The sequence below is a fragment of the Gossypium hirsutum genome, chromosome D12, assembly GCF_007990345.1.
Source record: "Gossypium hirsutum isolate 1008001.06 chromosome D12, Gossypium_hirsutum_v2.1, whole genome shotgun sequence".
Taxonomy (NCBI): Eukaryota; Viridiplantae; Streptophyta; class Magnoliopsida; order Malvales; family Malvaceae; genus Gossypium; species Gossypium hirsutum.
This window is the reverse complement of record NC_053448.1, coordinates 5939904-6011992: the sequence shown is the minus strand read 5'-3', so window position 1 is coordinate 6011992 and position 72089 is coordinate 5939904. Positions and strand designations below refer to the sequence as shown.

The 72089-nt window shown below is 31.9% G+C and overlaps 3 protein-coding genes across 3 annotated transcripts; all 3 read left to right on the top strand.

The window, feature by feature from the left end:
* The first annotated feature begins 35413 nt into the window (after positions 1–35413).
* LOC107945112 (proline-rich protein 36) lies at positions 35414–39711 on the top strand. The gene is made up of 5 exons (XM_016878967.2): positions 35414–36076; positions 37093–37202; positions 37292–37663; positions 38132–38807; positions 39187–39711. Exons 1-5 carry the CDS (start codon positions 35836–35838, stop codon positions 39264–39266), a joined length of 1479 nt encoding a protein of 492 aa, XP_016734456.1. The 5' UTR covers positions 35414–35835; the 3' UTR covers positions 39267–39711.
* Positions 39712–45582: 5871 nt separating this feature from the next.
* LOC121224509 (L10-interacting MYB domain-containing protein-like) lies at positions 45583–46126 on the top strand. The gene is made up of 2 exons (XM_041107947.1): positions 45583–45930; positions 46038–46126. Exons 1-2 carry the CDS (start codon positions 45583–45585, stop codon positions 46071–46073), a joined length of 384 nt encoding a protein of 127 aa, XP_040963881.1. The 3' UTR covers positions 46074–46126.
* Positions 46127–48941: 2815 nt separating this feature from the next.
* On the top strand, positions 48942–53201 carry LOC107945111 (protein RETICULATA-RELATED 1, chloroplastic). The gene is made up of 8 exons (XM_016878966.2): positions 48942–49579; positions 50656–50820; positions 50934–51026; positions 51109–51224; positions 51344–51442; positions 51535–51840; positions 51966–52130; positions 52521–53201. Exons 1-8 carry the CDS (start codon positions 49259–49261, stop codon positions 52807–52809), a joined length of 1554 nt encoding a protein of 517 aa, XP_016734455.1. The 5' UTR covers positions 48942–49258; the 3' UTR covers positions 52810–53201.
* Positions 53202–72089: the final 18888 nt, after the last annotated feature.

The window sequence follows — 72089 nt, the reverse complement described above, 5'->3', positions numbered from 1 at the left end:
AGGCTTTAGAGACTCCTCATTTTACAAGTGCACCTTTTTCACTAGGGCACAAACCCCACCAACCAGCTTTCTTTTAAAAATTGATCTTCCGTGATTTTTTGTAGAAGATTAAACTAATTTTCATACTTAAGGAGCTTGAATATGAGTAATTCTATTATGTTTTAAGTATTTTTTCTATTTTAGCTTTAATTAAATAAAAAGTGTAAAATGAGTTGTTTTATGACCTTAGGTGCCGAATGAGGCCTAAAGGTAGGCTAATATACGATGTCGTGACACCGGCCCTACATGAAAAAGAATTACAAGCTGAGGGCATTTTGGTCTGTACAATATATTTTTGAATTAACAACGTTAGCCGACCTAGGGCTAAGGACGATGGCCAACCCTAACTTTCTAAATAGACTCTGTAGAAACTTGTTTTTCAGAGTTTAAAATTTTCCTTGTAATTTAGTTTTTAGTTTTTAGTTTCATTAGGCTTTAGATTTACTTTAATTTGTTTTGTTTGTGTTCAATGGAGAATCTAATTTGTGGATTTGACCAACTCTTTGTGGATTATGCACTTTCATGAATCAATATTATTAGGATTCTCTTAAACCTTATTCTTCATTTGTTCTTTATGTTTATTCTATTTATCAAGTTTATTTTTTTAGGGATTCCATGAGGAACTAATCCTCTTATGGGGGATTAGTGAGTGAAGTTGCGATTAATTAATTGCCATGTAGGGTTTTTTTAGTGGATCATCTGTTTGGGATAGAAAGAACTTAAACCCTATGCCTAACAACCATAGGAAGTTATTTAGGTTGGAAATAACCTAAAATTGGTATTGTTTATCCGTGAACCCCTTATTCCCAAACTGATCCATACTGTGAGGTCGAGAGATAAGTAGTTCTTGCTGACTCGTTTGTTTAGTGGAAGATTGAAAGATCCTTCTAGGGTAATGACTAGTTGATTAATTAGAACCTGAAATAGTAATTAGTTATGACCATCGAAGCAAACTAATCACCCATGCTTAAATTTGATTGAGTTTAAAAATTAGGTTTTTTGTTGTAATTAGTTTATGCATGTAATTTCTTTCCTTAGATTTATAGATAATTTCTCTATTTATATGTTTATCATAATATAATTTATTTAAAATACTAATATAGATTATGCAAGATGATGGTGATAATAAGAAACTAAATAAATTTAGCTAAACCTAAATCTACCCCTAGGTTCATGTATCGACTTCTCCTATTCCTTGTTTTGACTACACATGTTCCTTTAGCCTAGATCCAATTATTTTACCTAATTAATTATTGATGTAGGGCTCTATTCAACCAGCTATTCAATAACCTAGTTGTGCCTTTCAGTGTCTAACTAACCTAATGAGTCGGTAAGAACTACTTATCTCTCGACCTCTAAGTCTAGACCGATTTGGGGTTAAGGTGTTCACGGATAGGCCATACCAGTTTTGTGTTAATTCTCACCTAAATGGCTTCCTAGGGTCGTCAAGCCTAGGGTTTAAATTTGTCATCTCCCAAACAATTGATCCACTAAAAAATTCTATCTTTTAATCAATTAATAAGATTAGAACAGTTGAAACATGTAAGATATCTATAAAACATACATTGATTCTAATCTTTACACAAACATTCAAATAAACAATGTTAAATAAAGATATATAAAGAGTAGAATAAAGGAAAAGTGATGCTCATGGATTTATTAAGGAAACGTGGCTCCGTAACAATCTTCCCTCGCGAAAGTCTCACTTCGGAATAGGATCTTTCGATTACAAGAATATAAAATAAGCGAAGTGAAAACTAAGAACAAAATAAAAACCTAATAATGATTTCTATCAACCTAAAATTGTGTGTTTAAAGTGATTACAATGGTCTTTATATAGGTTAAACTCAGAATATTAAAGTGTCTAAATTATCCTTAAAGTCCTTAAAGTTTGACTAGGATAAATACACCTAATTTTCCTCCAAAACATGATTATCATGCTCAGGACTTTTTGGGCTACGCAAGGGCTATATTACAACACAAGCTTGCAGTGTTGAAACATAGGGGTATGTGATCTTCCGTAATTCAATGTAGTAGATTAAACTAGTTTTCGCACTTTAGGAGCTTGAACATGAGCATTTTAGTTAAGTTTAATTACATTCTTCGTAAGTATTAGTTAAGTTAATAAGATGCGCAATTTGAGTCCTTTATTCACTTTAGGGGTCAAATGAGGCCTAAGCGTAAGCTAATATGCTTTGTGAGTGTTCAGGAGACCATTTGAAGGTGTACTAACTCGATACTGGTCACTAGGTTGCAAGACAGAGCATTTGATGTCGCAACATAGGGAGCAGAATAAGAAAAACCCAATACTGCCTTCAATGTCGCGACACAGCTTGAGGATGTTGCGACATACCCCTGAAGACACCCTGAAGCTGAACATACTACCCTCGGTGTTGTGACACAAGACCTAGTGTGTCACAACATCACCTCTGTATGGGAAATAATTACGAGCCAATAGTATTTTGGTCCACACAATTAAACATTAAACACGAAGATGATAGTTGACCTAGGATTGAGGATGATGGCCACCCTAAAGTTTATAAATAGGCCCATTTAGCACACATTAGGGACAACATTCATATTTTATAATTTTATCTTTAGATTTAGTCTTTAGTTTTTCTCTTTTCTTAGCTTTTAGATTTTATTTATGTTCTTTTTATTTACTTTGGTGAAGAAATTAGATTTTGGAATTATTGTCAAACTCTGTGAGAATTTTGCATTTAATACAAATTAGGCTTCTTCTAAACTCTATTATTGAAATTGTTCTTTATGTTTATTCCTCAAGTTTATATTGTTTATTAGATCCACGAGGAACTAATCCTCCTGTGGTGGATTAGCGAGTGGAGGTATGAATAATTAACTATTTTGTAGGGATTGCTTAACGGATTAACTGTTCAGGAAAAGAAGAATCTAAAACCTAGGCTTGACAATCCTAGGAAGTCATCAAGGTGGGAATTAACCAAAATTTCGTATTGCTTATCTGTGAACACCTTAACCCTAAACTGGTATGGACTGCGAGTTCGGAAGATAAGTAGTTCTTGCCAACTCAATATATCAGTGAACGTATCGGAAGATCCTGCTGGGGTATTGACTAGTTTATTGAACAATAAAGCTCGAGATGACAGTTGATTATGACTACCAAAGTGAGCTAATCACCCATGCTCAGATTTGATATATATATTTGATTTCTACTCTGTTGTAACTATATTACAACCTGACCCGTATACTTGCGGATACCGCTTTTCACATCTTTTGTGCAGGATTTTTACTCTGGACATTGGTACATCTGGAGGCAATTAGTATGTCACAACACAGTGGGGAGTGTGTCGAGACATCGAAGGCAGTTTCACTCTGAGACGTATTTTGTGCTTCTGTCTTCGATGTTGAGACATTAGTGCCCTAGTGTCGTGACATAGGCATCAATTTCAACCTGAATATGCATATTTAGCTCCCGATTTATCCTACAAGACCATGTAACCTTATTTAGATATATAGAATGTAAAAAAACTACTAAAAAGCATAAATTGCTACTTTAAGCATGAAAACCTAAATATATACTAAGATGCTTTGATTTAACTATTAAACAAGCTAAAGTTATGTGTAGAAATGATGTAAATAATAGTGTATTTCATAGAATATCAAGTATTCACCTAGTTCGTTGTAAAAACCATATTACAACCTGACCTGTATACTTGTAGAAACCGCATCAAATTCATATATATAGTTACAGTATTCACGCTTTGAACGTTAATACGTCTAGAGGTGGTGAAGTTGTTGGTGCCGTTGCCGAGGAAGCAATGTTACAAGATTGATTTTAATTATTACTAATCTCATTGTCTTAAAGGGGAGCTCAAAAGTGTGTTTAGATGCACTTCCACTAGATATAATTACAACTTAGATTGAATTTGTGCAATAATTCTTACATTGAGTTGTGCTTATGACCCAGGTAATCAATACATATGAAAAGTTATTTAAATTTAAGTAGGATGTTGTTGAGATGTTGGGACAGGCATGGGAAATGTTTAAAATGTTTATTTGGTCAATATTAGGAGGAGGTGTAAATTTTGCAATCCAAATGCAACATTTCTATGATGGGTTGGATGGAGGGAACATGAGACAATTTGATATTATAGCTAGAAGGAGCATCTGGTAAAAAATCGAATGAGAAATAATTAACATATTGGAAAAGGTAAATGGAAACAAGCTTACATAGGGCATAATCCGGGAAATAGAGAATGCCAACCTAGTAGAATGTTTACCTACATCTGATTACCTGGAACCAGCAACATTAGATTCTATTGAACATAACGAGGACGAACCAAAGAAGGGAAAGTTTGAACAATGCAGAACAAGAGAATGACGAGCTATCCCTTCAACTTGATTGGTGGTTTAAAAGTAGAGAAAATCAAAAGCAGGTAATCTTTACCACAACTAAAATGGTTCCTTCTATTATTAAAACACTTGAATTAGAATTGAAACCATTACCTAAACACTTAAAGCATGGATATTTGGGAGAGCAGAACACCTTGCCAATAATAATACCAGCATGATTATCTTCTGAACAAGAAGGGTTGTTATTGAGCGTATTAAAGAAGCATAAGAAAACAATTGGATTGAGTATAGCTGATATTAAGGGAATCAAAATCGTATTGTGTCAACACAAGATTAGATTAGAAGGAGGAAAGAAACTAGTGGTGGATGTACAACGTCATTTAAATCCAACCATGAAAAATGACTTACTGAAGTTGTTGGATGTCGGTATTGTTTATGCAATCTCTGACAATGAATAGGCAAGTCCTATATAGTATGTCCTGGAAAAAAAAGGCTAACAGTTGTCGAGAATGATAAGAATGAGTTGATCCTAACAAGAACAATAACTGGATTGAGGGTATGCATTGACTATCAGAAGTTAAATGACGTAAAAAAAAAGACCATTTTCCTCTTCCGTTTATAGAACAGATGCTTAACAAACTATCTAGGAAAGAATATTATTATTTTCTTGATGGATAATTTAGAGAAAGTGTGATTTTATGGTAAAAGAAGGATTGATTTTGGGATATCAAATATCAAGAAAATGATTGGAGGTGGACAAAGAAAAAAATAAATTCATAAAGAATCTTCCTAATCCCACAACAGTCCGCAGAGTATAGAATTTCCTAGGACATGTTGGGTTTTACAAACGATTTATAAAGAATTTTGCTGATATATCTAAACCATTGAATAAGCTTTTACAGAAGGAAACTCCATTTATATTCAATCACGAATGTATCTAAGCTTTTGAGGTAATAAAAGAAAAACTCATTTCTACACCTATTATCATTACTCTTGATTAGGCAAAACCTTTTATTATAATGTGTGATGCTAGTGATTATGCTGTAGGAGCAGTGCTTGGACAAAAAAGAAACAACATTTTGTGCGCCATTCATTATGCAAGTAAGACACCGAATTCAGCACAATGTAATTACACTACTACTGAAAAAGAAATGCTTGCTATTGTGTTTTCATGTGAAAATTTTCGTTCTTATTTAATGGAAAATATAGTTTATGTCTACTATAAAGCTAGATTAATGAGGCTGGTGATATTGCTTCAAGAGTTTGATCTATGGATAATGGATAGAAAAGGAATGGAAAATGAAATTGCAGATCACTTGTCTAGAATAGAAAATGAGATGGAAGAGAAAAACTCTGAAGAAATAAAAGAAACCTTTATTGATGAGTAGCTATTTCGGATAGACATGCATCAGGTAGAGTATAAAGATAATAAAATACTATGGCATGAACACTATATGAATTATATTACCAAAGAGTTTTTTTCTGATAAATGCATCATGGCAACAAAAGAAGAGAATAATGCATGAGTCAAAAAAATATATTTTGGAAGAACCATATGTATACTGATAGTGCACCAATCAGTTAGTACAATGATGTGTGGCTGAAGAAGAAATAAACAACATTTTACAATGGTGCCATACTTCACCATGTGGCTAACATTTTGAAGGAAAAAGAATTGACTAGAAAATGTTGCAATTAGGATTTTATTGGCCAACAATAAAAGCGATGCTTACGAATTTGTGTAGGGGTGTGATAGATGTTAAAGAATTGGAAGCATATCTAGAAAAGATGAAATGCCACAAATGAGAATCCTTGAAGTAGAGGTATTTGACGTTTAGGGAATTGATTTTATAGGACCTTTCACAATTTCTCTTGGAAATTAGTACATCTTGTTAATTGTAGACTACGTTTTCAAATGGGTTGAGGCAACAACACTACCTACAAATCATATGAAGCCAGTGGTAAAGTTTTTAAGAAAATCTTTTTTGCCAGATTTGGAACACCTTGTGCTCTGGTAAGTGATGAAGGATCTCATTTCTATAGTAAGTAGTTTCAAACGGCCTTAGCTAAATATAGCGTGAGACACTGAATAACTGTAGCATATCATTCGTAGGCTAATGGCCAAGCAGAGGGTGTCTAATCAAGAGATTAAGCAGATATTGGAAAAATAGGTCAATCCTAATAGGAAATATTAGGCATTAAGACTAGATGATGCATTATGGGCTTATAGAACAACATACAAAACCCTTTTAGGTATGAACATATGTTAAATTCAGACGGGTACATGCTCTAGCAACTAGAGGAAGTATTTGTCGATTTTATGATGCTCCATACTATTATTGTGACTTCATGTTCAAAATGAATCTCAATCAATTTAAAAATTTTGACATGGAAGAAGTATTGAGATCTTTAACTGAAGGAAAAGAAGAATGAACCTATCAATCAGGCACCAAGCCCCCAGTAACATTCAACCAAGCACTAATGACTCCGATGGAAAAAACCTAGATGAAGTTTATTTGCTCAAGAATTTTGCCTATAGCAGATGTCTCCAATATCAACCCGCTATAGGCTATTCTAGTGTACAAAAATTTGCATAAAAAAATGCATCAGTACATGGATCTATCAAAGTATGATTGAATGCATATAAGATCAATCAAAAGGGACATTCTTCCCACATCTAATAACGACATTATGCAAAAAAGTAGGAGTACCTATGGAACCCATAGAAAAACAGATGAGTCTTCCAAAGAAATTGTTAGGAGATAGAATTTACAAACAATTTGTAATTGTCCACAAAAAGTAAAGAGAAGAAAGGAGAAAACAGTGACTACAAGAGGGGGATGAACGAGTTAGTTCTTTTAAAAAAAATCTAAATAGTTTATATTCAATTGTTGACATTGTAATTAATTTGGATAATTATTTTAGGAGTAAGACTAATAGTAGATTGATATATATTTTCTATTTCTAAATTTTCTACATAGGAACCTCACAGAAAAAATGCAAAAAGTTTTTGAATTTTCAACGAATAAGGAAGAAGTGCCCACTATTAGACTACAACAATGTCACGATCAATCGGGTAACTTCATTCCTTATCTTTCCAGGGTTGCACATTAGGGACAATGAGCTATCTAAAGTGTGGGGGGTAACATAGGAAATTTTTTTATTTTTATGATTTTCTTTTTATTTTCTTCTCATAATGTGCTTGAGCTTGTAGAAATACAAGGGATTGATTAGGAACATGTATTCAGGTTGATTGTGCTTACTATAAATTTGGCATGATAGTGAGTGATTTTCAAATTTCAAATTTTAAACTAATAAGTTCTAGATATTACACTGTAAATAAGCATTAAGTAATTGGATATACCAAATGACATACGAGCATGCTAGTATGTATGATAAACGACTGAATTTGTGATTACTTGATTGATTAAATTTGTGAATATTAAGATACCTAGGGTCCTAAGCCTCATAACTTTACAAGTCAAAAAGCCTTACGTGATCTAGGTAGACTTATTCATGAATTGACATCATATCAAGTAATTGCATTAATGATTGTTTATATTATGCTATGATAAACAAATTACCTGTATAATTTATTGATGAACTCATATGTTTAAAAACCTTAATGTTTGTATACTTTGTAACATACTGAACTTAGGTATTTGATATTAAAAAGTGGTAAGTTATTTATATATTGACCACCTTCGGATGTACCAACTTCTAGAGTGGAAATCCTACACAAAGGATGTGAAAAGCGGTATCCATAAGTATATGGGTCATGTTGTGATATAGTTGCAACGGAGTGGGTAAGTACTCAACGAATCGTATCCAAATGAGACGAGCATTAAATTAATTCTAATTTGAACATAAATAGATCTAATTAATAATTTAATCAAATTATAGTACAAAAGATTAAAAGAAGAGTTTTAATAAACTATACTAAGAACATAAAAGAAAACTAAATAAATGAAAAACAAGAAATCAAATAAGGAAATATGTATCAAATCTGGGCATGGGTGATTAGCTTGCTTCGGTAATCATAATCAACTGTCATCTCGGGCTTTCTTGTTCAATCAACTAGTCAATACCCCAGTAGGATCTTTTGATACGTCCACTGAAATACCAAGTCGAAAAGAACTACTTATCTTTCAACCTCATAGTCCAGACCTGTTCAGGATTAAGGTGTTCACGAAAAGGTCATAACAACTTTGGGTTAATTCTCACAATGATGACTTCGTAGGATTGTCTGGCCTAGAGTTTAGGTTCTTCCTGTCCTGAACAACTAATCCGTTAAGAAATCCCTACAAAATAGTTAATTATTCATACATCCATTCGCTAATCCCCCACGGGAGGATTAGTTCCTCATGGACCTGGTAAACAATATAAACTTGAACGAAAGAATAAACATAAAGAACAGTTTCGAAAGTAAAGTTTAAAATAAGCCTAATTGTATTGAATTTAAGCATAGAATCCTCACAGAGTTTGAGAAAAATTCCAGAATCTGATTTCTTCCCAATGGAAAATAACAAGAACAAAAATCTAAAACCTGAAAAAAGAGAAAATCTAAAGTCTAAATCTAAAGAGAAAATTATAAAAAGTAAAAAGGTGTCTATAACATGTGTTAGCTAAGCCTATTTATAGACTTATAATGGTTGTTGTCCTTAACCCTAGGTCAGTTGAAGTTCTCGATCTTAAAGTTGGATCATGTGGATGCCTCTTGTTAGCATTAATTTTCCGTGCAAAAGTGATGTCGTGACACATTAGGTCTTATGTCGCGACATTGAGGGCAATATGCTCAACTTGAAAGTGTCTTTAGGGGTATTTCACGACATCCTCAGGATGTGTCATGATATTAAAGGCAGTTTAGACTTTTCTTATTCTACTCCCTATGTTGCGGCATTACATGCTCCGTGTTGCAACCTAGCAACCAATATCGACTTAATACACCTTCTAATGGTCTCTTGCTCACTCACAAAGTATATTAGCTCACCCTTAGGTCTCATTCGGCCCCTAAGGTCACTAAAAGACTCAAATTACTCATTTAGTAAACTTAACTAAACTTTACTAAAATAAAATTAAAACGCAACTAAAATGCTTATGTTTATGCTCCTAAAATGCAAAAGCTAGTTTAATTTGTTGCATCGAATTACGATAGATTATATATCCTGTCAAGATTATGTGTAAATATGAAAATACTTAGCTATGTACTCTAAAACCAATCTCTGCAGTCTACCTGCTCAAGGGTTGTCTTTTTTGTTTTGTTTTTATTTTGCCTTGCTTGAGGACAAGAAATTACTTAAGTTTGGGGGAGTTTGTTCTGTCGTAATTCAGTGTAGCAGATTGTAATAACCCGGTTTAGACCCTAGTCGGAACGATGGTTTTGGGACCACAAATCTGAGATTATAAAAATATTTTAATATTATTTTTGATATTTATGGTATGTGATAAGGTATGAGTGGAAGTTTCGTGTGGTAATTTTACCGTTTGTGTGCTCGATTAAAAAAAACTTAATCGTGAAAAATGCAAAAGTTGTGTGCTAGTAGTTAAAAGTGTTTAATGGCTATAGTTTATTAAACCAAAGGCCTTATGATGATATTATACCTTTACTAAGGTTAATGGACTTAAATGGGCTTGTATTAAATGGTTTTCATGTTAATTCATTAAGGATAAAATAGTAATTGATGTTTTAATGTTTATTAAATTAAAACAAAACATGCATTAGTGTTCATTTTGCGTTCATCTTGCCAAAAATACAAAGAAAGAAAAGAAAAGAAAAAGCTAGCTAGGTTTCGGCTAGAATTTTGCTTGATTAAGGTATGTGTTTTGATCCACTTTTGATTATTTTTATGTTTTTGTAGTTGTTGCTTAATAATCTAACAAGCCCATGCCCCAATTTTAGAATTTGATTATGATTTTGAAATGATCCATTGATGATTTTGTAAGCTTTGTAATGATAGTTGATGAAATATGAAGGATATATGATAGATAAATATGTTTTGTATTTGGATTTTTGATGAATTTGAGCATTTTGGGTTAAATTGTGAAAATGAGAAATTGAGGGGTTAAGATGTGAAATAAATGAAGTATATGGGCTGCTAGGGACTCAATAAATATTCGGCCAAGCATGAGTACAAAGAAATTATGTGTATTTTGTGTATTTATGAATTAAGGACTAAAATGTCCAAAGGTGAAAATAGGAGTACTAATTTGAAAAAAAATGCCTAACCATGTGTTTATGGATTTATGTGAATGAATTGTGAGATTGAATAAGTGAATTTAAATGTATATAGATCAAGAGAGGAGAAATTCGGATCTAGAGCGAGGCAAGAACAAAGTGCTCGATTGATCGACTAATCTAGCCTTTGCTACGTCCGAGGTAAGTTCGGATATAATGCATATGGTTTTAAATAATGTTTAAATGAGATGAAATGAATAGAAATGAGATTGTGAAATTTAGTATGTGAAATTTGGACCGAATATATGCAGCAATAAGTGTGCAAATATCAAATAGCTACGACTACCAAAAATGGCACTGAATGTGCGAGACTAAAGCATCATTGGCTGAATAATTGGCACTGAGTGTGCTATATTAAGCCAAATTTCAGTTTAAAGTAAAGGCACTAAGTGTGTGATATTTTATAGCTTTGGCAAATTTGTTGGCACTAAGTGTGCGATGTCCTTGAATGTTAAAAAATGACCGAACAAATTAGTATATTGAACGTTGAAGTGGTAAATGTAATAAAGTACGTGATGGTACATGTATGTACAAAACCTATGTGGTTGATGATATTGTGTATGAGATAGAAGCAAGAGTATGAAAATGAATGAACTTGGTTGAATAAGTTGGAATGCGTAGAAATAAATATACTTGTATGTGAGCTAAAAGAAATAGTATGAAATGAATAATAGTTATGAATGAGATTGAGTAGTGACATGAATTGAACTATGTGTTCGCAAATATGTCTTATAGCATTTTAAATGATGAATTAAATGTATTATATTAAGAACTTACTAAGCTCTAAGCTTACTGTGTGAAGTTTTTCTTTGTTTTGCAGTGTCATAAAGCTAGCTCGGATCCGGGGATCGTCAGCGACTCAATTACACTATCGGACATCTATTTTGGTACCTTTTTGAAATGTATATACTAAAGCATGGCATGTATAGACTAGAGAACTTGGGATTTGTTTTGATAGGTGTAAATCTTGCCATGTAATATGGCATGATATTAAATGTGATTATGGTTTGATTTTGATATATATTTGGTGTTGAGAATTGGTATGTTTTTATGTATATACAGCCTAATGAGAAATGGTTATTTTGAGTAAGTTGGTGTGAGATTTTATTATGAATTTGGTATACTTTGGTATGGAAAATAAGAAAAAAATTTGGTTTATGATAATAGGGATTGAATGGCTACGAAGTGGTGATGATTGATAAATGTTTGTGAAATAATTGTATAATGATGTGTATTGATCGGTAATGTCTTGTAACCTTAATCTAACGATGAACTCGGGTTTGGGGTGTTACACAAATTAAACTACTTTCCGTACTTGAGGAGCTTGAATACAAGCATTTTCACTATATTTTAGTTATGATTTCTTAGTTTAATTTAAATCCAAAAAAATGTATTTTCAGTCTTTTATTGACTTAAGGGCCTAATAAGGCCTAAAGGTGAGCTACTGTACTTAGTGAGTGTGCAATAGACCATTCAAGGGTGTAGAAACTCCATATTGGTCACAGTGTTGCAACACAGGAAGTTTGATGTCGCAACACAAGGGGTAAAATCAAGAATCTTGAGACTACCTTTGGTGTTGCGACACAACCAATGGATGTCGCAACACACACCTAAAGCTACCCTGAACCTGAGCATATTGCCTTTGATATCGCGAAATAGACACTAAGGTGTTGCAACATCAGCCTTGTACGAGAAATATTTACGAGCCAAGGGTGTTTTGGTCTACACAATGAGAAACACGAGAATGATAGCTGACATAGGGTTGAGGACAACAACAGCCCTAACTCTATAAATAGGCTCTTAAAACACTTATTGAGGACAACTTTCAGACTTTAAGATTTCCTTTGCAATTTAAGTTTCAGTTTTTCCTTTCTTTTAGGCTTTAGGTTTATTTCAGTTTTTTCTATTTTGTGTTCTTTGGAGAACATGGGTTGTAACCGTGTTCAAACTACTATGCATTTTGCGCTGCAATCAATACAATTCAAGATTCTCTTAAACCTTTCTCTTGATTCATTATTTATGGTTATCTTTATTATCAATTTTATTATGTTCATGAGATCTATGAGGAGCTAATCCTTTTATAGGGGATTAATGAGTGGAGGTGTGATTAATTAATTACTATATAGGATTTTCTTAGCAGATCAGCTATTTGGGAGAGGAAGAACTTAAAACCTAGGCTTGACGACCCTAGAAAGTCATTTAGGTGGGAATTAGCCCAACATTGGTATGACCTATCCGTGAACACCTTAGTCCCGAATCGGTCTGGACAGTGAAGTTGAGAGATAAGTAGTTCTTGCCAACTTGCTAGTTTAGTGGAAGATTGAGAGATCCTCTAGGGTAACGACTAGTTGATTGAGTAGAAACCTAAAATAAGAATTAGTTATGATTACCAAAGTGAGCTAATCACCCATGATTAGATTTGATTAAGTTTGAATTCATGCACTCGAAGTTTACTTTATTTTTGCTATTTTTATTTTCTTTATCATAAAAACCCAAAAATCTCTTATTTATATCTATTCTTAATATGATTTAATTAAAGTACTAATTTAATTTATTTGAGTTTAGTTAAAGTTAATTTAGTAATCGCCTCCCTTAGGTACGATCCTCGGAGTACTTACCTACTTCATCGTAACTATATTACAACCTGACCCATACACTTGTGGACACCACCTCAAATCTTTATCTTTAGTTACAATATTCTAACGTTTGGAGGCGGTTAGTAAAGTATGGCACCCTTGTAAAATGTCATTTATTTCTTCTTTAGCCACACATTTTTGTACCAACTGATCAGCTCATTATCAGAATACATATGGTTCTTCCCAAATATTTTTTGACTCATGCATTATTCTCTTCTTTTGTTGTCATGATGCATTTATCAGAAAAACTCATTTGGCAATATAGTTCATAGAGTCTGCATACCATGGTATTTTATTATCTTTATACTTTGTCTGATGCATGTCTATCCAGAATAGCTACTCATCAATAAAGGTTTCTTTTATTTCTTCAGAGTTTTTCTCTTCCATCTCATTTTCTATTCTAGAAAAGTAATCTGCAATTTGATTTTTCGTTCATTTCTTATCCATTATCCACAGATCAAACTCTTGAAGCAATAACACCCACTTCATTAATCTAGCTTTTGTTTCTTTCCTTTTTCATGACATATGTCAATGCAGAGTGATCAGTGTAGACATAAACTCTATTTGCCATTAAATAAGAACAAAATTTTTCACATGCAAACACAATAGCAAACATTTCTTTTTCAGTAGTAGTCTAATTACATTGTGTTGAATTTAGTATCTTACTTGCATAACGAATGGCGCAAAAAATGTTATTCCTTTTTTGTCCTATCACTACTTCTACAACATAATCACTAGCATCGCACATTATAATAAAAGGTTCTGCCTAATCAGGAGTAATGATAATAGGTGCAAAAATGAGTTTTTCTTTTATTACCTCAAAAGCTTGGATACATTCTTGATTGAATATAAATGGAGTTTCCTTCTGTAGAGGTTGATTCAATGGTTTAGATATATGAGCAAAATTCTTTATAAATCGTCTGTAAAACCTAGCCTGTCCTAGGAAATTCCATACTCTCCAGACTGTCATGGGATTAGGAAGATTTTTTATGACTTCAATTTTTGCTTTATCCACCTCCTATCCTTTTATTGATATTTAATATCTCAAAACTAATCCTCTTTTTACCATAAAATGGCATTTTTCCCAATTAAGCACTAAATTGGTTTCTTCATATTCTTTTAGCATTTTCTCTATATTATCCAAACATTCCTTGAACGAATCCCCGTACACTGAGAAATCATTCATGAATGCATCTAAGCTTTCTTCCAACATGTCAACAAAAATAGCAGTCATACATATCATAAATTTGAGAGCATATGTGCTAAAGGGACAGTGAACGTAATTTTTCTTGATCATTGGGATGTATTGGGATTTGATGATATCCCAAGTATCCATCAAGAAAACAATAATATTCTTTCTCGGCTAGTTTGTCAAGCATTTGTTCTTTAAAGGGAAGAGGAAAATGGTTTTTTTTGTTGCGACATTTAATTTTTGATAGTCAATGCATACTCACCATCCAGTTATTATTCTTGTTGGGATAAACTCATTCTTTTCATTCTTGACAACTGTCAGTCCTCTTTTCTTCAGAACACACTGTGTAGGACTCACTCATTCATTATCAGAGATTGCATAAACAATACTGGCATCCAACCACTTAAGTAACTCTTTTTTTCACTACTTCTTTCATGGTTGGATTTAAAAGTCGTTGTGCATCCACCACTGGTTTCTTCCCTTCTTCTAATATGATCTTGTGTTGAAAAATGTGAAATTGATTCCCTTAATATCAACTATAGTCCATCCAATTGATTTCTTGTGCATCTTTAATATGCTCAATAACCCACCTTCTTGTTCAGAAGTTAATCCTGCAGCTATTATTAGTAGCAAGGTGTTCTTCTCTCCCAAATATCCATGCTTTAAGTGTTCAGTTAATGGTTTCAGTTCTAATTCAAGTGGTTTAATTATAGAAAGAACCATTTTAGCTGTGGTAGGGATTACCTACTCTGGATGTTCTCTACTTTTATGCCTCCAATCAAGTTGAAGGGCTAGCTCGCTATTCCTTTGCTCTGCGTCGGTCAAACTTTCCTCCACTTGTTCATCCTCATTATGTTCAATAGAATCTAACATTGTTGATTCTAGGTTAACAGATGTAGGCGAACATTCTACCAAATTGGTGTTCTCTTTTTCCCAGTTAATACCCCATGTAAGCTTGTTTTCGCTGACTTTTCCAATATGTCAATTATTTCTCTTTCAATTTTTGACCAGGTGCTTCCTCCAACTATAATATCAATATTCTCATGTTCTATCCATTCAACCCATCAGAGAAATGTTGTAGTTGGATTACAAAATTTACACCTCTTCCTAATATTGATCGAATAATCATTTTAAACCTTTCCCATGACTGTCCTTACGTCTCAGGAACATCTTGCTTAAATTTAAATAAATTTTCATATGCAATGATTACCTGGGTCACAAGCACAACTCGACATAAGAATAATTTCATAAATTTAGTCCAAGTTGTAATTGTATATGGTGGAAGTGCATCTAACTAAGCTTTTTTCTTTGTCCTCTAAGATGGACGAGATTAGTAACAATTAAAATCAATATTGTAACGTTGCTTCCCCAACAACGACGTCAACAAATTGACCACCTTCAGACATACTAAATTCCAAAGTTTGAACACATAAATAAAAAAATTATCTATAAATCTAAGGAAAGGAATAACATGGATAAACTAATGACAACGGAAAACCTAATTTTTAAACTCAATCAAATCTAAGCATGGGTGATTAGCTTGCTTTGGTGGTCATAAATAATTCCTATTTTGGGTTTCTAATCAATCAACAAGTCTTTACCCTAGCAGGACCTCTCGATCTTCCACTAAACTACCAAGTTGACAAGAACTACTTATCTCTCGACTTCACTGTCCACACTAGTTTGGGGGTAAAGGGTTCACAGATAGGCAATACCAATTTTGGGTTAATTCCTACCTAAATAACTTCCTAGGGTTGTCAGGCCTAGGGTTTAAGTTCTTCCTATCCCAAACAACTGAACCGTTAAGAAAACCCTACATAACAATTAATTAATCACACCTCCACTCACTAATCCCCCATAAGAGGATTAGTTCCTCATGGAATCCTTAAACACAATAAACTTGATAAATAGAATAAACATAAAGAACAACTCAAGAATAATGTTTAAGAGAATCCTGATGATATTGATTGATGAAAGTGTAAAATCCACAGAGAGTTGGTTGAACCCATAAATCAGATTCTCCGTTGAACACGAACAAAACAAATGACAGTAAATCTAAAGCTTAAAGAAACTAAAAACTAGATTACATGGAAAATTTTGAACCCTGAAAACTTTCATTAAACAAGTTTTAAAGAGTTTATTTATAAATTTAGGGTTGGTCGTCATCCTTAGCCCTAGGTCGGCTAACATTTTTATGTAAAAAATACATTGTGCGAATTAAAACGCCCTCAGCTCATAATTATTTTTCATGTAGGGTTGGTATCGCAACATCTAATGCTTGTGTCGTGACATCGAAGGCAATTTATTGGGTCTCAAGTTCAGCTTCAAGGGTGTGTCACAACACCCTTTGGTTGTGTAGCTAAAGACAGTATTGGAATTCTTGTATTCTGCTCCATTTGTTGCAACATTGGACTCTCGTGTTGCAACACTACGACTAGCCTCAAACTCTTATGCCTTTGAATGTTGTCATGCACACTCACTAAGTATGTTAGCTCACCTTTAGGCCTCATTCGGCCCCTAAGGTCATAAAATAACTCATTTTACACATTTTATTAAATTAAAGATAAAATAGAAAAACTACTTAAAACATAACAGAATTACTCGTATTAAAGCTCCTTAAGTATTAAAATTAGTTTAATCTGCTACAAGGAATTACGGCAAATCAATCGAGCCTTCATGAAGGGAAAGAAAAATGAGAGTCATCGACAAGTGACACGAGGATTCGATATGTACTTCTATGATTTGATATCAATTTATTTGTTGCATATTCATGAAAATTGCATGCTTAAGTATCGAGGTGAGTATATAATTGTCTTATGAATTGATTCATTGTGATTGATATTGAATATCGAGATATCATATTGAATTGAATAGAATAAAAAGTAGCATGCTTTAATTAATATTTTTTATGTGATTTGAGAAGATTGTGAATTGATGATTATTTGAATTGAGATTATGAAATTGAATGAGAAATATTATATGTATTGAATTGTATAATGAAAATTGGATTATTGTTACCCTATTAACTGTTCGGGCAAAGTCAAATATAGTTGGCATGCCATAAGATAGATTGTGTACGGGTTAATTCGACTATATGTCGATGAGCGCTTGCCACATTTCTCTTCGGACATTCCTATGAGTTTTGGTCACACCTTTCACATTAATTATACCAATGAGTGTTGGATGCAATTTATATACTTCGAACATTCTGATGAGATACTAGGTGTCAAATTGGTGTGTTGGTTGGAATTTGTGTATCCGTTTAAGTCCAAGTCATGTTAATAGGGAATATAAAATGTAAATTGGTGAAGTGATGCTCATATTGAAATGATAAAATAAATTATACTATAATTACCTATATGCGATATATGAATATCAATAGCATGTGAAAGACCATGCGAATTGGTTATACAAGCTTGAGGGTCGATATGGAAATATGAAAAATCAATAAATTTGGTATGGAAATGGAAAAATGATATGTATAATGCTTAAGGTACACCATTCGGGATCCCCCACTTCCAATTTATACCTTTTCCATAAATAATTATACATTGTTAAGGCTCCATGAGCAGCCCAAGGAGGGTCTAAGTTATCGTATCATCTGAGCTGAAGAGCCATGAATCATCATAGAGATTTTATCTCCCACAATTAGCGAAACCCAGCACAAAATGGGAGTTGCAGATCCTGTTCAAGCCAACATCAAACAAGTAGTAGATGAACACCTTTCGGAGGGTAATATCCCGAGACACAACAACAAGAGCCCATTTTGTAGATCATCAAGTTGCAATATTTATAGTATTACAATGGAACACTGGAGTATTCCAATGATTGAACCCAAAGGAGATGGCAATTGAGTGATAAATAATATGCATGATAGAGTCTAAGCGGCTACTGATATAATTTTATAGTACGGAAAATCATAAAAAGAAAAATATTGCAAGAAAATTAAATGTGCTAATCTAAGGACTAAATTGCAAAGAATATAAAACTAAGAATTTGACTAAATGAATGATGAATTGTGGTTGGTTGATTTCAATTTGGTTCACCGATTCTTGAACAAGGGACTTAAATCGCTCAAATTACTAAGTGGATCCATTTTATCTTCCGATCTCAATTTTACCGACTTAGACAAATTAGTTTCGATTTATCTTCTAATCTCACCGGTTAATCTGGGACTAATGAACGGGTGCATAACAAGATTACCTTCCAGTCTCACTTGCCTAGCTATTACCTTAGGGGCGTCACTTTCTAAATTTTTAGATCTATTCGATTTAATCCAATTTATTATGATTTGGTCCTTTGTCCAAAAATTTTAGCTTACCCACATCTCCATCAACCAACCCCCTTTTTGGTTTAACTACTCATGCTGAAAGTTAAGAGAATGAACATGGAAATGAAAAAACAAAACATCCATTAAAATAAAGCTTAAGAAAAGCATAAAAGTTGGGATTTTTATGCAAGAAAACTTAAAGAACATGGAACGAAAAGCATTTAATAAGAAAAATAAATGAAAAGTAATAAACATGAAAGGCACTAACTTTAACAGATTTAAAGTAAAAGAAACTAAAATACATTAAACTAAAGCTAAAAGTGTCTTACAACCAAGGTATAGGGACTGAAAGTGTAAATAAACCTAAGCTACAATGATAACTTACTTAACTAACACTAAGAACATCAATAACAATAAGTAAATGCAGAAAAATAAACTCTAAACTAAGGAAGAAGAAGAGAAAATGAAAAACCCTAGAAAAAGTGCAGAAAACTAAGAGAAAACCTAGAGAAAACTAAACCTAAAACTAAGCTAATGTGTGTGTCTCTCTTTCTCCGCCAAATTTGGTTGTTTTAGGTTGTCTTTTGATGAATTTTCATTGCCAAAAACTCCCCTACACGGGCCTTGGGTGATTCGTGGATCGAGTGGACAAAGACTAACCTTTTTGTCCAAGTTTGTCCCCCTGACGATGTTAGTGTCGCGATTCCTAGAAGAGGATATCGCGATATCTCGGGAAGTGTCGAGCCTTGGGGTCTTTTTTAAAGCACGAATATCGCAATACCATTGAAGGGTGTCTACTTCTTCAATACTATTGAGGTATCACTATTCCAAGGTGTGGATATAGTGATACCCTTTTCCTTAGTGCCATTCTTGCTTGTTTTCAACCTCTAACGCGTCCCTACACCACTCAATCACACTTTAGGCCCCCAATGGAACTATTGGCCAAATTGGGTTACAAAATAAGCAAAACTAAGACATTTTCACTTATTAACTTAAAATCTAAAAATAACGAAAAATTATGCAAAAGACGTCATTTTGCTTGAGAATAAAATCCTTAAGTATACCAGGAAAGCCTAATTTGCCATATCAATTTGTGGCAGATCATGTGTTTAGCAACCTAATAACCCTAATGATTCACGACTAGTCCCAATCAGACATGTTTTCCCATGAAAGGACATAATGCCTACTGTAACACCTCTTACCCGTATTCATCATCGAAACAAAGTAAGAAGTGTTATCAAACGATCTAAATTTTTTTTTACAAAAATTTTGACATAATTTCTTTTCATAAACATTTAATTCCTTCTGCAAATTTTCGAAACACAATTTCAAGCAATTTCAATATTTCAACCAAATACAATTATATGATCAGACACAATTTATCCATCCACAACATTCTAAACTACTTTGTTAACAGTTTAAAGAAAACAATTTATCAATTAATATACACCTACATTTTAAACCAACCAGTATTTTTTTATACATATATATATTTATACCACATTACATTAAGTCATCTATACATGCCATATTTCAGAAGTATTGGTTGCAAAATACCCAAAAGATGAGGATGATAGTGTGGATGATGTTCTGACCCCATCCAATTTCCGAGTTGATTGATATCACTATAAAACAAGGGAAAATAAGAGGAGTAAGCATATGGCTTAGTAAGTATGTATGTAATTGATAAACAAATTTCTAGCATGATACCATATAAAATATAATTTTTACCACACATAAATCTATTGTTTATTCAAATTCCAGCAAACTGTTTTTCTGCACCACAGTCACTAAATTATTTTTATCCGGAGCTATGGAACTCCAAATTAAGATCTGTAAATTTTCCCTAAAACTAGACTCATATACCTTCTTAATATAAAATTTTCAGAATTTTTGGTTTAGCAAATTAGTACAGTTTATTCTCTAAATGTTCCCCTATTTCACTACTTGACACTTCTGACCTCTCTTCACTAAAAGTCAGTTATCTCTTAGTACAGAATTCAAATGATGTTCCCACTTATTTCTTTTGAAAATAGACTCAATAAGAAATTTAAGAATGTAAATTTCAAAACATATTTATTTTTTTACAATTTTTAGTGATTTTCCAAAATCAGAATAGAGGATTTCGAAATTATTCAGACCCTGTCCCACTAAAATTCCAATATCTCAAAATATATAACTCGTTTGGCTATTCTTTCTATTTTATGTCATTAAGCTTTAATTTCATGTGTTATTCAATCACTAACTCAATTTCTATAATTTTTGGTGATTTTTCAAACTAACATCATTGTCACTGTCCAAATCTATTTTATTCCAACATCCCTCATTCACATAGCACTTTAACCATTTATTTTATAACACAATACAAGACTTCATCACTTCAGTCACTCTTTCGCAACTTATCACGTTCCAATCACATACTCATATCTCATTGAACATGTCGGTATAACAACAAATATTTGGGGTTTTTCACACAGTACTACCCATGTTACTTTTATCATTCGATACACGTAGTAGTCTTCACATAGTACTACACACGTGATCAAGTTTTACGGTTCATGTAGTAGCCTTCACATAGTACTACACGCGTGATCAAATTTTACGGTTCACATAGTAGCCTTCACATAGTACTACACACGTGACCAAAGCTTTTCGGTACACATAGTAGCCTTCACTTAGTACTACACATGTGTTCATCATTTATCGGTACACGTAGTAGCCTTCACACAGTACTACACACGTGACCAAAACTTCTGGGTATACATAGTAGCCTTCAGTTAGTACTACACATGTGACCATTATTTATCGATACACGCAGTAGCCTTCACACAGTACTACACACGTGTTCATCGATACCTTATTCAAATCTTTACCATTCCGACAGTTCCACAAAGATTCTTACTTCCCAATAATTTACAATTTCTCCATAACACATTATAATATCAATCTTTCCACTCAACTCCATAACCAATTTAATAATTCTATTTGAATCACTTCAACTACTACTTGCAGTTGGTATATCCATAAACTAAGCTGATTTTAAACAAATCAACTATCAATTTCAAATTTCTAACTTTAATATAACTATTTCATATTCAACCCCTTTCGTATATATTGTCACGAAATATAACAAAAATAATTATAATAATGTATTAATTACATACAACTTACCTCGATACAAAATGTAGAGATTTTGCAATTTAATCCCCAACCTTCTCTTTTCCTCGATTAAGATTGACTTCTCGTCTTTCTTGATTATGGAGCTTGGAAGCTTGAAAACCCTAAATATGTCTTCCCCCTTGTTGATTTCGTTCACCATGGAGAAGATGAGCATATTTTGCCATCTTTTTTCCCATTTAATTCTATTTATTTACCAAATGACTAAAATGCCCTAACTTAAAAAATCTATTTCACTAATTCTATGCCCATTTTTGTCCATCAATTAACTAATGGTCTAATTACCACATAAGGACCCCCAATTTAAAATTTCATAACAATTGGACACCTCTAACATGTAGACTCAACTTTTGCACTTTTTACAATTTAGTCCTTTTAACTAAATTGAGTGCCCAAACATCGAAATTTTCGAACGAAATTTTTATGAAATTTTTTCGTGAAATTGTAGACCATAAAAATATAATAATAATATTTTTCCTCGTCAGATTTGTGGTCCCGAAACCACTGTTTCGACTAGGCCTAGAATCGGGCTGTTACAACTACTCCATCATTGGCACCATTTCCCAAGGCGTAACTAAAGGGCATTATCATTAATGCAAGCATTCTAGAACCTTTGATACATCCCCTTTTCCTTGAAGCGTCCTCAACACGCACAAAACACAACTCTTCATCTACTAATCTATCCACCATATTGTTTACCTAAGTGGCTATCGATTAGGATAACTGTTTGGAAGGTCTCGAGGTAGGCCACTTTATAACCTACCTCTCGATCAGGAAGCAATTTTTATACCCCTACCCAAGAATGGAATTGGTAGACATGAGACAACCTGGTAATGACCCATTGTTGTATGCGACTCATGAGCAACCCTTCGCTAGAAACCCTCTATGATGCTCTTACGCCCAAAACCATCCACGAATCCCTCTCGAACCATCTTGGAACCACCCTAAAGACCATTCGCTACAGACCCTCCGTGGGGACCACTAAGGCATGGCACCTCACACAACCTTAGCAAGGAGAATATCAGAGTAGGACCACATAGTACTATACATGGAAACAATTGACCTATAACGGCCTTGCCACCCAGCTGACCACAAAGATAGGCCTACCATCCGTATTGTTAGCTACGTGGAACTACCAGATAGGGGCACCCTCCTATATATACCCCGTAGCATAAGAGATAAATGATCCTTCTTCCTCCCTAAGAGAAACCTAATTTTTTCCCTTAGCTATGTTCATCCTCCTCTATTCACCTCTCCTTCCCGTCCTTCAACCTCTTAAACCAACTCTGCCTCTCTGGCTGTCTCAGTGAACGACTCTTTAGTCACCACCACCTTCTCTTCCTTGTTGAACACTTGTAATTTTTTTAGTAATCATATTCTAAAAAATTACATTCTTTTATAATTATAATATAAGAAAACACTAAACTTTACCTAAAGGATTACTAAATTCTTATGAGGTGTAAAGTGAGATTGGGAACCTAGGTTTCATGATATAAGAACTCAAACAATATTGTTAGGTTAATTTTCAATTTAATAATCAATTAATTTCTAGTTTAAAATTTGAAGAATGAAATTCCTTTAAATTGGATGTATTAATCAAAGTTAGTGTTCGAATTTCGATATCTATTATTTTATTACGAATTGTGATATGTGCACTTGCAATAGAACATATAATATGTGGAGCTGCGAATCCAAATTAAGGGAAGTAAAACATTATTGGTGCCTCCCTCGCACCAAATTGTGAAGCAAAGGATCTAACTTAGGTGATCAAACCAAACCAGCCATGAGAGAATCAACTTTAGATTTACTTATATATTCTTTATCCTAAGAAGGTTAACCAAAACGAAACTCCTTCCTCTTGTTATTGGATATTCTAAAGGAACATGTTAAAAAACACTAAGAAATCATATCCATGTAGGAAGCTTATAATACAATTAACCTTTAGCAAAACAAACTTTCAAAACACCGCCATTTCTCAATTTACATATACTTTAATACCCACTTATTTGTTAATTTAAAAGTGAACTTGTTGGAGCTTTCGAGTAGTATAATATGCTGCTCTAAACCTCCTTTACTTCTCCTATCTTTAATACATTTCATATCATATCTAACTTTAGCTCCATAAACATAACTTTATTTATCAATTTGGTTTTTTTAGTTAAATCTAATTATTAATCATTTAAAAAGAATCAAATAAAAATGTTGAGTAAAATATTGTTTTTAACAATATTAATATGCAAACTTACATAATGGTCCATATGTGTTTCACGTTGACATAGTACTATTTATCTTTATATCACGTTAACAAATAATTTAAAAATTATAAAAAAAATTCAAAAAAATATTATAAGTTCATAAAAAATTCAAAAAAAGTAACATATTGTTATGCAGATTGTCATGTTTAAAAAAATTCATTAATATTTTCGTTAAAAATAATAATTTAATTCTTTTTAAAAGATTAATAATTTAATTTATTTTTAAAAAAAATTGAGGTCAAATTTAATTTAAAAAATAAAGATAAAGTTGAAAAAAATAAATATTAAAAATAAATTTATTGTCATATCAATAAAATTTAAAATTAATCTTTTTTACCAAAAGCAAACCAAACGTCCCGCAAATCTTACTGAAATCTATCCAAGGTAGATAAAGTGTTCGGGTTAGATCTAACCACTATCTTCCATCATACAATGTCAATTATTTTAATTTACTTCTTCTTTAATAATAAAAAGAAAAAAAACAAGAAACGTGTTGATTCCATAATTTTAATAGCACTACAATGGATAGACGTGTTTTAATATAAAGAATAATAATTTATGTAGACTAGATAAATTTTATGTATTATCACTAAATAATAATATATTATATTATCATTAAATTTTAATTTAAAATGAAAAAAATATGGAGATTAATTGTATAATTTAATCTAAAATTTTTGTTTGAAATGATAGTTCAACATGTCAAGTCAGCTTACAGTTACACCGTTAACGACAATTAGCTGCTCAGTGACTAAAATGTTACAACTCGTTAACATAAGTGGCTAAAACGTAACATTTTGAACATAAGTGACTAAAATGTAACCTGAAGTAAACAAAAGTGACTATTTTAATAATTTACCCTATAAAGAATAATAATTGATGTAGAGTACATAAATTTTATGTATTATCAATAAATAATAATATAACGTATTATCATTAAATTAAATAAAAAATAAAGGATTTGTAAAAATATATATACTTTTATTTAAACATTAATTGTAACTAATATAAATAAATATTAATAACTCTCAAGTTTAGGATATTGGGTTTAAAGGTTTAAGGTCTTCGGTCTTGGTTTAAGGTCTTCGGTCTTGGTTTAAGGTCTAGGATTTTAGCATTTATTTATAATTAATTACTACTTGATTACGTTCAAACAAATTTGTTAGTATTTATTTATAAGTCATCCACTATTTTTTATTTAATAATAATGTATCATGTTATCAACCATTGATGGTACATGAAATTTATGCACAAACAGTATATCAAATGTTGTCCCTTAATATATTGTTACTATTTATTCATGGCTATCATCTCTTGCTTTTTTAAACCATTAAAACTTTTTAGGAAAAAATGTTGTTATGCTCAGTAATATTTATTACAGTTAGGGGGGCTGACAAGGGCCTCGCCCCCTCCCCCAAAATGAAAACCATTTAGGCCTTTAAAATTTTAAATTTATAAAGATAAAATTGCATTTTAGCCCCCTAAAAATAATAAAAAATCTGATTTAATCCTTTAAAAATTATAAAAATATAGGTTATTAAAATGAAATTACATTTTTACTATCGTAAAAATTACAATTTAATTTTGGCCCCCTAAAAATTTTTCTAACTTCACCCTTGATTATAGTGAATTTATATAAAAGAATTAATAATTACTAAACAATTTTTTTATTTTTTTTCATTAAAAAAACTTTATACAAAATAGAGACTACAAAAGATCAACGATAATAGTACATGTATCACCCTTAATTAAAGAATTCATAGGCTCAACCTTAGAAAAAACTCAAAAACTAAACAAATTAAAACCCAAACCCTTTAGAAACAAAGCCAAAGTAGGCAATACAATCCACAACTCAAGTAGATCACACGAAGAAGGGGCGATCGAAGTGTGTAGCAAGCACAATCATAAAAAAAAAACAACATATCAACATGCCTTGATGAAGCAAACCAAGACAAGATTAGAGTAGATGGTCAACCACAAAGGGTAAGCTGTTGGCAAAAATCGTTAAGCCCTAACGACATCGGAACAATGGTAAAGGAGGCCCACTAGCCATAGAGCTCGAAAAAAAGAACAAGGGAAATAAAGGTAGTCAATACTGTATTGGTGGACTTACTGCTTTTCTACCAGTACCGGTACCCGTCTATTTTGGTATATTGTTTTAGATTTATTGCTATTTTTGTAAAAAAAAATTATATATGCATATAAAATGTATTTACAAATATCAAATAATGAAATTAAATAAATCTCAAATATAAAATACTTATCAACAATAAAAGTTTGGTTGGTTGGAGTGGTAAAAAAATATTTTATAAGCTTCACAAATACAATCCATCATTAAACACAAACTCAAAATAAGCAAGTAAAAATTATTGCATAAATTAAACAAGAAGGTTATCTCATTCTATGCATAAACCAATTCATAATTCAACAAATCCAAAATAAATAAAAAATAATTTAAATTTAAAATATATTTTAAAATTATTTTTTGGTATAAATAAATACTAAAAATTTATATTTATATTTTTGGTACCAGTTGATACACCATATTTCGACCAGTAAGGGCAAAATCAACTGGTACGCACCAGTACGTCTGGTACCAACCGAAATTTGCACCAGAATGGAACCTAAAGTTTGTTGTTCCGATTTACCACTAGAACAAAGCGTTTCAGTCGGTACAAGCGGTACTGAAATTGTACCTATTACCATGGGGAAACACAAAAGGAAAGATCTCAGATAATCAGGGAGAGGAAGTTAACAAGAACAGCAGTCGTAGTGACGAGAGTAGAAGCATGACCAAGGGATTGTGGAGAGGGTGAGCAGAGTTGTCTAGACGACCAAGTGACCACTTACACACAAAGTATTGTTTTTTCTTTCATACAACACATGGTGAAAATGGGGAGAAAAGAAAATGATTTATTTCTCAATACCTTTCCCATTGAAAGATTTCTTCCTTTTTAAATTTAATAAAAGCAATACATTAAATGTAATATTTCTAAATAAGTATTAACTAAAGTCTATAAACACTCTTGTTATACCTCCACTCCTTAACACCCCATGTCATAAAGAGAACATCGCCACAACATCTTGATGCCATTAAGGATAGTCCCACATTTGATCCAATATTATTAATGCTTCTCAAGCTCATCTACCTCGAAGATGTTCACATTAAGATGCATCCAAGCCATACCTTAACATGAGTCTAAATCAGATTCTACTAAGGCAATTATTTTTATGAGAGACTCACTCCAAGTCCTCTTTTAGCCTAAAAGTACTAAGACCTCATTGTAACTTTTGGGATTTGCTTTAGAATTTCAATAAACTCCAAGTACTTTTGCTATCCAAATCTACAATTTTGGTGATTGGGTTATGGAACTTCAAGATTTACCATACTTTTCATCAATAAATTTAAGGATTTTTCCAAAATTACTAAGCATTTCTCAACTTTTATCTCTTTTGTGTTATTTGATTGCTCAACTTAGCATGAAATTGATTAGGTTTTGTGTACTAATGATGGGTATGAACTAAATCTAATTGTGATTGATTAATTGCAGTGTCAATTGATTGATTTAAGGTTTAAAGACTAGATCGTAAGAATTGGATTAAATCGAATAAATTTAGGAACCTAGAATTGATGACTCTAAGAGAACAAATAGATAAGTAAGACCGAGAGATCTTATCGAGCATAAATTTCACTATACTAATTTAGTATAGTGAGGTCGAAAGATAAATTGGACTAAGTGTGGGTTTGGATGAGCGATGCGGCGCGTTTAACTTACTTTTTGTCTCATACTATAGTATCGCTACAGTATCTAATCTCATCGCTACCGTTATTTTTACACTAACCATAAGTAAACGCACTGTCTATCTAAACCCACCCTAAATTACTTAATTGGGTAAAATTGGACCAATAGGAATTTAGACAGTTTAGATCTCTATTCCAAGAATTAATTGGTTGGCATGGATGTTAATCAACTGATTTTTTTTTCCTGGTTATTGAAATTGTGAATTTGGTTTTATTACATTTTTGTCCTCTAGGTTATAGTTTAGTTTAAATCCATCTTCTTTATAAATTGTTGAACTATGCTGCTTGGTTATTACCTAGCTAGACTCCTTGCTTGCAAGCTTAATTTTGTTAATTCATCGTATCATCTGATCTCTTTATCATTCTACCTTGGGAATACTTCTTGTTTTATTGTAAAACATATAAATATTACAATTCGACACTACACGTTTGTAGTTAAAACCACACTTTTAAATTGTTTTATAACATTTTTTGTTTTTTGTGCATGCATCATAGTAGTCATACACCGCAAGGGTAGGGAAAACCAAGATGACCTAGTTGGCAGCTCCAACATGTGGCTCTAGGTCGAATAATTAAATAGATGGCTTTGGCTTCGAATGGATAAGTCGGGATGCTTAGCCACAACTTTATTGATGTTCTTGTTGACGACTCAAGGGCATGTGTCATTCACTAACATGCAGACGCCTTTACAATATAAACACAATTGGCTATACGCTTAAACCATTAAATATATGCCTAAGAAGTTAAGAAACCACCAACTTAGATAATGTTCCTATCGAAGGCAAGCTGACATGTTGGTTCTAAAGCATAATATACTATTCATGCTTTGTAGGCAAATACTTATCCTACCCGCTCAAATCTATCATATGAAGTTGATTGAGATTATTTGGGTTATCCAAAATATCTAGCACTAACCTAAAATGTCATTTCACCTGGTCAAGGTGGTGTTGCTCAACAATGTGGAAACAAATTATGACATTCGTGACCTTTACTTATACGTTGCCATTGGTATAACATGAATAATTGTGTTGTCTAGGTATGACCTCCACATAAACTACAAACACTTACATTAAATACAATTATATTAATTTACATTACTTCCATTGAATATGAATATAACATCACTATACTTCTTAATCAACTAGTTGATTGATTTTTCATCACATCCAAGTAAGGTCCCTTCTAAAACTGGTATGATCCAAATAACCTTCAAATATGTTCAAATATAAAATGAAAAGGACATTATAAATATTCATCATTACGTTTATATTTTTAGCTTAGATAATAAGGAACTTCAATGACTCAAAACGGATGTTCGCTAATCACACATTTGTATCCATGTTCAAGTTTGCAAAAGTAGACAAAAATAATTTGTTTCAACTATTTGATGTCGAGTTTGTTGGGACTTTATGCCTTTAGTGTAGTTATTTTGTCATTCCTTGTAATTTTTTGAACATATTGGTTAATAAAATTTCATAGTTAAATTAAATTTCATAGTTAAATTATTATCTTTCATATCTTGTCTTTATTGGTTTTTGCATGAAAAGCAAAATAAAAAAGTAATAGTTCACTGATTGCCCAAGGTTTAATTAATATCAAGTTTCATCATATGGTTGGATAATGATACAAGAAGACAACTTATATTAGTAGGTAATCCAAATGGTCTATAGTATGAGGAATCAAAATTGAGCAATTGATTCAATGGACTATTATATTGTCTATCAAGTCCAATCGGGGAGCTACATTGTCTTGCGTATATGAGCGAATGACTCTTAAAAAAGACATAATGTTTGGATTGATAATACATTAGATAGGACCCAATTTGAATTAATCTTGAATCAGTATATGAATAAATTTGCTTGTGTACTCATAATGTGGCTTACCTTAATCTAGAGTAAATGGCTGACTATGCATATATAACTTATATGCTTTGATATATTGAAAGCTTGAGCTCAGTCAATGTTAGAGCCAAAAGTTGGTCTGTTGGGTATATGAATTATATACGGCATAACTTAATTTACAATAGTGGAATTCATAGCTCGATTAAAGAACAAATGATATTCTTTCATTGGAATTACACGAATTATGAAAAAGGAATGTGGCCATGGGTTTTTTGTCAGGAGAAAATTATTATTGTTTGTTAATAATAATATTTTCATCATAGAAAGATACAATGGTGACCATGAGATAAAATAAGACCATATTGACTGAATGAATATAACCTAAAGAGATTAAGGATATCCTATGAGGGTAATCACTTATGAAAAGGTCATTGGATAAAGCATAAATCTTAGTTGACTTCATAATGGTATATAATGGGGAGTTAAATTATGGTACTTTTAGTGGATTAACTCCATGACTAATGAATGTTGTAATTAATAGACGAAGAGTCTGAACTTAATTACAAATTACTTAAGCCTTGATTGTATATTTCCAATCGATCCCTTCTCTATCTCGACACAACCTTTTATATATTGCATTTAGATTTGATATGATTTACAAATGAAAATGAATAAATTAAATAGATTACGTGTAGTACTATCCCCAATAAATGCATTTTCTCTAATGAGACAAAAGATGACTTAAAAGATTAATTTAATTTCCTTAAATTATTATTTAATTTATTGTAATTAAATAATTGAGTTCAAAGTGAAAATTAAATCAATTAAGTCATCGCAATGTTACCATTTACTCATAGATTTTAATTCAGTAAAGTCATCATGACTTTGACAAAATTAAAATTGAGTTGAGAAAAATATTTAATTGAATAAAATAATATTTTGGAAATAGAAAACTGATTTTGGGTTGGATAAATGTTTGAGTTTGTTTTAATTAAAATTAGACAGCACATATAATTGTACTAAATACAAGAAAAGACTTAATAATACCATACAGTAAAGGGTGGGCGAGACATTCGGTGTTCCTAGTGTGGGTGTGTTGCTCGCCACATACACTCTTAGTGGGAATATGAGTTTTCTATTAAAATATTATTTTCCCCTATTCTTGTTCACGTAGAGCTCTTTTATTTTTTTTCCTCTATATAAAGGAATCATGGGAAGCCGAAAAATATATACTCATAGATACGTGGTTGCTTTGTAAAAAATTAGGGGAATTTTGTGAGGTTAGAGTATTTCAGTTTTTGTTATTATAGAGAGAATTAATTTTCCACAATGAAAAATTAATGCTTTCATATTATGATCTATTCAGGTTTAAGAGTCCACTCTCTTAGCAACCGAGGCTACGAGAATAGCAGAGAATATGATTTGATAGAAAGTCAGGAAATCGATAAATCTCGCTAAACCAAAACACAAGTACTAAATTTGGCAAATTTTTTTGTTATAGACAACACAACAAAAGTTTAGTTTTATGAAATTCTTTAAATTTTCGATGCACAACAAAATTCATTTTCGTAACTAACTTTTCCAACTGAGTTACCCTCTAAAGTGCCTTGTATAGATACACTAGAATTATTGCCCTCGGCTGAATGTATCGACCATATCAAAATCTTCTAGTAGAGAAAGATACACGGCATGGACCTTATTTCTATACAAGTTTGGGAACAACATTTCTCTTATCATCCAAAGTATCTCAGGCATATCGATCATATGCTCCATGGTTACATTATGTAGAGGGGTTGTTTGAGAAGTTTCTTCAACCATGTGCATTTAACCCAATTTGCATTGTATTCTTTCTCCTCCTTGTTCGACGCAACACCTAACAACCGATGACATAATGATTCCAAATCAATGTTGTTATCTCTGATTATCACATGCCTATTGATTCAAAGACTGACTATTAAAGCGACATCTTCTAGGTTATAGTAGCTTCCCTGCATGGAAAATGAAATGTATGCATTTTTTTTGCCTCCATTGTTCCAATAAGACTACAAGCAATTTTAGTATTGTTACAAACTTGATTATTGTAGAAGCTCCTAATAAACTAGGCTTCCTTAAGTGGTTTTGAATACATCCATTTGGCTTTGAAAAGCTTAAACCATGTCGAGCACAAACAATTCCATCTCTTTGTTGTTCAAAATATCACAAGAAATAGTATTAGTTTTTGTTAAATATAAAAAAAAGTTATATAACAATAAAAATTAATTGTAATAAAATCTAATAAGAACAAATTTTAAAAATTGAGTAAGTAATTTGACCATATTTATGTCATGGTTATGTGTTTTTTTCTTGAAATCTTAGAGTAACTATTCAGAAGTAAAAAATTTAGGGTATTTTTGTTAGGTGAGAGAGTTTTAAATTCTTCGAGATGATTTTCTATGAAACAAATGAGAATGGTGTGAGATATTATTTATAGTAAAAGACCTCAAAACCCATTCATAGGTTTGTGTTGGATCACCGGTACCCCTACGACGCAACGAAAAAATTAAAAATCGGAGACCCTAACCACGGATCCATGTATGAGGAACGAATTAGGGTGATAAAGGTTACGAAATCACCGAATGTTTATTCTGAGTAGACAGTGAAACCTTAACAACGAGTAGTCTGATCTGCTGTCGAACCTAGTCGCAATCTATCTGACCCCGGCCTCTACGTAATCCACCCAGTTGGTTATGAACGGAAGGAATCCCCAAAATAGTTTTGAAAAGAATTTTCTTTGACGGCTGCTAGACCCAGTCAAAGGAAAAACGAGATTCTTATATATCTATTTTTTAGGGTTTTATAAATTAAATAAATATAATAATATTTTAAACCGAAAATTATAATTACATTAATTATAATATAATTTCGGTAAACCATATATTTATTTAAATACGAACCAAAAAATCATATTCTCATTATGTGTACAACAACCTTGTGCATATAATGTGTTCGATATTTGATTACCCAATTAAATTAATTCTATAATTAATTTAATTCATGTGACAACTAAACACAATACCAATTATGTTTTATTCCGTTCATTTCAACTATAGGGTGTAACCCTGTAGGTTCCTGTAACATTAGCAGTAATACTAGAACGATTCCAATGTTACAAACAATGAGTGGCATCTAGCAATGCATCATTGCTACCTAAGTCACAAGAAATCATGATTCGACATAACCTTTTATAATTAACCTTTTATGCAATAATCCTTAAGTCCTTTATCTCTGGATTGGACACAAGTCATGGAATAGTCACACTTGCATAGTTCATTCCATGTTCTTTGATATCTTAAGTAGACTATGATATACAAATAAGTATGACATCTCATATAAACTTATTTGAGCGTGGCCATGCATTTCTAGTCTCACTTAATCAAGTGGCCTAAGATATTACTCCCATTATGTAGGAGAGGCTTATCCTATCTCGATCAACCATATCACTCTACATAGATCATGGTATATCCAACATCAGCCTTTATAGAACAACCAGTTACGGTGTACGTTTGACTGTATCAAAATATACAACTCACGATGTTGGGATTATGATGATTTCAAGTCTGAGGATCATATACATATTAATCACTATGAGTAATGTTGTGACAATTACATAATAATCCAAGAAACATACTCATAACGGGTCAGTCCAATATGTTGTTCTCTAACACACATATTCATGCATTGATTTTGACTTTCCATGTCAATGACAACTCTTTATCATCAATCAATTACATGTTAGTCTTAATGCATTATCGTTGTCCTATCGAACAATAATACTTGACTAAGGAACTTTTAAGAATAATCATATTATTCTTAGGACATTATTATAAAACAGTTTATTTATACACACAGAAAAGAAACTGAAATAATAATGGTAACGCCTTATATTAATAAACATGATAAATCAAGTATGTTATTACAACCATCTCATGATTGATCTTTGGGCATACTCTAACAGTTTGTACACATGACAACAAATAGTTATGGACTTAGTATGGGTTTGGATGGGCGGTACGTTTACATGTGGTTAGTGTAAAAACAATGGTGGTGGTGAGATTAGATACTGTAGCGTGAGACAAAAAGTAAGCTAAATGCACTACAAAAAAAAACCATATTACATAAATTTTGTAGAGATTTGACCTTGCTACAATCTTGACACCATGCCAAAAAAACGATATTCCAAAAAAAAAAACTTTTTTCAAATATATATAAGTATTTTTTATATTATTTTAAAAAATTCAAGTCTTACCTATAAAACTCAAACTTTAACAAAAATAAAAACTATTGTAGAGTATATTTGATAAACTAAAAATTTAAGTGCTCAAAAGTTGAGTACTAAATTTTTACTTTTAAATTTTATAAGTGATAAATTTATATTAGAAAATTATTTGGTAAGCTAGTAAATATAAATACGGAATGTAATTATGTTGTTTAATAAAAGCAAATATTAATTTTAAAATATTAATTATTATTTAATTTTAATCTTATTAATATAATATTTTATATTATTTTAGACAGTTTTAAATAAAAGATAAGTATGGTCATTTCAAATTTTTTTTAAAAATATATAATTTATTTAGATTTTTAATAAAATAAAATAAACTTAATATTTTCTACTTTAAGTGATAAGTATCTATTTACGTATTTATCTTATTCAACACTTTTTTGTTAAAAATTTTATATTAAGTAAAAAATCAAAATGATTATCAGACATTTTTAAAATATTAAATATTAGAAATTTTTATTTTTAATGAAATGAAAATTTTACATGATTTATCAAACATACCTTTACATAAAGAAAAATATATAATTTTTATAAATAATAATTAGAAGATAAAACATACATTTTTAAATAGAATAAAAACAAAATGTATGAAAAAACTTTAATCCTTTACAAAATCAAAAGGATTTGATGGTAAAATTGACTAAAAAAATAAAAAAAAAATTAAGAAAAATAGAGAGGAAAAAAAAACTTTGTCATTCATTTTATTGTAATTCATATATGTTGGTTATGTTAGTGTATTTTATTATGTTATGATAAGATTAAAGAGATTATATATATATGTAAAAGAAGAAGACTTGTAGAAGAAGATTACACTAGTGTTGGTAACTATTGTGCAATCAAAGTAGACATCACATCTTTAATATATGTCGCATAATTATTCTAATTGATTATAAAGGAGATCCTTGACTTATTATTGGTCCACGTGCATGTCCAATATTGGTCGACCTGCCCTGAGTGAAACCCAAATTACATAAAAGGAAAATAATATAATTATTTTAAAAAATTTCTCCTCCAAGCAAGTGACCCTTTTGTTTTTTGTTTTATGACACATTGTCCACTTCATAGTGGCACCAACCAAAATACCTTTTTTTAAAAAAAAAAAACTTATTTATTATTAAGTTGGCATGAAAATATTTTTATTTTTAAATAAAATTAAAATTAAAATTATTTTATTATAAAGAATTAGCTTAGATGAAATGAAAAGTGAAAGAGAAGATACTTGTTTTACCACCAAATATTTTAGAAATATATTGTCAGTTAATTGGGAATTATTATAGTATTACTATGGGTGCACGTAAAAATAATACCCTAATGTGTTTGAATAAAATAAATATAATATTTATTACTCTATAAAAATAATTCAACAGCAAGTAACACTAAAATTGAATCCTGTAATTTCAACTCAATTAAAAGCTTGTGAAATAAAATGAAAGTGAAAAAGGTGAGCGTTAGAGAGAGAGAGAAAGAGAAAAGGCAGTGTGTAACAATTTTGTAGTTAATAGACAGAGAGAGAGCGAGAGAGGCAGAGGGCATATGCCCACCATTAACGCTTGTCTTTCAATCCACACGCTTCAACCCTTTGCAAAGTTATTCTTTGTTGCTGTTGTTGGTGATAGAGTGAGTTTTCTAGAGAGCCAAAGTTCAAAAGAAGAGAAGGACCCAGGGCCAGTGAGTTAGAGAGAGAGAGAGAGAGAAGTCTTTACCTTTTCTTTGTGCTCTTCCAGATGCTCTTTCAATGGGGAAAAATGAGGACCCAGATCTGCAGCAAAGAGAGCAGAATCTTGAATCAGGGAATGATCAAGGGCGTCCAGGGAGCTGTTGGATGCTTTTCTCAAGGCTTTCAAACGACCTCAGTTTCAAATGTGTTTTTGTTTTGTTTCTTAGTTTGTCGGTTTTGTTGCCAGGGATCTTCTGGATCCTTCCTTACCGTTCTATAACCACTGGATTTGATGCCAAACAAGCTATTAAGCTCAGTGGTAGGTTTTTCTTTTCTTTTTAAAATTTTAATTTAGTCTCTCGTTTTATTTGTTTGACTAGGGTTTGATCATTGAAGCGGTTTTTTTCTTTTCTGTTTGATTAGGGTTTTTACGGTATCTCCGATAATTGCGCTTATGTTAATTTTCTTTGCACTTTTTGTTGTTTTAATTGGATCCTCAACTGTCGAGGACTAATGGGTATTTCCCTGATTGATATCTATTTCACCTTTGTGCTTCAATTAGGGTTCTTGGTTGGCTCCTCTTGTAATTGCACTTGATTGTATTTCATTTTGTAGATTCGAAATCTATCTTTTAAATCTGGAGTTTTGATATTCTAAAATGTGGGTTTTCCCTTGTTTTTCTTTCATACCTTTCGGGTTTCGGATGTTATTTATTTTGCCTTGTTGTTTTATTGGTTTCTGCTAATTCTTTGGGTAAATAGGTATGCATGTACTTCACCTTCTACTGCTATTACTGTGAGGGCAGGTTCTTTATTGATTTCTAAATTGGAACTATATGTGTGTATCTATATATTCAATTTTATGTTTAAAGCCTGGTTCAAGTATAATAGAAAGTGATTTTTTTTTCTATTTTTAGAGTATTTCTCCTTTTTGTTACAGGGGAAACGGTTAATGGCTTGTTTCAATGCGTTAATCCCCTCCCCCCCCCTCCCTTTTTTTTTTCTTTTAAACAAAAATCTCAAATGTTTGAGGCAAGGATCTGTGGTGATTGTTTTTTTCATACCATAAATTGATAAACAGTTGATCACATAGAAACTGGTAATCTTTTGCAAGATCATGTGCCATCATACGAGTATTCAGTTCTCTATTGAACTCAATGGCCTTTCTTGGCATGTTACTTCATTTTTTAATGGAGCTGTCAAATTAAGATAACGGACATCAGTTCCTTATTTAGAATTAGCCTTTCCTGATTTGGTGACTTTGGTCTAAATGCTTAGTGAAATACTAGTAATTTTCCTTGTTTGTTACTTACATGCATTCATTTATGCTTTGCAGCCTCAGTTCGTGCATACTTTAAACTTCAGAAACCAGTTTCAGAGCTTGTTCGGTATGTTGAAAAGTTAGAATATGATATCTATGAAGAAATAGGCATGCCGGCTACTAAGGTTTTACACCCATCTTATGCCATTTATATTTACATGTATTTACTGCCCCATTATGTGAGAAGTTGATCTAAATTTACTCATTTTCACAGGTGGTTGTCTTATCCATGCACCAGTCAGGTGCATCTAACTCTACTGATGTGGTGTTTGGCCTTCTTTCCGACCCCATAAGTAGTCCAATAAACCCAGTATCTCTAAGTGTGCTGAGATCATCTTTAATTGAGCTGTTCCTTCAACAATCCAATCTGACTTTGACTACTTCAATTTTCGGGCAGCCTTCTAAGTTTGAGATTTTGAAGTTTCCTAAGGGCATCACTGTAATCCCTGTACAACCTGCTTTCATCTGGCCCATAACCCAAATGCTATTTAATTTTACTCTGAATAATTCTATAGCTGAAATACTGGCCAACTTCATTCAGTTAAAAGATCAGCTGAAATATGGCCTGCGTCTGAGACCTTATGAGGTATGGTATCTGTTTCTAGCAACACTTGCGCATTTTGATTTCACCAATGTTTGGTTTTTGGGTGGATCTATGGTAGTATCACACTACCATTCCCATGACCTCAGATCTGATCTAATAGTGTTTGGAAGTGGGAATTGGAAGATTTCTTGCTACCCAATTATTCAAAATCAATTGAATTGTTGAATAATAGTAAATTGATTCTCAAAAAGGATAAAGAAAGACACTGCATCTTAAGTGTTCTGTGTTAACTGTATTAACACTCTTGATTAGCAGCTCCTAGGATATAGGTATAACTGTCAAATCATTTATTAGTAACTGCATCTTAGCCCGAGTTTAGGAAATTAAACCCTTGAAGTTTCTTCATTGCAGTGGACCAGAAATTGGGAGTTTGGAGGGAAGAGCATATGTCCTAATGTTTGATTCCTATTTATGGTACTAGCTAATAATTATTATTATTTTTAATTGCAGAATTTGTTTGTGCAATTAACAAACCAAAAAGGGTCGACGATATCCTCCCTAGTCATCATTCAGGCTTCAGTGACATCATCTGATTTTGGTAACCTTCTGCCTCAGAGATTAAAGCAATTGGCTCAAACCATCACAGAGTCTCCTGCTAAGAATCTTGGTCTTAATAACTCAGTCTTTGGTAAAGTTAAAAGCATTAGTTTATCATCTTATCTCAAGGGTACACTTCATGCTACTGCTCCCACTGCTTCACCAGCTCCATCTCCAGAGCCATCTATTTCCCCACATCCTTCTTTTAGGCCTACTCATCCTCCAGCATCATCACCCAAGAGTCATCATCCCCAACCTTGCCGTAAGTGTAAAGCTGCTTCTCCATCTGGTAATAGTCCCCTGCATTCACCAGGTCCTGAAAGTGGTCCCTACCCTTCTTTTCCTCCTCTGATTTCTCCTGCACCCTCTACTATAGCTCCTCCCCCCTGTCCATACTCTCGCCCTGCCACTCCAAGATCTCATTCTAACCTAACTCCTCATCATCCACATTCCACGTCACAGCTGTCCCCAGATCTACCACCATTACCTTCAGTGTCTTATGGGTCTCATCCGGGCCAGGGTATAGACAGCGTGAAGGGCCCAGTTTCTGCACCCCTTGCTCAGTCACCATCAGTGCAATCACCTTCATGTAAGCATCTAACGCTTAGTGACTTAGGGTGAGTTTGGATCGGCAGTGTGTTTATCTGCGGTTAGTGTAAAAACAGCGGTGACGGTGAGATTAGATACTGTAGCGTGAGACAAAAAGTAAGCTAAACGCACAGCACCGCACCCAATCGCCCATCCAAATCCACCCTTATACTATTCTCCCGAAAGAAATATTTATATGATTCTGCTTATGTATTTTGTTTTTGAAAAATGCTCTCCTTTGTATTGTCACAAACTTGGCATTGTTGTGTTGAGCTTTCTAATGTTTGTTAAGATTCATCCGTCTCCCATCTATCCATATTTTGTTAATGATGCTTTAGCTAATTGTAAGGATTGTTTTTGTGATTGTTGTGCATTTGCAGCTAAAGCAGTTAGTGTTCTCCCCAAGGAATTCTGGTTATTGGGATCTTTAGGAGTCTTGATCTTTTGTCTCCTTTTATGATCGGATTGATTCATTATGTGCCATACCACCCAAAGTTCCAAGTCGTCCATGATAGATGTTCATTTCCAAATTTTGATATGGCAAGGGTTGTAGAAGCACGTACAAAAAGTTTCGAAGTTTTTTTTTCCTTCAGGCAAGCAATGTACATGTAAATGAGATGGATGATGAACTGATGGTCCAAGCCAGAAAGCTGGCAGGCCACTCATCTTACTTCGAGTGTTTATGAGAAAAAAGAAAAAAATGCAGGGTGTTTTTCCCAAAGGGAATAACACCTAGAGATGGTGTGGCTACGGAAGAAGCAGGCATCACAAAGAAGTCTCTTATATTGATTCAAAGTGTAAAGAATATATACCCTGCTTCTTTTTGAGCCCCTATATGGAAATTGTAAAAACTAGTGTCTTATAATACTCCTGGAATGATAAAAAGAATATATATATTTATATGACTTCAGTATGTTAAATAGCTTCTAAAATTTTAAATTATCATTTAGCAGTCAATAGTTATATTTTGTTACAACCTTGCTAGGATGTAGGCATGTTGGTGTGGGATTATAGGTGGTGTGTGGGGTTAATTTCGCATGTTTGGTGCACCACACGAAACGAAAGAAGGAAAGAATATATTGTGTACAACACTGAACTGGACTTCTTAGTTTGAAAAGAAAGGTTTCATTTGGTTTCTTTATCATATGAAATCAACAAATCAAGTTGAAAACTAAGGCTTGGAAAGTAACTACCGTGTATGGTTGAATTTTTTTAAAAATAAAAATATTAGAGAACAAGAGTATTTTACATTTAACATCACTCAATTTTCATATAAATCATTAATTTTTAATTTAATCAAATACCATTAAATTAAACCTTTCCATTAACACTGTTAAAATGTACTAATAGAAAGTCATTTTTTACAATTAAAAAACAAAAAATTCAATATCCTTTTTATTTAATAAATAAAATCGTCAAAACATATATTGATGGTGTTTGAATTTATGCATCGACAATACATCAAATATTATATATATATGAGATATGATTGGGGAAGGATCTTCTTACACATTATATCCTTTCGTATATTTTTATACGACAGATATTTTAATGATTCAATCATCATATTTCGTATTTTATTCATATAGATCATGCATGTCAAATTTGATGTAAACTAAAAATTTATAGCAATTTGTTTTATGTAAAAAAAAAAACTTTGAAACATTCAATAAATATTAATTTTATATACTTTTTTAGATCAATATGATAAATATATCAGATTTATTCTGAAAATTTACATGATGACAAATACAATTATATTGATAAATTCAATAATTGAATTGTTAGAATATTGATGGTACAAAAATATAAAAAAAATGTGTAGAATTATTTTATGAGCGTAGGTGAATTCTTGTATTGGATGTCTAAAGAAATTGAATTACAGCAAAACGAAAAAAATAAATGGAAAAACAAGGAAAAATGGCAAAAGGAAAAGTAAGAAAAATAACGAAGCTCGGAGGTGACATTTGAGTTAGGATAATTTAAAGTTTTTAGATTTTGTTATTATTAAAATAGTTTAGATTAATTTTAAATAGATATTAGGATAATAATTAAAATATAAAATATTAAGATAATTAAAAGTTTTAATCGATTAATTTAATTTCAATAAAATAATTAGGAGTTTAAAATAGATTAGGATAATTAGGGTTTTGTTTTTAATTGCCATGGTTCAACGAAAGTTTAGTAGTAGGAAAAAAACCTATGGTGGTTTAACAAAAGAGACATACAAAATTTGCAAGGTGGATGAACAGCTTCCCAAACTGTTTGCTCTTTATTCCACCATCTGGTACCTTGTGGTTTTTTTTTTAATATTTAGTCCATTTTTTATTGATAAAATTTAGTATAATTGACGGAATAACTATGTGTATTTCATTCTAATATATAATGATCAGTTTTTAACAATGACTAATTTATGACACTCTTAATACAAAAGCCTTCATGATAGCATGAAGATACTAATACTACTATAAGTAGTTTATGAATTAAGGCTAATTATTTACCATAATTTACGTTTATTGCATTTAAGATGCCATTGCATAAAAATATGAAGAATCACTTTCATTATACCTTCCGAATTTAAGACTTAGGGCTCCTTTGGATGCCCAGTTACTACCAGTGAGGTGCGTTTACAGTGCCAAACTCACTGCAGCAGTTGTTTGGTTTGCACAGTCAGTGCAGTGAGTTTTCCTTTCAACCACACTGGTCAGCTAATTTTCAGCTGGAGAAATCAGCTGCAGTGGATGAATTTACTGAGCTGTTGGCACTGTAACAGACAAAAACACCCTTACTTTTACTTATCATTTTACCATTTTAGCCTTGAAAATTAAATTAATTTCTTTTCCTGCAGAAAACCCTGCTCTTCAACTCCTTCAATTGACACTCACAGCAGACTCAAAGAAGCTCATATTCTCGACTCATCCTATCAATCTTGTTCTCAACTTTGATCTGGTAAGTCAAAACCCTTCTTTTTCTACTCTATATATGTGTTTGAATTGTATCAAAGTAGTTTCTATTTTTCCTTCTCATCTTGTTCTCATCTTGTTCTTAGCTAAGAAAATAACAAGAAATAAATATGTCCTCACATGGAGGACAAAATCTTAAAGCAGTTAAGTAATTACTAGAAATGAAAAAGAATTTTTGTGTTCATACACAAATCCATATGTTCTTTCTCCATTATTTTTTTACCTCTACTTGCCGTTGAAGAGATTGAACATAATTGATGATTTCATCAAGCATACCAGCTTTGCCTGTGATTTTGTTACATCCTGGTATAAATCTTACAGATACTTCATTCTTTCACTGATTTTCTCCCTTCTAACCTATAAAAATCAACATAATTAAAACATTATTATCTAATGAAAGAGACCTGATAAAATAAGAAAACAAATAAGAAAACATCTCCTGCAATGTTGTATTCATGTCTCAAACCCTCAAAAACTAAAAACTGTCAAAAACAAGACAAAGCATAGCTAAACAAACGAAACAACAAAAGCTTGTATAGAAAGGTTCTAAGGTTCCCAAGATTCTAGAGAAAGGCTTAGCCTAAACTTAAGTTATAGGCCGAGTCATGCATTTCTTTTTAGTCATAAGTGCTCCCATGCAGTTGAATAGGCTGAATTTTATTCTATTTGAGTTGTGAGGTAAACATGTAGGGCAAGGTGGCAGTATAGGTTACAACGTGTCTTGCCTCTCACATGCATTGGACACATGGATAGCTATTTGCCCACTACTTGCAGCAAGAAGAATGGATGCTGATTCAGTTGCTGACATGTTGAATGCAAAATAAAATGGCTTCAGACCAAACTTTTTTCAGCTAGTCAAAAATATTCAATAAGAACTTAGTTTTAGATTACTTTTTGGCTTTCCTTCATAATCTGAGATCACTAAAGACCATTGCTCATATTTCAAAATTTAGGGCTATTCTAGGAAGCTGTTAAAAGTTCAAATTGATTCAATCAAGTAAACAACCAACCAAGAACTAACAAAATAATACTTCACAAGTATGCATGTATAGCAGAAGTTTACAAGCTAAAAACAAAAGTACTTAACTTAGAAACAAAACATACCGATCTAATATATGGTTGCTGGAACAACCAACCAACAATAGGTATCCTCTACAAAAACACTGCCAGTGTTGGCCAAAAACCACTGCCAAGTCAATAGACTAAAAGATAATCTCATTAATCCCATCTTCAACTTCCATACCTCCTCATTTGCTGCTAAATAAAATTAAAGCAAAAGCCATGTAATTAAAAAGTCAAATATGCCAACACTAAAAACTTTGACTATACAAAATTGTTATTCTATATGTTGTTCGAACATGAAATAAAACAAGAGAAGCAATCAAAGTTCTAATAATCTCCCTCTTTGACATTTTGACAAGATCAACAACAAACAATTAACACACAATCTGAACAAATCAACGAAAACTAGAATATATCTCCCCCTAAGAAATAGAACCATGCTCGACCATACACTTCCTTTGTCAATATGATTGGTCATCACATTGTCCACCAAGCATACACACTCTTTCCAAAGTAATTTCAAGAAATATAGAGCATGACAAATAATCCACACAAGTCCCATCTAGTATCAACAAAAACCACAAAAAGTAGCATAAAGAGAACACGAGATAAACAACAAATGAATTAAAAATTAAACTTATAAAATTAGGTGTCATGTATGTTAAATTAGAAGTTATTATATATATGAGTTAATTTATGATATATTCACAATATATAATTTTATACATAACTAATGAAACAGTTAAGATAATGCGAAGCCTTATTACAAACTATTTCAAATATTTAAAAAGAAAAACTTGAACACAGATTACAAAAATTAATTTTCTTAAAAAGAAAATAATGTACCTTTCAAATCTACTTTTGTATCTGCAAGAGCAGAGACAACATAGTACCTCTGTTTCTTGTCCTGCATGGATAACCATTTGCAATCACACAGGAAATTAGAAACAAATCTGAGTTTCATTCAGCCTTCACGTCCGAGTAACGGTAAAGCATTTTATACTATACCTTCAAGAACAAATTTTTGCTCAATGCACCTCCCAAATTCCCAACATATTTTGCTTGATTGAGAAGAAATATTTTAGTTATATAATCCATGAATATGCATAGGGATTCATGAGCCAAGTTAGCAGTCTTCTTTTACCTGAGCTTCAACTGTCAAAACAACGGGATGTTCATACTGGGAAAATTCTATTTGAAGCTCCTGCAAGATCCCAATCCACGTACCAGTACTAAAGAAGAGGGTACAAAAGCATAACCACCATAACTAAAGCAAGGCCATGATTATGATTATGAACCCCATTGATGCTATCAGTCTCATTTTCTTTCAGTAGGTTGTAGAATTGATATAAATCAACATCTATCGTATCTACCGTTTGCTACACCAGATCGACTCTGGCAAAGCATAAAGCAACAATTATTAACAATCACCATTCTCATTTTGAACATTTGCTGCTACTTCTCCCCCTTTTAGACAAAGATGTCAGAGGAGCTTCCCTTATAGAAATTTTCAATTTTCAGGACAAAGCTTTCAATCAAAGTCTACTACTCTGTTACATCTTTCTACTAGAAACTAAATAAAAGAACTTGCCAAAACAAATCCAACCACCATATCGAAGGATACAGAATTTGAGCATTTATGGTATTTCTAGGTTTTCTAAGCATTTTCTTTTCAATTTCTACATTCACTTGAATAGGTTTTGTTCTTAACTCTTAAGTAACAGCTAAAGCTATAATTCAATCAAAATTTGAAGGAGGAAACACTAACCTCTCGGATTGAACTCACGGCATGGAGAGAAAATTTCTTTGTTTTTTCTTCCTTTCTTTGCCGTCTGGGAGAGATGAGAATGACCAAATCTGTTCTTTCATCTTTCCTTTTATGTTCTCATAATAATAATAATATAAATCCTTTTCTAATCATAAATCTAATGGCCATTATTGATTCATAAATATGTTAGTGGACTTCAATGGCTAAAATCAATATCATCTACTAACTACTGCCTCCGACTCATAGCTTTGATTAATAACTCACCTAATCCTCCTAATGTTTACTACTTCTTCAATTTAGTCTTTATACTATACTTACTAATTTCTTTAATCATTTTCATCTCAATTCTCATTCTCGCCCCGGAAACTTCTTGGTTTAATTTTTCAGAAATTTTCAGTTTAAACAATTCGATCTCAAAGTCGAATTTTTCTACACTGGTGAAAAAACAAGTTGTTACAATGCCACGTAATATTTGGCATGTTTTAATAATGACATGACTTAATTGATATAACAACAATAGTTTAGAGACCAATTCTGAACAATGGTCATAATTTGTCATAGTTTCCTTTCTATATTTATAAAATTTTGACTCATTTACTAACACATTTATTTTGACCTGAGTTTTTGTCCAAGAACATTTGATTAAAAAATAAACAAAACAAAACAAAAAAGATAAATTAAAAAATAAATAAGTCCATCTTACAAGCCCAAAAATACAGGGAAAATAAAAATGAATAGTATGTAATATATTTGGCTATAAAAGCCATAATAACACATGTATCTATTTATAGACAATCAAAAAAGAGAAATCCAGAAAGAAACTACAACAGTTTTTTTTTCCAATTAAGGTGCCAGTTTTTTTTGGGTGTGGCTAGATAAAGATTAGCATTAGGAGACGTCTAATATAACTTATAGACTATATATTTGCTCTATGCTTCTTGGTGAATGCTAGCACATTGACTGAATTATATCAATGACAATAGATGATAAAGACACGAAATTTTATGGAGGGAGATAGTAGCTTAGCAACAAAAGTTGTTTGGGATGATGAGCTGACATTGATATTTTGTGAACTTTGCGTGAATGAAGTCAATGCTGGTAATAGACCGACAACTCATCTAAACTCAAAAGGATGGGAAAATGTCATTGCTCTTTTTCAAGCAAAAACACAAAAAAATTATGGAAAACCTCAATTGAAAAATAAGTGGGATACATTAAAAAAGGAATGGAGGTTATGGAGGGAGTTGCTTAAGGAATCTACAGGTATTGGATGGTGTCCATCTAAAAAGATGGTCGATGCTACCGAAGAATGGTGGGCTACAAAAATACAGGTTAGTGTTCACTTTATCATTATTTTAATACATAAAGTTTATTGATATTAATAATTTACAATTATAAAAATCTTAGTATAACATTTAACATTTAACATGTTATGTAGGAAAATCCTGATTTTAAAGGATTTAAGAAAAAATGAATTGAACCACGATTGAATGTGTTAATGTGGCAAATGTTTGGTGGCATTGTAGCCACCGGAGAGAATGCATGGACACCTTCGTCTGGTGTTCTTCCAAGTGGGGTTCCTATGGGAGATGATGCACTTAATGAGGGATTTGGTGATTCAGATGAACATAGTAACGAGAATGAATGTATTCCTCCTGATGAGGTACCATCAAACCCTTCTCATGAAATTCCTAATCGAAGAAAGTAAACACTTGGAGCTGTACACGGTAAAGGAAAAAAATCAAGTTCAAGTAGAAAATCATCAAGAAATACATTAACTACTCAGATTGAGAAATTGTGTGAGAGTATGGCTAGTCCAAGGAAGTCAGTGAATGAAATTATTTTTCCTCACTCTCAATATACTATTTCAAATGCAATGGATGCTTTGCGTGCTTTGGGAGATGAAATTCCAAAAAGATATGAACTGTACTATTTTGCCACCAAAATGTTCCAAATACCGGTGAAACGAGAAATGTTTTTGAACTTAGATCCAGATGATAGGGTTTGGTGGCTTCGACGTGAGTATGCTGAACAAAATCCAATTGCATCATTTTCATCCTTGGTAGCAACATCCTCATTTCCCTTCCAACCATACCATCAACCACCTCCACCATCAGCTCCTTAGAAATATTATTGTAATATAACTATACTACTTTTTTATATGTAAAACTAATGTATGCTACTTTTTATGTTTGGTATTTTTATGTTTTGCTTTTAATCAAGTTTCTGTGTTGTATAGAATGTCACGAAATATTAATTTACTTACATTTGATTACTTTTTCAGGTTATGGATGAATTTAACAATATGTATAATAGTTTTGATATGAATTATGATACCTCTGAATTAAGTGAAGAAGCTCAACGAAGAATAGCCACAATTGTTACCCAAGTTGAGCACAACAATTATCATAATGAGGAAGAATATGTGTTAAGCAGTGTATTGGTACACCATGAAACTTATTTCACTATGCAACCGCGTATGGATTCAAATTATACTAGTCAAATGTGGGTGGACGAAGTATTAAATGGGCACGATGATCGTTGCATGATTAGTTTTAGGATGCCAAAAAATATATTTCACAGATTGTTGCATGATTTGCAAACAAATTATGGCTTAAAGAATGGGAAAGTATCGGCGATGGAGAAGTTAGCATTATCATTGTACATTCTTGGAAATAGAGAATCAAATTCAAATGCAACAGAGTGATTTCAACGATCTGGGGAAACTGTTAGTCGAATTTTTACTGATATGTTGCATATATTTGCTCGAATGGGAATAGACACGATTAAACCCATTGAAGGTCAATTCGAGGAAGTACCGAACCATATTCGACATGATACAAGATATTGGCCTCACTTTAAGGTAAAATTTACACAATCTTTATATTTTTAAAACATAAATTATTTCTAACTTTTATCTCATTACTTGTATTTATTTTAAAGGATTGTATTGGGGCCATAGATGGAACACACATAAAAGCATGCATTTCGCCTTCTTCTCAAATACCTTACATCGGACGGAAATGTGAACCAACTCAAAATATTATGGCAGCTTGTGACTTCAACATGTGCTTTATTTTTGCATTTCCTGGTTAGGAAGGAACATCACATGATAGTAGAATTTTTTTGCAAGCATTTAGAAAGCAAGAGTTTAAGTTTCCACACCCTCCACCAGGTCGAACTTTAATTTTTTAATTACTTTTTACATAAAAAATATTAAAATTTTTAATTTATTTTTAAACTTGATATTATGTTTTACTTTTTTTGCAGGAAAAGATTATCTTGTGGATTCCGGATATCCACAAATGGCAGGTTTTCTAGGTCCATATAGGGGGAACGATATCATTTACTTGATTTTCGTCGAGGTAATCATCAAGTATTTGGAAAAAAAAAATCTTTAATCATGCCCATTCTTCGTTACGCTCTGTGATTGAACGAACATTTGGAGTGTGGAAAAAAAATGGCCAATATTAAGAGATATTCCAAGTTATTCATTCAACAAGCAAGTTTTAATAGTTATTGCAACAATGGTTTTGCATAATTACATTCGAAGACATGCTTGGTCAAATGATGGGGATTTTCGAGAATTTGAGAATATACCGGACATGCCAGTCTCTTCAAGCCAGTTTGACAGAGGTGAATCGAGTTCTTCTAACAGAGAAAGTGACCTTGAAATCACAATGTTAAGGGAAACCATTGCAACTAGTTTAATGAATCAATATTTGTAAACACATTTTGTATCATAACCTAATTTCTAGTAATAATGAAACTTGTTATGTCTTATGTTACTATATTTTTTTTATTAAAAATCATCCGTTTAGATACTTCAAAATTAGATCCAAGTATAATGTTATTATTTGTGAAAATAATATTTATCATTGTTATAAAAAAAATTTAATTATAACTATAAAAAAATTAAAAATAATTATCATTTTATCTAATAAATAATTTAAATTAATTATATAATTCATTAAAATATTGGAAGATACATTTTAATATTTTATTAAATGAATTTGCATATTTTAATAATTTTAAAAAAGTAAAATAATTTAAATAACTTCTATTATATATCAATTCTAATCTGATGTCCTTAATAGTTATTTTTCATTCTCACCTCACCGCTACAGCTGCGTTTGAATCCAAACACACACTCCACCATTGTTTCTAATCTCACCGCTACAGTACCCAATCTCACCGTTACAGTAACTAATCTCACCGCCACAGCTGTTTTTAACCTCACCGGAGGTAAACACACCGCCCATCCAAACTAGCCCTTAGAGCTAAACAAGGAAAAGATATCGAAAAAACCTTTAAAATTTGCTCAAGACAACTTTGTACCATTATAATTTGGTGCCTAGAAAATAATTTCACTTAGGTCCTATGGCCCAAAAAGATTGATCCCAAACTCGGCCCCGAGCCGGTTGATCCTACTCACTAGAAACTCACCCGAGTCAACTGTTTCGTCAACCGGATTGGGTTGTCGCGTAGTCGCGAGACTATCCATCAAAACCCCTCTCCAATCCTTTCTTCCGCTTTCTCTTCGACTTTCTCTCCCTGTTGAGAGAAAAAGAAAATTTAAACGTGAACTTCGTTCACAGAATATTTTCTCGGAAAAGAAAATAGAAAACCATAATCTTTCTCTCCGTCCAAACACAGAAAATGTCTCATATAATGTTCCAAACCTCTCCACTTCCCAAAACCTTGTTATTAAAGCCGAGTCTGCCGCCCCCACCTGGTAAGCATAGGAAAAATCTGACTTTGAGACGTTCATCTTCCTCTTTAATCGACGGTGGGGAGTCCTCCGTCGCTTCTCTAGAGCGCTGTTTCTTGGCACCACCGGCGCCTGTGGAGTCCGCATCTTCAGGTTCGGGTGAGGTTGGACCTGTTATGAAAGGAGGGCAATACGGTGCGTTTGGTGCGGTTACCTTGGAGAAGGGGAAGCTTGATTTGTCTCAGAAGCAGTCTACTTCTAGCCCTGAGGTTGGTTTTCATTTTTGTTTTTTTGCCTTTGGGCATGAAGAGTTAGTTTTTAACTTAATTAAGCTTAATTTCAGAAATAGGAATTAATTAGTTTTTTCCCTTGAAATTAGAGCAAGAAATAATTTAGTCTTTAGCTATTAAAACTATAGAAGTACTTCAGAGTTGATTTTTTTTTATTAAATATCAGGAGAAAAGGGGTTCTGTTTAATTTCGTTAACTATAGAAAATACTTTCTTGAAACTTACTGAATGAATTCAAATGAAATTTTTTCATCTTATTTCTATTATTTAAGTTTAAAGGAAGAAATGGAAGAATATTGAGCAAGATTAAATGTGCTTTTTAAAAAATGAGGTATAAGTATTTAGTTGTAGGAATCCGAAGAAATGGAAATATGATGAATCTTTATATGTTCAACTGAATGTTCTATTCAACAGAGAATCACATGTACCATACAGAAGCTCAAACTGATTTTTGAGTTAAACTAGCTTAATGTATCACTGTTTCTATCCCATCCTTGCAATTATCATATTCTCCATTGGTGGAAGATTGTATCGATATCTTACAACAATTTTGACCTTATATATGTTTCAGTATTCCTTCTGTATAATTCTTAAGCTTAACCTTCTCCAGTGTTAAATCAGGAATGGAAATCTTTTCGTTCAGATGTTATTTCTTAAGATGTCCTTTCTACTCTTGATTTGACATGCTTGATTTACATATCAAATTTCAAATATAGTAGTTGCTTTCTAAAATGTTGATTAGTGCCAAGTTTTGGACTTATGGTTAGGTCAAGGAGTTGAATATATATCGGGTTAATGCCGATTTATTTTCTAGATATCTGTATATTTGTTCTGTTTTATATTGGTTGGTGTGAGGATTTGGGTTTGCATGCTCCTTGTACTAATAACTTCAATAAATTGCTGCTAGTGATTGAAGCTTGATGTTCTATTATTTATTTATTTATTTATATATTGTAATCAGATGATTATTTCTTTCAAGTCTTTTATACCATTTTTTCCCTTGAAAACATCATCCACAAATTGTTAAGGATTAGTTTAAATTCATTGAAATTACAGCTTGCAACTGGAGGAGGTGGTGGAGATATTGGAAAGAAAATTAATCATGGAGGTGGAGATGGGGGTGATGATGATGGAGATGATGATGATTATTTTGATGACTTTGATGATGATGGTGAGGGAGAAGAGGGGGGACTATTTAGAAAGCGTATGTTTCTTGAAGAGGTAAGAGATCAAGTCCAGCGCATACATTATGCATGTTTAAGGACTTATATTTGTCAGGTTCTTAAAGAATAAGTTCTCTCAAATTATTGATTTTCCATCATTTTCTTTTCCAGCTCTTTGATCGAAAATTTGTAGATGCCGTATTAAATGAGTGGCACAAGACGATGATGGACTTGCCTGCTGGCTTCCGACAAGCTTATGAAATGGTTTATTGTCTTTTTATATCAGTTTATCACATCTAAGGATCTTGTGATTTGTGTCAGCTACTGACTAAAACTGTGCCTCCAGGGATTGGTCAGTTCAGCCCAGATGGTAAAATTCTTGGCAATTAATGCCAGACCAACCACTAGTAGATTTATTTCTCGGACTCTTCCTCAAGGAATGTCTCGGGCATTTATTGGCAGGTAACCCCAGATATGCTGCTATGCCTACTCAAGGATGTCTCCAGCATTCTAAATAAAATGAATATTTGATATTGGTTAATCTGTTGTTGGATGCTTATGTTTGATGTTCTTATTGACAGGATGCTTGCAGATCCTGCCTTTCTATACAGGCTTCTTTGGGAGGAGGCTGCTACTATTGGCTCTTCTGTTTGGTGGGAGGTGAAGAATCGAAAGAATAGGTAGTTTTTCTTACACAATAATATGCCTACTTGCCTTGTTGATCCATTTTATCAAATCAAGCTAATAAAGACTTACTTTACTGCATCTACAGGATTAAACAAGAATGGGATCTGGCACTTATGAATGTGCTTACAGTAGCAGCATGCAATGCTCTTGTAGTTTGGTCTCTTGCTCCTTGTCGTTCGTATGGCAATACCTTCCGGTTTGACTTGCAAAACACGTTGCAGAAGCTTCCCAACAATATATTTGAACGGAGTTACCCACTTAGAGAATTTGACTTGCAAAAGAGAATCCATTCTCTTTTCTACAAGGCTGCAGAGTTGTGTATTGTTGGATTAACTGCTGGAGCAGTACAAGGTTCTTTGTCAAATTTTTTGGCCAGTAAAAAGAAGGAAAAGTAAGTAGAGCTAATGGTGTCTCAATTATATTGTTGTTCCATTTATTTGGAAAAGGAAAAAAAAAATTCTTGTTGCTTGCAAGGTTGTTATATATTAATGGTTGATTTTTTGATAATATTGTCAGGTTGTCTGTGACAATTCCGTCCATGAGTACCAATGCGCTGGGTTATGGTGCTTTCCTTGGACTCTATGCAAACCTTAGATATCAGCTTTTGTGTGGGTTTGATCAAGCAATGGTCAACCATTTTGATGTCATTGGTGTAGCATTGTTCTTCAGCACTGCTTTAAGGTAGGTCTTGACCTCTCTTGCTTCCCCCCAGCCCCTTTTGAACTACCGGCACCACATGCCCTTCATTTCTCTTGTTTATGTTGTGTTAAGTACGTATGATTGTGTTGCTTGGGCATTCCTTTATTCTTCTCGATACCTTTTCTCTAGATGTGCTGCTAAACTGTAGTCCTAAGCAGTAATCATCCCTATTTTCTTAGATTTTCTACTTACCTTTCCCATTGCTTTTTGATCATCATGGTTACTTTCTTAGGGTCTAGTTAGACAGAACAGCAAGCACTAGCATTTTATCATTTTATGACTGCACTGTTGTTTTGCACTTAGAACTCTTCATTGTTGGTTAGTTTGCTTCTATGGAGTTTGTGCTTATCTTGCTTGACTGGGTTTTTGCAGGGTTCTGAATGTTCAATTAGGAGAGAGATCAAGGTTGGCTTGGCTAGGTGTTGAGGTGGATCCACTGGTTCAGTCAGATGACCTCTTGAAGGCTTATAACAGACCTTCTGAGGATGGGACCAGATCCTCCTCTAAATGGTTTATATCAAAGACTGCCATTGTTTCTGGTCTTGGACTTCTTGGCATCAGACAAGGAAATGCTGAATCTGCTGCCAATGAAGAAACGAGAGCTCCAAAGGCCCGGAGAAAGAGGATTGTGAGGAAGAAGGTAACTGCAAGCTCTGCGTAGTTAATTGACATAAATTCGATTGCTGTCCAATTTTGCTGCTTGACTGAGAGAATACAATACGAAAGAGAACCTCTTGCTAAGATTTTTGTCTGGTGCTGATCGCTGGCTAAACAAATCCAAATGGCACCAGCACAGTAACTGAAGAGTTCTTGACTGCTGCTACTCAATTTCATTTGATGTTAAATATTTGTTATACCAATGAAGTGCTATACTCCAAGTTGAGTCGGTTCGATTTCATTTGCACCGCAAATAATTGGCAGGGATGTTTCTGGCAGATGCTTGGTCTTAGATGACCTACGATAGAGTGATGTGCAGTTAAGTGTTCAGTAAGTTTCTAAATATGATTGTCATATTTTTTCTTTTCAAATGAAGTTAGAGTCGATTACACTGCATTTCCTATAATTCATTGTCGTTTAGGATGTGTTTCTATGAACCATTGGTCGCCCATGACAACATTTTCTACTTTCTCCTTTATAAAGAGCATTGACGGTTGAAGCTTGAACCGAGGCCCATAGCCTCAAAGTTTGAAGCTTGAACCTCTACTCACTGTCACGGCCCTCCACTCCCTCAACAAGGGCATTGTCTTCACCGTCTCCATTATCTCCCGTGCACCAAATCATTTGCTTCCCCTTTTTTTCTTGGCCAACCAGGATTTTTGAAATGCATAGCTACCCTTTTGCATATCTTAAGCAAAATCAAAGCAAAGGGTGACGTTTCTCCGCGTTTACTACCATGGAACTTTAGTTGCGCTACCTTTGCTTATGCATTTGCCAGTATTGTTCCCTGTAGCACAGCACTTGTCATCAATGCAACCGTACATGTAGTAATGTACTTTTACTTTATCTGCTATATGCGACGGGGATTCGTCCCAAGTGGAAGAAGAGATTGGTGTCCAGCTTTCTAGTCTCTGTTTTGATGCCTTTGCTAGTTGCTGGGGGAATGTGGGGTTGGTTTTTGGATGCTGTTTTCAATCCCTCTGTTTTGTTGACTTCCATGACAAGGGCTATGCCAACAAAAATTGATAAAGCTCTCATGATTCTAAACAACCAGAGAGTAGCTTCACTATGTTTTCATCTGGTTTTTAATAATTTGGAATTGTACATTGGAGGAGAAACGTGTTAATGAGCTGGTGCATAAGACTTCCAAACTCCACGTCAAGCCTCGTTGAGAAATACCCTAAAAGGCCCAAGTTGTTGAAATGCAGGCATTTGGTTCTTGTTTTCCCCATACAAGACAAGTTGACTAGATGCAGTTCCGCACGAATTGAGTGCTTTGCGACTATAAATGAATCTGAAAGGCTTCAACATTTGTACCAGCTGGCTTGTGTCTTTATCTCGACAAGTGACTTAACCACGTGTACCATGCATGCAAACAGTTGAAAGGAGGAGGATATGGTAAGCAAAGTGATGGGGTTGCGGTACAGTTATCTCAGTTAATCTCTTTATGCTTATATTTGTTGATTGGAGCATTTAACTCCAGTGAAATCTCCCAACACCAGTTGGTTGTTCCCTACCAATTATGTCCATTAAATATTTTTGTCCTTTCCTTTTTGTCTTGTCATACATATCCATTTTTTCACCTTTTTTATTTACAAATTTTAATTAACTTTACTAATTTAATATGTAATAAAAGCGGTTCATGGGTCGGGCTTGGACAAAATTTTTTATTTCTCAAGTTATTTTGGTCCGACTTGAATTCAATTTAAATAATAAAAAATATCTTAAATTTAAATTTGATCACAAAATATATAAAACATTAATATACAATTTTTAACATTTTATTAATTTTGAAAAATAAAATGAGCTTTTTGAACGAAAATGAAAAATAAAAGGGTGATACTCTCATTTTTTTTTGTTTGTAGCCTTTTGGCTACATGGCCGAGCGGTAAGGTGGGGATTGCAAATCCCTTATTCTCCAATTCAAATCCGGGTGTCGTTTGGTCAAAAAAAAAAAAACTCAATCCTAACGCCTCCTAGTGTTTAGGATTCAAGAAAAAACTAAAGTAGTGGAAGGAAATCAATAAATCTTGATATGAGAGCCCCTTACTAATGGAGTGGCTACTAGAGGAGTCTTGAATTAGATTGGATAATGGGACTGTTTAATTAACTAATGAATAAATAGGTTTAGGCTTGAAAATGTTTTTGGAACCAAATCGCTACTCGACTCATAAATTCCTCTATATGGTATCTTATTATCAAATTTCAACATATATTTTATTTTAAAATTTTTTAAAATTAAAAGAACGTTTAATTATTTATTATTTTAGTTTTCAATAATAATTTTCATTCATTTACTATAAATGAAATTATATAATTATAATCTTTTAAATAAATATATAATATGTCTATATTTTAGCAGTTTTAATATTTTAAATAATTTAAGCTTTTAATATGTTATAAGTTTCACTATATATAAATATTATTCTAATTCACCTCTTTTTATTATAATTTATCTCACCATCACCATTCAAAGTTAATTTTAATTTCATCGCTAAAATAATTAATTTCGTCACCACAACTTATCTGTTGAGTAGGACTCTGCTAGCTGTTTCCCCATGAATTTTACTTCTATGCCCATTGATCAGTCACTTCTCAGCTATCTGTTTCTTCTTTCATCTTTAATACCCATAACTTGGTAGATTTATGTAAGCTATCTATCATTATTATTGTAATGACGTGGTCTTTACACTCCTCTCAAACTGTTTTTTACTGTTACTGCTAAACCAAGAAAATTAAATTCATTGCATAGAGAGTAAGGCTTATTATCAGGGAAATTGTCGTGGGAAGAAAATATTTCCTTTATTTATTTTTAATTTTTTAAATATACTTCGGTTGTGGAATCCGTATATATAATAATACATCATCATAAAAATATACAGTATACGCTATAATAGGCCGTACCATTTAATTTTAAGTTTTTAATCCTAATTTTTGTTGGTGATTATAAAAATATATCTTCCAAATATCAAGTGAATTGAAGTAAAAACAAAAATAGAGGTTTGATAAATTCTAGTGTTAATTAATGTAGAAAGGAGAGTGCTTGCAACATGAGAAAACTACCAATATCACCCGTAGGTTTTTCTTATCATATCAGATACGGTCTTTATTGATGATTATATGTCATACAAGTAATTTTTTTATACATTTATTTCATTAATGATATTGTGTCAATTGTCTTGACCTGTATGAAGCAATGATTAAAGTTTTTGTCAGACATCTATTTGACACGGGTTCAAATTGTGTTATCCCCATCCTTATCTTAATATTTTGTATATAAAAAAAGTGATGTGTCAAGTAACATTATCAATCCAAACGACCCTTCTCATTGTTGTTCTAAATCCACAACAACCCTTTCTCAATTCAACTCTGTTTGCATTCATCATCATATCGGTTTTGATATAAATTTAAATAAAACAATGGTGACTAAACAACCCTTCTCAATTTTTAGTGCATCTCCCTTCATTTCAATTCTAGAATAACCACTAAACAAACTAAAAAAGCAATCGCTTTCTTAGTGCAACACTCAAGGGAGATAATATGTAACCTTGCCACCAGCAAGATGCTTACATGTGGTACCTCCATTATCTTATATATAAGCCCTATTGTTTAATTTCACTTCCCTCATCTAGTTAACCTTTTTCTCTCTTTCTCTCTTTTCTTTTTATAATCCTCCCCTCAACTCTACATCAACAGCTCTCTTCCTTCTAAGGGTGAACTGTCACCCACCTTTGCTGGATCCCCTCCCTATTGATTCTTCATATAAAAAATTGGTGTGGTGAGCGTGAATGCTTATGGCTAATCTAGATTTGAATATCCTGCCAATCAAAGAGGAAAATCCTTGTTTCAACTGATAGACACCCCTAAGAAACACCATCCATGGAACACCCCTCACCCGTCACCATCATCGGATTAGGGTTACAAAAAGTTACAATAGTTCGTAGACCACAAACCCAACGAATAAGTCCATATTAATTATTATTTAATTTGTATGAGTCAATTATAATTGATATTGAGTTTTGACTTGGTGAAATTGAGTTAATTGATTAAATAATTAAATGTAAGTGGTTGCCCCGAAAGTCAAGTGGTTTTGAAAAATAAGATATCGAGACCTCGCTTTTGAAAACCGAGGTTGTAAATATTTTTTTAAAATATTTATGGAGATATTATTTTGTCATGTGAAAGTTCGATTTAGCAATTTTATTGTTTAGATAGTTGATTAATTAAAAATGACTAAATTTTTAAAGTCATAAAACTGAATTGCTATTGAATTATAATGGTTAAATGGATTAGTTAACTTAAGTGGAAGGTTTTATATGGAAATTATAACATTCCTATTTAGCATGGACATTTAAGGCATGAAAAATGCTAAAATTCTATGTTTAATTGAAGGAAAAACTTGTAATTAAATAAATAAAATAAAATAAAAATAAGGTATCATCTTCTTTAGTGTTTCTTACCACCAAAAATGGAATTTGGAAACATGGCCTTGAGTTTTGACAATGGAAATTCCTTTTGCATGGTATGAATTTTTAGCCCGTTTATTATAATTTTTATATTTTTGAGATCGTTGCAACTAGGTCCAGCTAACTCGTACCTTCGTTTTTGAAACTGTTAAAAATTTTGGATTTTACCATTAATGTTCTTGATGTTAAATGGTAAATTTATAGTTTTAGTTGTTGATTAAGATTATTTTGTAAAGTGATTTTTGTTAGTTTTAACTAAAGGACTCAATTGTTAAAATATTAAAATTGATTGGGAATTCTTGTGAATTTGGAATACTTATGAGTTGTAGTTGTATGAATAAAAATTCTGTTAACATGAGAAATTAAGAAATTTTGATAAATTTGGAATTTCGGGTTTAGGGACTAAATTGTGAGAAATGTAAAAGTTCAGGGAAAATGTGTAAATAATAAAACTTAATGGTCATGTGCATAATATGAGTTGGAATATGTATTTTAATTTGATATATTGAATTTAATCATTATATAGATTGAAAATCGAATCATACGGAGGTTAAACGCGAAAAAGAGAAAATTTTGGATTAGTCATTGCGAGCCAATCGAAAACATAATTTAGGTAAGTCCAAAGTATTTCAATATGTAAATGTAATTTTTCTGGTCAATTATATTAATGTTTTCTAATTAATTGATGAATATATGTAAATAGGTGAATTTAGTTTGGAAAATTATATATATAACTATGAAAGTTACAAATAATTTGTATCATTGAAAGTAATAGAGAATGTTGTAATGTTTCTCTTGGATCGGTGTTAAATTTATATAAGACTGAAATGAATTTAAGTATGTACTCGGAAATGAGGAAAATGTCCCTGAATGCACATATGTGCTCCTGTTTATACTTCGGTACCCCTAAATGCAAATGCGTGCCCCTATTTGTACTTCTGTATCCCTAAATGCACATACATACCCCTATTTGTACTTTGGTACCCCTGAATGCACATACGTGCCCCTGTTCTGCATCTACGATGCCCCTAGAAATTGAGTAATGATCGAGTATGTGAACCGAATATTGATGATTTGGACTAAATGATATGGATTGTTACATGGAATTGGTGTAGTTACTCTAGTACTCTAGTTAGATTACTAGTTCATTGAGCTATGAAATAATTGAATTACAATCTATTTATGTGCTTATATATATTGTGGCATATTTATGGTATTGGTAAGTGAAAGATATTGTAACGAGTTTCTTAGTTACAAGTATTGTTTGTTACCTTGAGTAAATGTGATTTGTGGTATGGAAAAGTCCTTTGAAATGGACTTTGTGTTGATTTGTTTAGATTGTAAAGGTAACATTTGAATTATGTGGATGAATAATTTATATAGTAAAATTCTTTTCATGACATGAACGAGTAATTAAAATTTTACAAAGTATATAACCATATGAAATGATCTATGATTTAAAGTAAGAATATGGAACATATGATAAGCATAGTTAAAAGAAAATTAAGGTATACGGTAGTCATATGATAGATGAATGGTGAAATTGAGATGCTTGATATGTTATATGCCTTGACCGGGTTGGAATTATATGCGTATTGCTTCACCTACTAACCTTGTGAGGTTTGGTATATAAGAAAAAGGGAAATATGATTTATGGCTAAATGGAATTACTCATAGTTGATAAATTTATTACAACTGGTGAGTTTAACTCCTTTTATATGAGCTTACTAAGCATTAGTTGCTTATATAGTTGTTTTCTTTGTTTTATAGATCATCGGAAAGCTCGAACTATTGGAAACTTCGTCAGAGTACGACCACACTATCTATCGACTTAATTTGGTAGCTTTTGAACATATTGAAATGGTTATAAATGGCATGTATAGGGTTATGTGTCATTTTGGTATGATTCGAATGTAACAAGGTTTTAAATGTTATTTTGGAGATTGGTTTGTTTTTGAATGGTGCCAAGTTCATTGTGGTTTATGTCTTTTGAGAAAGGCTTGTAAATGATGTGTGTTCATATGAGATAATAGTGGCTATACATACTCTCTTGTGGGTAGAAAGAAGAAGGTTGTTTGGTATGTTTGTGATATGGTCATTTGGTATGCATAAAGTATGCTAAATGATGGAAACTATATTGTTGAATAAGTTCAAAATTGATTATAATTGTGGTACCCATTGTTGGTACATTGGTTAGAACATATAGGATGATTGATTTAGTATATTATGAGCAAGTCTGGAATGAGTTTTGGTGTTATGAATGCTTGTGGAAATGGTGTGTTTTAAATGTGTAAGTTTTGGCTTGATTTTTAGCTTGTTTAAGGGGTTAATTTGGAAGCACACGATCTGGGACACGATTTGCCACATGGCCATGTGCCACACACGGTCACCCCACACGACCGTGTATGCTCTCTTAGTTTTGGTGCAGGTTTCGCACGGTCTGAGACACGGGTTGAGACATGACCGTGTGTCTCAAGTTAGTGAGTTACACTGTTTATGACACAGACTAGGAAACGACCGTGTGTCCTTACTTCGAATGTTCACACGGTCTGAGCTATGTCGTATGGCTTGGCCACACAGCCGTGTGACCCATGTTTTTCAACTTTTCAAATTTTTCTGAAATTTTCTATTTTGTTTCAATTTAATTTCAAATTGTTCCTAAACTATTTTTAGGACACCATAAGCCCGATTCAAGGCCCATAATTGTATTCATACCATGAATAGATATTGTTTCTTATATGTTTATAAATCAATTGTTTAACTGTTCTGAAATAAAGTGAAACATTCTGTTTTGGTCAGTAACACTCTATAACCTTAATTCGACAACGGAGACGTGATATGGGGTGTTACACAAGTAGAACACTTCATTTCAAAAATTTATTTTTGAAACAATCAACAATTATTTTATTTAATAAACATGTCACTCAATCATATACGAAACTTAATTCGAACATACAAGGCCTTAAAAATGATTTAGAAACAATCAGGGATTAAATTGAATCAAAATATGAAAACAAGGTAAAAACTGAAAATAGAGATCACACAGTTGTGTGTAAAAGACCAATCTCGTGTGGCCTCAGACCATGTATAAATGAAAATAGGGCCACACAGTCGTGTCGCCAGACCTTGTGCCAAATCGTGTGCAACTCAAAATAGGGTCACACGGCCGTGTCGTTAAACTGTGTAACAAACTGAACCCGTGTGGAAAATCCTGCACCTAAAAATCAATAAGACACACGGTCGTGTGCCACCAAATGACTTCATATTCAAGCCAAATCATCAACCATTTCTTAGGTACCAAGCCAAACCATTTCCAACCACTTTCACCTATTTAAAACATATATGAACACACCTAAAACATACCAAAACCACACAACCTAAGTGCCTAACTAATATGCGCTCATTGGCACCACAATTTATATATATCAATAAGTAATATAACCAAAAAACATAACCATCTAGTAAATCTTATTCAAACATCAAAAAAGCTCAAAATACCAAATGTTAAGCTCATTCATTTATACCACATATCAGGGACCAACAAATTCATCCAAAACTATAAACTACTTAATCCATAATGTCCATTTCACATTTATGCACAACTGATACATCAAAGCTACTATCATATCAATGTAACAAACATCAATTCATGCTTGTCATATTAATGATACAAAACATTTCTCCACCCATTAAAGCCATCAAGACAATTCAATTAGACTTTTCCACCAACATCACAAATTAAACACAAAACATGATATTACTGTTATATATCAATATGAATCAAATTTACAAATCTAACTAGAATTCTAAACTCGTTTCAAAGCCCTATATACATGCCACAAACCAAAGTAGTCAAGTAAAAAACTATCGAAAAAAGGTTGGATAGTGTGAACTCTGAAGTTGATCTATCTAACTAGTTCCGCAAATTGTCAACTATAGAAAACAAGAGTTAAACGAGTAAGGTTAAGAAGCTTAGTAAGTTCATAGGTATTTAAAAAAAACTTTTACCGTAGTTTACAATTAAGTAAACGAATATAACTAAATTTAGTACGAGTTCCTGTCAATACATTTAAAACAATTAGGTGAGCATTTCACATATCAATCGTCTAACCTCTCAATCATTTAATATGACATATTTCCATATCATTCAATAATAAAGATTCAACACATATAAAGCATATCAACCATTTGATCATGTCAATTCATAATCATATTCCATTTCTTTTAAACACGACTCTGTCACCAATATCACACTCACAAAGCGAGTGTTTCATATCTATAACTCTAAACTTTCCAGATATTTCATATCGTTTCAAACAACCTTTAAACACATAATTATTTTTTATTCAATTTTATCATTTAACATTTCAATATTCATATAAACACATCATCTCCAAATAATTAATGCAATCAATACATATTTTTTTTTCAACAGATGGCCCGATAACTATAGCAAAGTAATTCGGATACTCGGGTACCCCAAAACACACCAAAGAGCATCGAAATGCTAACAGAGGCACCGATTTTCAAACAGAGGCACCAAAGTGCATACAGAGGCACTGAAGTGGAAACCCGTACAAGCGCGTGTTCTAACCCTATTGGCATGCCAATCGTATCCTAATCGTTTACTGCATTCAAATGAGAATTTAAAAATTTTTTTTAAAGCATTCAAACGAGCATTTAAACAAAATTTTTAAAATTTATAAATTAGAAGAACTTCTATAATATTCATACACATGCTATAAATCCATTACATTCATTTCGAGATTCTGTAACTCACATTTCACAATCATTCATCAATTCCAATTAATTACTCTCTCACCTTATACTTAATTGTAAAATATTTATAATTATAATCCGATATTAAATATTCAACCACAAATAAATTTAATCTAATTCAAAAAAACATAAATTATAAATATTTATATATACATTCATCACATTTCAAGTAATTCTTACTTACCTTACATTGAACCGTAAACAATTAATATCCTAAATTCAATATTAATAATTCAACCACAAATTAGTTAACTAATTCATATGACATATAACTTGAACATATAAACATATATCTATTCTATGAACTTATCTAGTATATGCTATTGGTTGACTTGTAGAGACTAATCTGTGATTTTCTCTTTTTCTCTAGTTATCTTTCGTTCGGTTCAATTCTTAATCTATATAATAATTAAATTAACTTTATTAATTTAAAATACATTATCATATTCATTTTTATGTATATGACTTATAATTTCCATTTTACAAATTTCCCTAAACTTTTACACTTTGTTCAATTTAGTCCCTAAAGCAGAAACTATTAAAAATTTCACACTTAAGCCCCAATACACATAACCAATTATAATTCCATCCATAATCAGCCTTAAATTACTAAAAAAATTACAATATTTTCATGCTAAGTTTAACATATTTACATTTTAGTCCTTAAGTGCAAAATTAACAAAATTCACTTAACAAAATAGTCTTAAAACATTTCCAAGCTTCAAAATCTTCCATTTAATATCAAGGAAATCCACAACCATCAATGGTAATTTTAACAAACTTTAACAATTCTGAAAACGAAGATACGAGTTAGCAAGACCTAGTTGCAACGATCTCAAAAACATAAAAATGATAAGAAATGAGATTGATTTGCTTACCATGCAAGAGTGATAGAAGGTTTCTTGAAGCTCGTCAATTGCTTCTTGGTTTATTTTACTCTCTATCAGCGAAGAAGATGATAAAATAAAAGATAGTGCTTTTCTTTTTCTTTTAATTTTATGATGAACATATGTTTATTATTTATTTTACTTAATAATCAATAAAACAAAGTTAAAGTAAATGCTCCAACCGTCCATTATAGTAAATTATGGCATAATTTCCTTCTAAATACTTAAACATTTACCTTTTAAACCCTTTTAACCAATACAATCAATAGCGATTAACTTTTACCATTTTTATGATTTAGTCCTTATACCTTAATTAGTCATTTAATCACTAAAATTTCCGGATCAAAATTTAATACACCTATATAAAAACTTTGTAAATATTTAATAAAAATATTTATGGGCTTGGTTTATGGAAACAAGGTCTCGATATGTCATTTTCCAAAATCACTGACTTCCGGTATAAACCACTTATACCTTGACTAACAAACCATTTAATAAAATCTATAAAATCACGATTCACTATTATACTATATTTAACTCATAATTATTAATTAAATATATCTATGGGCTCTCACATCAGAATTGTGGTTCTAAAATCACTATTTCTGACACTACTAAAAAACGGGCTGTTACAATCCATGACTAGCCCCAAACAAGCACTAAGCAAGTGAATTAGGAAACTCAATACACATATTTAAGACCTTATCGATAGTGTTACCAATACCCACCACCCTGGTACTATAGCCAATACCTTTAGAGCCACACTAATGCCTTACCAACTGATTAGAATTCTTAGATGTAACACCCTACAGTTGGCCTATCTTTCATTATGGGTCTAGAGCATCCAAATTGTTGTGCTTTGCTCCTCAATGCTCCAACACACTTGCAAGAGACACTTATTTGGATTTTTGGTACTCAAATTACTTTGGGTCCTTGAACATTAATCACTAAGTCTCTTGTTCCTTTTAGAACCTATATTTGTCTAATTTTATTTTGAATTATTATCTTTATTGGACAAGGATGTAATATTTGACCATGAAAATGGAAATGATCACACTTTTCCATATTTGAAAAAGAATTTTCCAAAATGATTTCATTTTCCTTTTTCAGGCTCTCAAATTTCATTTTCAACTCAAAATTATATTTTTCAAACAATTCAACTTTATTTTGCAAAGCCTTAAAATTTATTTTCAATTTTTAATTTTGTCTTTTCAAATCAAATTTTGTTTTTAAAAGAAAATCATTTTCAAATTATTTTTCTTATATTTGGAATTCATGGTCTCAAATTCCAATACTGACTCATTGAAAGCATCTTGTAGCTCATCAAATGAATATGAATGTAAAGAGTTAGAACATACCTTTTGATTTTTAAGAGCCATGAAATAAAGGTTTCCAAAGTCTTTATCAATGGACTCATTATCATTAAAAATTTCACTATTACTCCAAGTGGCTACCATGACTTTCTTTTTTCCTTTTGTTTCTTCCTCAAAGGACAATCATATTTGTTGTACCTCGACTTCTCACAAATGTAGCAAACTACTTTCTTTTCTTAAAGTCTCTTGGACTTTTCCATTTTTATGAACCTTTTGAAATTCTTAGTAAGTATGACCACCTCTTCACTATCCTCACCCTTATCATCTTCATCATCATCATTTTCTTTTCGGGTGAAGACTTAGAGCAACTCCTATTTGTCTTGGTTTTTCTTTTCGTGTTTCAATTTCATCTCATAGGTGAGGAGTGAACCTATGAGCTCATCTAAATCCTTATATTCCTCAATAGTAGTCAATTTAGTTTCCCAATCCTTTGGTAGGCTATTGAGTAATTTCTTTACCATTTCCTTGTTTGAATAAGCTTTCCCAAGTGCCTTCAAACCATTGATTATGTTGATGAATCTATCGAACATTTCTTTGATGCTCTCTCCCAACTTCATCTTGAAAAACTCATAGTCAAAGGTGAGTAGGCTAATCTTGTATTCCTTGAATTGGCTTGTTCCTTCACGAGTGGTGGTAAGCTTGTCCCAAATCTCCCTAACACTTTGACGTTGGGATACTTCATTGTACTTATTAGGCCTTAATGTACAAAAGGGAGTGTACGTGACTTTACATTAATTTGAGCCTTTTTCTTGTCACATTCTTCCTATTGATCTTCATCATCGAGCACCTTTAACTCTCCATTTGAGATTATCCTCCATACATAGTATTTATTGGCTTGAACAAAGACCTCCTATAACAATCCATTTTTAGTGGTGTCAAAAATAATGGTTTTAGAACCACAAATCAAACGTGTGAGCCCGTAAATATTATTAATATTTACAAAGTAGTTTAAGCATCGTATTTAGATTTGATTCGGTAATTTTGAAGTTTGGATAGTTAATTAAGGAAAAAGGACTAAATCGTAAAAGTCATAAAATTTCATCACTAGTGATTAATATTAACTAAAATGTATAATTAAAGTTTATTTAAGGATTTATAAGGCAATTGGACCATTTTTATTAATGTGGGACAGTTAGTGGAAATTTTCTTACTTTTTATACATTAATTTTAATGTTAAAATAATTATAATAAGTAAAAACATAAAAATATATATCATCATTTTCCTTAATTGAGTTTTCCACTGAAAAAAGAAAAACAAAAACCTTCATTGAAGGATCTTAAAGGTTTGGTGACTTTGTGTGTGTGCATGTAAGTGATTTCTTTACCCAATTTTAGTAATTTTTATGTTTCTAGATCGTTGTAGCTTAGTCTAGCTAGCCTAGGGACTATTTCATAAAAATGTTAAAGATTATGAAACTTACCATTAATGAATATTAGTTATTCATGAGGTTAATTGATGAAGTTATGAACTTAGTTGTTAAATAGGACTATTTTATAAAAGAATTTTGGTTAGTTTTGAGTTTAGGGACTAATATGAAAATATGTATAGTCTAGCATGAAAATTCCATAAAATTTTAGTACTTGAAGGCTGATTATGGATGAAGTTATAATCAGTTTTGTGTATTGGGGTTTAAATGTGAAAGTTATAGTATTTTCGGCTTTAAGGACTAAATTGTGATAAATGCAAAACTTGAGGAATTATTGTATAAAGGAAATTAAACTATGGTATGACTTCTATATGATTTTAAATGTTAATTGAAATAGTTAATTAAGTCAAATTATGCTTTATATAAAGAATTTCAACAATTGGAGGACGTATGTAGAATATGAAAAATTACCGACTAGTCCCTTTTAGCTAAAATGCTATAGTTTTTTTCAGGTAAGTTCATACAATATAATTAAAATTTTAATTCTAATATATTATATTTGATTTGGTAATAGTGATTGATGGTGACTATGAATTGTGTTATAATGTGAGATAAATCTCGATAAAATTAGTAAAAGTTTCGTATATGAGGTTACGAGTTATTGCCCATAGGTTTCGAACTCCAACATGTGTTGCGGACTCAAGAATACAGTATATTAATCCCTGGTTAAGCTATTTTTTGTGTAGTTTCAACCCCAACGGGTGACTAGGCACTATTATTCGATCCGTGTAGATTTAACCTTGACGAGTAACCAAGCATTATAATTCATTATTCGCGTAGGGTTAACCCAAATAGGTTACCAAACACTATTACTTTCACCTGTGTATGAAATTCTTTTACAAAGTTTCATCGGGTAATACTGTGAATGGAAATGAGCTTATATACCATTGAATGTTGGCAAAGTAATGTATATGATTTGGATACAAGATATAAGTTGATTTGAAAAGAAAATGTGAGTAATTGGGGTTATATATGTGATTGAGCTCAAAACCTTATATATTAATGATTTTGTTTGAATCTTGATAAGTATAATTGTATTTCATAATGATTTTGTATGTGATAAGAAATTAAGGTAATTAATTGTTATAATGTATTAGCTTACTAAGCATTTTAAATACCTACTCGTGTTATTACTTTTTTTATAGATTTTGGATGTTAGAACATGTTGATAGGATCAACAAGAAGCTCACACCTACGGTCTCTCGATTCGGTAAACTTTTGATGTTTCATTTTGGTTACTTGTGGCATGTACATAGGTTAGATTAACTTATATAAGATAGTGTGAACTTTGATGTAAAAGCCTGGTATATAAGCTTATGGTTGTGATTTGATATTTGGTAAATGTCAAGTTTGGTATATTTTGAATGGCATTATGCATATGTTTTAGATGGTGGCATGAAATGACTATAAACTTTGGTTTGTGATAAGCAAATGTTATATTTGGCATTGTTAAAGTTGTGAATTAAAATGGTTAAAACATAATTGGTTGTTGATTTGAGTTTATAGAATTGTTGGTGCCAATGAGGGCATATTGGTTGTATGTTTAAATGATTATGTTAATTAGTGATTTGGCTTTGAAATATGTATGTTTTGGTGTAGGACTGAATGACAAAAATTGGCACTGTAGGTCATTTTGCTTGAATAGTATAAAACTTGCACAAATAGGTCATTTATGCTAAACATGGGCTACCACACGGCTGTGCGTCAGACATGGGTGGTTGACATGGCTATGTGTGCTACACGTTCAGGTTTGTTTTTGGTTCATATAGCCACAGTTAGTTACAAGGCCTGGCGACACGGCTGTGTGACCTTGGATTACACGACATCAGTTTGTTACACGGTTTGGGGACCCGACTATGTTATAGCACCGCTCAGCTTGACCACATGACCGTGTGACCACTATTTTAAATTTTTACCTATTTTTTGTAAATGTTTCAAAATGGTCTCGGTTTGGTTCTGAGCCAGCTTAAGAGCTTTCATAAGCTCAATTGAGACTTGATTTTGTTTGTGATGCATGTTAAACGTAGACTTAGCTTGTATTTATTGATTTAATAAAAATTATTGAGTAAATTGCATATGACTGTTCTTGCTTATTATTGTAACATCCTGTAGCTCGAGTCTGATGACTGGATCGAGTATGGGGTGTTACACCTCTATCCTTATCTTCTAATATGAATAACACTCTCCATTGAAGTAAGAAGGTCTCACAACAGATTGACCTTCACCCAAGCTAGTTGAGCTAAAATCTTGTGCCATCATTAAAATTGGTATTTTTGTATTGGATTGCCTCTCTCAATGGTGAAACTTTTGATGAAGAACTAGCTCTGATACCAATTTTTAGGCCCAAAAATACCAAGGAGGTGAAATGGTATTTTAAAAATCTCTACAAGATTTTCTAAATAAAAAGAAAATGAAAGAAAGTTTGGACAATTCAATTTATAGTGGTTTGACCTTAATTTCCTACCTTCACTACGTTGGTATAGCTTAATCAATGATTTTTCAATTCACTATACTTAAATTGTTACCTTTCAAGGAAAATGTATAACCTTTATAGTACCCATATTTTTTACAAGGCTAACATAACAACTTCTCCCTAGCTTTTATGGCTAAGCTAGAACCCTCTAGTTTTTACAAGGCACAACTAGCAACTCTTTTTATCCCCATAAGATTTTATACCTAAAAAATCTTAAGTATACTCTTTACAAAAAAGAGAAGATGAAAAAACTAACAATGAAATTCTAGTAGGTGTTTGTTTGCAAATTGAAGCTCTAAAAAAAGATTTTACAATAAGCTCTCAATAAATATGTACAAGAGAAATGAAGAAAAAGGATGAAACACAATTAAAACATGTTATTGTGTATTTTTGCAAGTATTTGAAAATGTTTGATAAAATTTTTAACCATATTTTCACCACATGACTTAGGAAATATATTATATAAATATTATCTTAAATTTTTTTATATAAAAAAACTTGAGGCATCAAAGCTAACATAAATGAATAAAAGAAGAGAAAAGATTAGAATTATCTCATCTTCCTCCCCCAAAATCAGCACCATCAAAGGAGAAGATGGAAAATTTTCCTCTTTTCTATTTTGTCTTCTTTCTTCAATCTCATTCAAATTTCACACACCTATCTTGATCCCCTCACTAAAACCAACTAGTAAACATTCCTTTTATCTTTATTTCCATAATAATATTTTCCATCAACCTAGGTTTTCAATGGGTTAACTAGAGAAAACTCGGGTTATTGAAAGAAAGCTTCAAGATAGGTAAAAATGATATTCTCATTGTCTTTGTTTCTACTTGAAGTTTTTATGTGTGAGAATATGTGAGCATTATTTGATGAGAAATATTTTAATATTTATGTTAAGGAAAAAAAAAGGAAAAAGGGGGTCCGAGCAAAGAAAAGGAAAGTTATGGATATTGATAAGTTATGTCAATACAAGAAAGTATGAAACAGTGAAAAATAGAAAGTTGTTATTATTTTTATTATAACAACAAAAAAAGAGGATCTTGAATAAATTTGTCAATAAATATAGACATGGAATAGATATGCCAAAATGGAAAGACACAATTGAAGTAGAATAAAATTCGTGAAGTTTCTAGGCCAGTAGTCCAAACGCCTAAAAGTATAAAGCCAGTGGAGTACAAATGAGTAATATTGTGAAAATGAAATAAGAAAATAAAATTTTTCTCTAAAGTCCTGATAATGATTATGAAAATATATTCTTTTCTGGTGAATGCAATAACCTTTAGATATCTTATTAGTCTAGCAATTCATGAAAGATTTGACATGCGTCTAATGTTGTCATTACAATTTTTATATAAATAACTATATAGTGGAAGTTTATACTAAAATCTTTGAAGGATTTAGAGTGTTAGAAGCATATAGAAATTCCCAAGAAATTGTTCAATATGTTTGTGTAAACATTTATATGTATTGAAATGATTAAAACATATGTGTTAAATTTGACTTAGTGAATAGTAATAGAAGGAAGATTATATAATGATCCAACATGTACATGTATAGAAGGATTATGATAAAAGTTTGTTACGATTATTGTTGAAACTCTTAAAGAGACCAAAATACATTTCCCTAAAATTTTTCCTCACTCGTGATTTCCAGAAGAATGATGATATAAACGTTTATCAAACTCATTCAAGTGATCATTTAAAAAGTTAATATTCAAGATTAAATATGTAGAATGTGTGATATAATATAATGTTGTCATGAGGGGGAGTAAATATGTGTTGTACTCTTTTTCCCTTAACACAGGTTTTATCCAACTAGGTTTTCCTGGTAAGGTTTTTAATGAGGCAACATGTTATGTGTATTTTATATATGTGTAATCTTTTTCCTTCACTAAGAATTTTTTTCCCTATAGGGTTTTTGTCTTTGTAAGGTTTTAACAAGACACATTATCTACTAATGGACATCCAATGGGGAGTGTTATAAATATTTTATTATTAAGTTTATATCTATCAAAATCAAGATAAATTTGATGTACTTTAGAGCTCTAATGTTCATTAGAAGTAGAGTTTTATTTCGTTTATACTTTCTATATCTATAAATATAGACTTTGGAGAAACATTGTAAATATCCCTTTTGATCAATAAAATTCAAAGTTTTCTTGCTTCTTTTATTTCTTTTGTTCTTTGTTCTCTTTATTATTTATTTCATAACAAATTTAGTTTTTAGGTGTTTTCTTAATAGTCCAAACTCAAAAATGAGAAGAAAATTTGAATAGTAAAATATAGTAAAATAATATATAACCTAAAATGAAATAAAAATATATAACCTAAAAAAAAAGAGAGTATATAAACAAAAACTGAGCCAATTTTGGACTTGAACCCAATAGAGAAAGGGGTCTAGTGACTAACCTAATATTAAAACCCAATTGGCATCCAAATATCGTTTCAATTTAAGACGTTGATTTGAGACACGAAAATGACCCAAACAAAATCGGGATAAACATGTTTTTTTTCCAGATACAATTTATTATAATATTATGCTAAAAAATTGTTATTTGTAAATATAACAATTATTTTATTATTTATTAATAATTTATATAATTTTTATAATTATAGTTTTGAAGTTAAATATTATATTATTAATCATTTAATCTTAGCTTACACGAGTGTAAATAAGAAGCAGGCAGTGGTCTTGCCTAAAAAATGTTTAGATATGCATTTTAGTCCTTTAAATTTATGAAATTATAAATAGTATAATGTTAAAATTTTACTTTGCCCCCTCTTAATTTATGATTCATCTTTGGTCCTCTTAAAGTAATTTTTTAGCTTTGTCCTTGTTGGCTTGTATAATATTTTTAATAAAGATTTTTTTATACAAGGCCTATAACTATCTATAACCCCTCTTCAACCATTAAATATGAGGATAAACACACTTTTACTCACTCGAATCGACGTCCTTTTACATTAACAACAAAATTTGATACAACTAATGTAATACCCCGAAAATTACTACAGTAAGAAAGTAAGATAATATCATTGATATAGTAAAATAAGGAAGTAAAGTGATAAAAAGGGTAATATTGAGTTATGTCAACATTGGGAAGTATATTATGACATATTAATTCAAGAATGGATTAAATTGCAAAAGTGAGAAAAGTTTTGTTGCCCAAGAGTAAATACTCAAAATTTGAGGGGTTAAAGTGTAAATATGAAAAAGTTGAAGGACCAATAGTGTAAATATTTTAAGGGTGGAATAATCTAGAAACTAAGGAAAATGGATGAATTAGGACCAAATTGAAAAGGTGAAGAATTTTGAGGGACTAAATTACAATTTTACCAAATTAAGTGATGACTCAAGGATGGAATTTTAAAAGATCTAAAAGGAAAAATGGTCAATTAGAAGAAAGAGAAATCTAGAAAATAATGATGATGTTGGAGATATTTTAGATTAAATAATTAAATAAATATTAGTTTATTAATATTTTAATTTGATTTTTAAATGAGATTTTATTATTTTATTATTATTTTATTTAATATATATATGATAGGAAAGATGAAGAATCATCAACCTCCCATCCCATGCATTCCAACGTGTGAGAAAAAAAGAAAGAAAGAAAGAAAGAAAGATTCTTTTCTTTACAATTTGGTCCTTTCACCAAAAATTCACTATTTTCACTTAGAAATCAAAAGAATTTCCATAGCCATCAAGAGAGAAAGATAACAAGGAGACTATGGGGAGCTAGAATATCAAGTTGGATTCAAGAAATAGAAGCTGGAGGAGAGAGAAAAGTAAGTTAAAGGTTGAAACCAATAGGACAAGGTAAGAACATTAAGATTTCAACATATTTTTAAGTTTGTTATTATTGAAAAAGCATGGAAA

Bases quoted from the DNA above. Each gene is read 5' to 3' on its own strand.
- LOC107945112 (XM_016878967.2), top strand. From the start codon at position 35,836: ATGGGGAAAAATGAGGACCCAGATCTGCAGCAAAGAGAGCAGAATCTT. The intron at 36,077-37,092 runs GTAGGTTTTTCT...TATGCTTTGCAG, and splicing joins ACAAGCTATTAAGCTCAGTG to CCTCAGTTCGTGCATACTTT. The intron at 38,808-39,186 runs GTAAGCATCTAA...GTGCATTTGCAG, and splicing joins ATCAGTGCAATCACCTTCAT to CTAAAGCAGTTAGTGTTCTC.
- LOC121224509 (XM_041107947.1), top strand. From the start codon at position 45,583: ATGATAAAGACACGAAATTTTATGGAGGGAGATAGTAGCTTAGCAACA. The intron at 45,931-46,037 runs GTTAGTGTTCAC...CATGTTATGTAG, and splicing joins GGTGGGCTACAAAAATACAG to GAAAATCCTGATTTTAAAGG.
- LOC107945111 (XM_016878966.2), top strand. From the start codon at position 49,259: ATGTCTCATATAATGTTCCAAACCTCTCCACTTCCCAAAACCTTGTTA. The intron at 50,821-50,933 runs GTAAGAGATCAA...TTTCTTTTCCAG, and splicing joins AGCGTATGTTTCTTGAAGAG to CTCTTTGATCGAAAATTTGT. The intron at 51,841-51,965 runs GTAAGTAGAGCT...TAATATTGTCAG, and splicing joins GCCAGTAAAAAGAAGGAAAA to GTTGTCTGTGACAATTCCGT.